The sequence below is a fragment of the Lepidochelys kempii genome, chromosome 8 (genome assembly GCF_965140265.1).
Source record: "Lepidochelys kempii isolate rLepKem1 chromosome 8, rLepKem1.hap2, whole genome shotgun sequence".
Classification (NCBI taxonomy): domain Eukaryota; kingdom Metazoa; phylum Chordata; order Testudines; family Cheloniidae; genus Lepidochelys; species Lepidochelys kempii.
This window is the reverse complement of record NC_133263.1, coordinates 73,640,095-73,701,042: the sequence shown is the minus strand read 5'-3', so window position 1 is coordinate 73,701,042 and position 60,948 is coordinate 73,640,095. Positions and strand designations below refer to the sequence as shown.

Sequence of the window (60,948 nt, the reverse complement as noted above, 5' to 3'; positions counted from 1 at the left end):
AGTAAGAGCAACCTAGGACACTTCATGACTTTGTCTAGTTCAAGAGTTGTGTCTTCTTACATGGTGTTTTCCCCCTCTACGGGGTAGCTAACTGGGTGTTCTGTTTTACAGAGCAATAATCTGGGGCCCAAGTTTCTAAAAGAGGCCAAGCTCTGCTCCACATATTTCTTAGATAAAGTTAAACATGTATTTCTAGAATAAACATTGCTCTGCAATAATGAGTCTTGTTTTTCCATTCACCTTTATTTCAGTAAGAAATTATATTAAATAAGTTAACACAATATATACAAATATCACCAATATAAAAATTCCCATTTATAAAAATCATAAATATATTAGAAACTGTAGTAGTATGAGGTACCTCTAAATCACATCACCCAAGTAGTTCATTTATATAGACATCCCATTATAAAAATAAAAGTGATCTCTCAAGTGTTTAATCATCAGTATAAAATATAAGTGCTAAATTCTTCTTCCTATTGAGTATGTGCAGGAAATTAGTTACCTATTGATTCAAATAAATTGCAAAGTACTCAGTTTAGCACCTGGCGTTGCCTAAAGTACATTTTACAGTTTAGACATGCAATTCTGTCTCTATATTGATTGTTAGAAGTTTGGATCTGTTGTATTATGGTTTTGAATGTTAGTTTTTGATATGGTACTCCCACTTCCTCACAAGTGAACTTGTTAGGATGTCATATAGACACAGTCATTTAGTTTTGATAACTTATATCAACTGATATACAGAATAACCAATTTAAAATTGACTTCTCCATGAAGTGCAGAAGGAATAGTAGTGTTTTCATATTTGTGAGCTAACATTTCATCAGTTTAACATTGTTAAAATTAAAACAAAAGTAGTGGTTTTTGCTTTAAAATATAAAAAAACAAAATGTTTCACAGAAACAGGAAGTGTTCCTTTACACTTAAGTAAAGGCTAATAATATTTAGAGACAGCAGTTTTTTCCCCTCAAGTACCATAAGCTTTTCTGTCTGGGAATGCAGCAGCATTTGAAATAGTAACAAAAGGCACTTCTTGTGTTTTTCCTAAATATCATTAAGTGGCATGGTTTCTTTTTCCTTTGCAGCTTTTGTTTTCTTGCATTTATACAGGGTCACAGACAAGCCAATGATTATAATAAGGATTACAATGGCTGCAGCTGCTATGATAATAAACACTTCGGTTCCATACTCTGGTTGGGGAGAAGAAAAAGCAAACAAAGAATTAATAGCTCATCAGTGCATACAGATTTTCTATATAGTAGTAATTTGCTTTACCTTAACGTCATGACTAACATGGGTCCCAGTCCTACAAAAACATTGAATACCTCCCAGGAGGTGCGAAGACCATTCAGGTCCCCTTGAAGCCAGTCCCTTCCTATGAGGGACTCTGCACCTCAAAGGATCAGGCCCTCAGTTATAGCCATAAATGTCATGCTTGTGCAAAAGTTTTGTATACTAACAGAAACTTATTCTAGGGTTTTAAACTAACAAAAAACAGTTTGGACAAAGTTTACTGAACTCAAATATTTTGTGATATCACATTGAAAATTCTATATTGAGGGAAAGGTTTTAATTTTTGGATGGTGGAGAGAGGACAATGAGGTTTTGGGAGAAGAGGTTTCTGCTTATTAATATAAAATGCACAGATTCTTTCCCAATAGGGAAAGAAGAGGGAGCATAAGGTAGAGCTGAGAGCACTGATTTAAAACCTGGTATGTTTTCAGTAAATTATTTGTCTTGATACCAATGAAGGATAATGCTTTAAACAAAAAAAAAACCCCACAACAACAACAAATCAGCCCTACACACATACACAAACCCAAAAACAGTCCCCACAAAGCAACGACTATCAAAGGGCACAATGGATAAGTCTCCTTCCCAGCACCATTCCCTCACTGACCTCTTCATTGTTTGATAAAGAGCTTATATATTTGCCTGGTTGGACACATTTTTAATGTACACAATTTGGGGAAAACAGTTAGGATTATGGGCACTACAATTTGAAGGACAGTAAACCTTAAAGGATCACCTGCACTTGAGAAAATGGACTAGAGCACAGGAAAAAAGCAGGAGTTAGCCTCATTCAAATATATGCACAGCTCCTACTGACCGTTAAGTCTTACATAGTTTGCTGGCACGCATATCTAAAGGCTTCATCATGCAAGCACTCACTACTGGGTCACTAGTTGGGAAAAATTTCATTATATGTAAACTAGTATTTATCAAAGGGAAGAAAAGGGAAACAAGAAAAATATAGGCCCATTGATGAGGCAATTTGAAATCTCAGTGAAAAGTCATCAATGCAGGCCCTGCAAAGAGGAAAAACATTTTTTTTAAGTGAACAGATAATTGTGGATGGTGGACAAAGGTGGAATGTTCAAAAGCACTCGGTGTTGGCCTAACTCTGCTCCCACTGTAGTCAATGGCAATTTTGTGATATGGTAGAAATCTCAGTGATGGTTACCTCATGGGAGATTTCTTCTCATGGGTTTTCTATATGAGAGGGAAATTTTTTTGTTGGAATGCAAGAGATAGCAAGAAAAATAGTCTATTTACTTGTTTCACCAGATACTTACCATCCAAAACATTTCTCTCATGGCTGGTACAATTCACCTTGCTCTCTTGACTTTTGCGGTTCTCTCTGCGAGAGAGAATAATTGCCTGTACATAAAAGCAGTAGTTCTTCCCTTTGTCAATGCTTATTTCAAATTGATTACTTTTTGTTGTTGCCTCTTTCTATGTATAAAGGAAAAAAAGACACTTTCAAGACATTCTTTATAAAAGTTTTAGCTCTTAATAGCATAGAAGTTTTGTAACTATAAAACATACAAAATTAGAGGTATAGGAAGTTGAAAATAAGGGCTTACCTTTCCTGTACTTTGATCTTTCCAATAATAGAGTGTATATTCCAGGTCATTTTTAAAAATCTCTCTGATACTTTTAAAGCTTTTATTGGTAAATCTGTATGGTGTAAGTGGATCTTCAACCAACACTTTCAGCTTGGAGTCAGTTAGTTCATAAGTTTGAATCTCTGGTCTCCCAATTGTAGCTAATGCACACAAAAACATTTTTAGAATTAATTCAAGGCATAGGAAAAACTTTATTGGCAAAATATCCTTTTCACACAACATTCTCCACTACCACCTCAAAACAAAACAAAACACCCCCCCCCCCCACACACACACAATCTCTCTACTTTACCAGGTTTAAACACATGTAACATAGTGACTGGCACAGTCAATGCATATTAATAAAATTTCAACCCAGTGCATGGGGCTCACACGAAGCTCTAGACACCACTTAAATCCTGTATTAACAGTGAAGTGGTGCATGAGGTTATGAAGTCCCCCGCAGTGGGAAAGATTTCAGCTACTGCTAAAAGGTGGTCAAACACCACAAGAGCAAGAACCTAAACAGAAAAACTCTAGGCTCAATTCAAGCCCTATTGAATTAATGGGGGTGATGTGATGTAACAGACTATTACTAGGCAATCCTACTTACTCTGATTGTAAGGTGTGAATTTTGGGGAGATTGCGTAGGACGGCTCCTCAAACTTTTCTGTCTCTGAAAGCATTTCAGACACTATGTGTGCAGTATAGGTGTCTTTTACCTTCTCCAGTTTGTCAGTAACGTCACACTCTGTTTCTTTTGTGTGGACGCACACTTTTTCCCAGTTTGAGTTGATTCTGAAAGGAACCAAGAATGAAGTATTGATATAACACTTTCTGAATATAGTTTCATTCACATGCATACATTCATGCATAAGGTATACAATGCCTGGGATAAAATGGTTTTCAGTAATCGTCAAAGTCCAGAATTTTTACAATGTCTTCTGACTACATCATGCTTGTACCTGTAAACCAGTCTGTGAAGATGAGTGGAAAAATCCATACTATGCAAACATGCTTGATTCACGGTTTAAAAAGCTGAACCACGCAACTAAAATTTAACTCACAGTGAAGCAATATATAATTAAGGAAAGATGTTTTCTTCATGGTATGCACTGATTTGATAACATATTTTCATAAAAAGAAAAGTAGTACTTGTGGCACCTTAGAGACTAACCAATTTATTTGAGCATGAGCGTTCGTGAGCTACAGCTCACTTCATCATGAACACTTATGCTCAAATAAATTGGTTAGTCTCTAAGGTCCCACAAGTACTACTTTTCTTTGAGAATACAGACTAACACGGCTGCTACTCTGAAACCATATATTTTCATGTCTGTAAATTTAACAGGAAATTGTCACACTGAATAATTTTGACACTGGTCATTCCCTCCCTCCCCCATCTATATAGAAAGAGGTAAAATGTTCACAAACGCCTCAGTGACTAAAGACAATGGGACTTAGGCTCTTAAGTTACTTAGAGCCTTTGAAAATGTTACTCAAAAGCAATAATACATTTCCAGATATGTCCTAAAGTACCTCTAACTATCTTGAATGCACTTCTGCGAATGTGGAGGAGGGGGATCAGATATGGACACTATACATAGTTATAAAAAAGAGACAATTAACTAATCTAGTGAATGTTGTCACTTGTTTGCTAGATACAGTATTCTGCATATGGGTATGGGCATAATTAAAACCATGTAATAACATAATCAGTACTAGTCATACAGGAGCAAAAACTTCAGTTCAGATACATTAAGTAATCAACTGCAAAAAAAATGACAAACTTCTCTGGGTGTCTAAATGGCAAAGAGGGGTGCAATTCATGTATTTTTTCATAAATTAAAACAAGCAGATTTTTTAAAGATTTGCAATCAGGGAAAAAAAGTGTGTTTGTCCCTTTTTTCTTCCTAATATAAAAAGGAAGCAAAAAAATTAATTAAAAGCAGAAATATTAAATCTGGCCTCCTTTGTTTTTGCTGGAGAATCAAAGGACAAGTGTGAGGGCTCTCATGTAGTTCAGTTGAAATGGCAGGAGTGCTGAGTGTATGTTAACAAAGGGATTTTCGTCCACATGTTTTTCAGAATTTTTAATTAAATAGGAGTTTGCTCAGATTTCAGTTTCTCGTGATGTCATAATTCTATTAGTTTCAAAGTGGTTTACAGAGTCCTCCAGGAAAGACAGGGAGGATAATACCTGATCTTCATAAAGGGGAAGAAGAAAAAAAAAAACACAAAACCCACAAACAACCCATCTTTGCAGGGGGCGTTTTAAATCCACAATAAGGAAGCAAAAGAGACAAACTTTTAAAGTTTGTGTATCTTTAAAGGGGACATGCCAACCACCTCCTGTCCTCTGCCCACAGAAAACAAAAACAAAAAATCCACCTCTCCTGTGCACAGTAACCTTTTAAAAATGCCCACAAACGAAGTCCTAGTTGAAACACAATGCCCTACAATTATTCTTAGCACAGGCACTGTGTTTTTGAAATCTTTGGACCCTTAATTGATGTATATAATTTGTAAAAAAAATTAAGGCTCCAAGGTTTAAAAATAAACCAAAACAGTGCTTGTGCTAAGAATAGTTATGTCCATATTAGCACAGCTTGGAGATCTACAGTACTTATTTACAAATCTCATTGTACACATGTCTTCAGTTTAAAAACTAACTATATAGGCCACACCCACCTGACGTATATTCCTTGCAAGTAACAAAGGTTACTTAAACTTACATTGTTTAGTAGTTCTCTCAAAGTTTCTATCTTTTTGGAAGTTTAAATCAGCTTAAAAGCTGTCTTGTGAATCATTAATTGAAACTAATTGTATTTCAGACACTTCTGCCTGTGAAACTACATGCAAGAAAATATGAGACACACATTCTTGAATTAGGACCAAATCCTGCCTACCTTACTTGCACAAACAGTCAGATTCAGTTCAGTTATATTACATACTAAGAGAATTTGGCCCTACACGAGAGCCAAATAAAAGTAAAAGGACTAGATTTAGGCACCTAAAGATGAAAAATAATATCTAGTGGAATTTTTTAAAGTGCTTAATGCTTAACTCCATAATATCTGGATCTTACACAGCAAGTCAGGTGAGCAGACTGCTATACTCACATGGGGTACCATTGAGATAGATGGGGCTCAGTGTGGGTGCAACACTAAACGTGCCTGGATCACAGTGCAGGATTGGGGCCTATGTCCATTTGTGTCTGTAGGCTTGGGCCCTTGGTTGCATTATACCAGTGATTGTCAACCTTTCATTTGTGGTCACTTAATGAATTTCAAACTGAAGCGTGAACCCCTTTGGAAATCTTAAGACAGTCTGCGGACCCCCAGGTTCCATGGACCACAGGTTGAAAACCACTGAATTATGCCAAAAGAAAAAGGAGTACTTGTGGCACCTTAGAGACTAACCAATTTATTTGAGCATAAGCTTTCGTGAGCTACAGCTGAAGTGAGCTGTAGCTCACGAAAGCTTATGCTCAAATAAATTGGTTAGTCTCTAAGGTGCCACAAGTACTCCTTTTTCTTTTTGCGAATACAGACTAACACGGCTGCTACTCTGAAACCTGAATTATGCCATTCTGCTTAAACATTTGCTTTTATATTAATTTTTAAAAGGCTGTGTAAGGAACATGACAAAGCACATTTAACCCTACCCCCTGTGCACAGAGAAAAAATTCACAAGTGTTATTGGGTATTTCACCCATTACTCATGAAATTTAGCCTCCAGTTGTAGACACTGGAACATGCCAGAAACTATTACAGTACAATGTTTTCCAAAAGTGTGCAGACGGTTTATAATGCAGTTTCTCTTTGAGGCATGTTCAGTCATTGTTTTTATGTTAATTCATAGACTGTATGCATAGTGAACATTTCATATTCGTCAGAGTTTTGTAATAAAAAAATAAAATTATGCACTTAATATGGGCTTGGATTTTATTGGCCCAGTGTTTTGAAAAAGTCTAACATTAATTTTATAAGCCATGAATTAGAGTAAGTCTAGGAAGTTAGATGAAGAGGTCATTTTTTAAGAAAAAGAAAAGGAGTACTTGTGGCACTTTAGAGGCTAACAAATTTATTTGAGCATAAGCTTTCATGAACTACAGCTCACTTCATCGGATGCATTCAGTGGAAAATATAGTGGGGGGATCTATATACACAGAGAACATGAAACAATGGGTGTCACCATACGCACTGTACCCAGAGTGATCACTTAAGGTGAGCTATTACTAGCAAGAGGTGGGGTTTGCTGGAAATGGCCCACCTTGATTATACTACAAAAGATTCCCCCCAACTCCTGCTGGTAATAGCTCACCTTAAGTGATCACTCTGGTTACAGTGTGTATGGTAACACCCATGGTTTCATGTTCTCTATGTATATAAGTCTCCCCACTATATTTTCCACTGAATGCATCCGATGAAGTGAGCTACTGAAGTGAGCTGTAGCTCACGAAAGCTTATGCTCAAATAAATTGGTTAGTCTCTAAGGTGCCACAAGTCCTCCTTTTCTTTTTGCGAATACAGACTAACACAACTGCTACTCTGAAACCTGTCATTTTTTAAGTTTACCCAACTAGACTAAGTAATACTGATCCACTTAACTAATGCATTAATCATTAAATTAGAATAAAATTAGTCATATCTATGATATCTCTGCAAATTCTCTCAACATTAAAAAAAGAGGGAATTGTTTTGACAGATAAAAACTCTGGTGGTTTGTTTTAAATGTAGATCAAATTCTACACCGTCTTCGTGAAGGGGATGGTAAACTGGTGCAAAATATTTTGGGCCAAGTTTTCCAGTACTGGATGGCCTAAACTGAAAGTGCAGAGCCAGGATCTAGATCCATACATTTTATTTCTAGAACAAGCCTGGAATCAGGTACACCTGCACTTGGAAGCAACCAAAACTCAAAATAGAGATCATAACTTTCCTAAAAGTTCTCATATTTGGACTCTGCATTACATTCACAGATTCAAGATATTCAAACATTCTACCATGACTACACTTTTTTCTGCCTCAATCACAAATGTCTTTTTAAAATTGGCATTCACTACCATCTAGTGAGCACAGAGAGAAGGGCAGGGGTACACCAGGCACTCATACCTACAAATTAGATCTACTCACCCAGATATTTCTACTGTATAGACATAGTTGGTTGGCTCGGGTTGCCACTGTAGTATTGTTTTGAAATTGATTGATGACCAAGTTATATTAACTGCTGTTGACAGTTCTGAATTACCTTTAGGAGACAAAAAAAAAAAGAAAGTTGTGATGAGTCACACTGTGTAGTGCTCTAGATTTATTATATTCCCTATTTAGCAGAAGTGAGGTTTCTATAAGAAAGTATCTGTGATTATAGTAAAATTCTGTTTGAGAGAAAAAATTCACAGAAATCACACTCGTTTTACTTCTGCCATGGGAAATTCCTTTTTAATGCTGAATGTTGGAAGAAAGTTCCTCCAGTTCCTCTCCTTCCCCTCGGTGACCTGAATCTTTTGTAATTCAGCATAGTTGTTTCCCCTGGCCACCAAATCAAATGCGCAGAAAGACCATTTGATTCATCTAGGAACAGTTCAGAATTGTGCTTGCTTCTAGTGTTTCCTTCTGCTGTTTAAACCAACACAAGCATTTTATAATGAGTTTGCAAAGACTTGAAGGAAATGTGAGATTTTGCATCGTATTTGACATTCATATATACCATGTGCAGTATAGGTAAAATTCATCTGTAGTTATAGTTACTGTGGAATCCAATAACTGAGTTTCCTGATTTTTATTCAGGTGAATTCTCAGCCATAGTAATTGCATATATTTGCATTTTTCTTCTTTTAAAAAGCACACAGACAAGCAAATTGCATACCAAAATAAATGCACAATTTCATTCTATAAAAGTGTCTAATCAGTTAAATAGTTATGCTTATGTAAACATTTTTATAGTGTTCGGTGCATAAAGAAAAATCAGTTAAAAAAAATAAGTGCATGTATATTGTATTCTTGTTTACTCTAGTATTAATTTCTTAATTTTCAACCATTTCCAATCACAAAATTAATGAAGTCTAAATTCACCTTAAAGAACTAGAAGTATGTAAAAAACATACAACACTAGCCAAACCACGGGCGTAGTGCATTAAAGTGTCATACATTCCACACAACCACAATCAAATAGAAGTAATTGTTTTAGAATTTTTTTTATAATCTGTTTGCTCATATGAATATTACCTAATTGATATGTTTTTTTTAACATATAGCCAAAAATTAGAGCTGTCCAAACTGGCGATATTGAAAAGGAAGTAAATAATTCTAAGAAAAATGACAGGTTTCAGAGCAGTAGCCGTGTTAGTCTGTATTTGCAAAAAGAAAAGGAGTACGTGTGGCACCTTAGAGACTAACCAATTTATTTGAGCATAAGCTTTCGTGAGCTACAGCTCATTTCATCAGATGTATCCGATGAAGTGAGCTGTAGCTCAAAAGCTTATGCTCAACTAAATTTGTTAGTCTCCTTTTCTTCTTTTTAAGTAAAATGTTGGTCGGTAACCAGCACATAATTATTAATAAGTTTAAGTGCCTTCACCTTACCGCATTTAAAATACGTTAACATAAAAGATCACTCTCTAACGTACCCATGAACACCTGTAAAGCTGAATCTTAACTTTGAAAAGCCAACTTTGTATTAAAAAGGGAGACAAAAAAATACGGGGCATTCCTGGAAAGGGGAATGGGCAAACCCTACTGCGCTCATGGGCTCCGCTGGCAGATTTCAGCAGAGCCCTGTTGATTTCACTGGTGCTTCCTGGAGGCATGGGGTCCATTTGCAGCATCCGGCCCCAAGTAGGTAACTCCCACCAAACACCCCTGCCATCCCCACCACAGGAGGTAAGACAACTTAGATCTCGGGGAATTCCGACACAACGAAGTAACTCTTGCCCTTTTAGCTACAGAAAAGTTGTACGGGGTTTCTGGCCACCAAACCAGCCACGGCATCTTGCGCCACACGGGACGCTCCCCCAGGGAGGGTTCCTGAGTTGTTTTATCCTCGAAATCCCTCATGCAACTTCACTTCTCCGTCGGCCTCCCCAGGCTCCACGCCGGACACTGTCCCCCAGTCTTTACAACACCAACACCCCCGGAGGAAGCAGCACGTCCCCCACGTATCTCTGCGTGCGCCCCTGGTCCTCCGCGGCGGGCAGGCGCCGCGCCGGCTCGGGGAACAAGCCGCAGAGAGGTAGCTCCATCCAGGGACATGGGACCCGTGCCAGCCTAGCAGGCAGCCCCGACCAGGTGAGGCGCGAAGGCACCTGGTGGCGCTCGGCACGCAGCCCCGGGGTAGTGGCACTCACCTGAGCAGGGGCCCAGCTGGGAGAGCAGCGCGCCCAGGAGCAGCGCCCGGCCACGGGCTGCTGCTAAGGCAGCCAAAGCGCTCGCCATCCTCGGCAGCGGGGAAAGTAGCGGGGATCCGGCCCGGGCGAGGCGAGGCGAGGCGGGTACCTGTAACGTAGTGGTCGCTGTGGAGGCTGCTGCTGTCTGAGCGAAGTCTGCCAAGGAGGCGGGGTTGACCCTATTTATAGCCCTGCACCGCCCCCGCCGAGTACCGGGGTCTGGGCCGGGCGGCGCGCGGAGCAGACGGGGCGGGCTGGGGGGATGAGTCAGTGGCGGTGATTCAGCTGCTGTGCCCGCCGCACGGAGGTGCGGAGTTCAGAGCCGCTCCCCTCGGCCAGGTGCCGGGCGCCAAGGGACAGAGCGAGCGAGGCTGGGGCCCCGGCGGCTGCTGCGCGCTGAGCCGCGGAAGCTGCTTCTACTGCCGCGAATGGTGCAATGTAGAGGCCGGCAGAGAAGTGAAACCCCAGTTCCCGGGAGAGCCGGGGCAGGCGCTTCTCCTCCCCTGCTCCCGCTTTTCATTTCCTCCCAGCCTGGCGGAGGAGAGCGCAGCACAGTCCGGGGAGCTCTGCTGCTCTCACCCCTTCCCCTGCTCTAGCCGGACCAGCCTCGCTGGCCGGGCCTTCAGGAAGGCTGGGGTCGCACTCCGGAGTCTGCAGCCTGTGCTGTGGTGGCACCCCTGCCCCAAGCACCTTAGTTCTAGAGCGGGGCACAAAATCCTGGTTCAGAGTAACAGCCCTGTTAGTCTATATTTTTTTTGCAAATCCTGGTTCAGTTCATCTGCTGATCCTATGGGGGGGGGGGGGGAGGGTAGAGAAAGAAATTCTGGAACCTCCTCCTGGGCAAGAAAGCGTTTTCAGCTTTCCTCTGAAGAATCTGATACTGGCCAGTTCTGGGGCCATATGCCCCTGGGGTTTGGAGCAGGTGTAGGGTCTCAAACTGGAAAGGAGAGGGGAGGAAGTTAATTCAGACAGGCCTGTTTCTGCAGTGTTCTTTATTTTATTTAGTACCTGGATTCCAAGGTGGTAGAAACACCTTTCTGCACCATGTATCAGGGTGGCCAAACTTACAGACCCTCAGAGCTGCATATGACAATCTTCAGAAGTTCGAGGGCTGGGGCGCACCTGGCAGGGCTCAGGTCTTTAGCCCTGCAGGAGGTGCCTGAGAGAGCTCTGGACCCCACTCCACACTGGGCAGAAGCCCCTACTCCACCACCCCAGTCTGGTAGGTGGAGATGGGGTGGGGAGCTTCACGAGCCACACTTTAACATTATCAAGCCCCAATTTAGGGCCATTTAGGGGTCTGGGCCAAAAATTGGGGCTTGATCCTACTTTAACATTATGTAGCTTGTGAGCTACAGTCAGGGCCGGCTCCACTTTTTTTGCCGCCCCAAACAGCCAAAAAACAAAAACAAACCTCAAACCTGCCAAATACGCCACTGCCGGAGAGAACAGGAACATCGGAGGGAGCTGCTGCCGAAAATGCCACTAACAGCGAGAGCCGAGTCAGAAGAGTCGTCACCGAACTGCTGCCAGGGCTGCTGCCACAGTGCCATCCCAAGAACAGCCGGAGTGCCGCCCCTTCAGCAGCGCCGCCCCAGGCACCAGCTTACTTAGCTGGTGCCTAGAGCTGGCCCTGGCTACAGTTTGGTCACCCCTGCCATATATCCATGTAGCTCATATCTGTATCTATATAAAGATCTGCCACTCTTTTTTATGCCCCAGTATTGGCCTCTTTTAATTAGAGCTGTGTGAAACTTTGGAACAAACCCCAAGATGGTAATTTAGTTTTATGCTTCATTATAAATTCAAAACTTTGGCCAGGTGAGACAAATTTCGTGAGTGCATGTGGGCTGATTTGTGGTTATAGGTGACATATGCACAAATAATTGGTTTACATAATTTACATCTGAAATCAGGTAAAACTGTGAATTGGGCTGAGTTGTGCTTTTGGTCCATTCAAACCCCAGACTCAAACATTCAGGAGGTATAAACCCCATCAAAGCAAAACTGGAAAAAATGTTTTGTATGAGATGAAGCACAGGGGTTTGCACAATTCTACTTGGGATGAATTTGCAAATGTGTACCATTGCCATCTATTGGAAATAATTTCCTGCTCATATAAGATATCAGAAAAACTAGGGGAATTGTTTTCATCAAATTAGAAACTTGTGGCTTTTGAAGATGAAAATCTTCTGTGCATAGGTGCTAGAACTAGGGGTGCTGTAGGTCCTGCTGCAACCCCTGGCTTGAAGGGGTTTCCATCATCTATAATGTTCATGGTTTGGTTCAGTAGTTCACAGCACCCCCACTAAACAAATTGTTCCAGCATCCCTGTTTCTTTGTAAACTCTCTTGCCTTCCCATGATGATAATCTGATATGGACCATTCTATGTTCTCCCCCCATCCCTCTACTTTTTTATATATTTAAGTATTTATATAGCACTCATCACCATAGCATTTGAATACTTCTCAAGTGTTTATGGAGTTGGTCTCATAATATCTCTGGAAAGAAGGAACATATTATACCAGTTTTACAGATGAGATGCTGAGAAGATAAGTAACATGTACAAAATCATGTAGGAAGTCTGTAACCATGTCTCATTGGACCCAGATCTTCTGAGTCCCAGTCAGGAGCCCTAACTACAAGCCTATCCATCCTCCCACTATACTGTCCTGACTTCTCCATCTCTTTTTCTGACGAAGACTGCTTCCTTCTCAGCCTCACTTTTTTTTAAAAAAAACCCTCAGCCTTAAAAACAGAAGTTCTTTATGCCGCATGTAGCAGATACTAGATATCCTGTTGCACTTTCCTTCCTGCGTGCCAGCCTACACTATTTTGCAACGACCCCTCTGGCATTTCAGTATTGTTGTATGTATTTGGTGATCTGAAAAGTGTCAAATAAATGTAAAATAGCAGCAATGCTATATATAGAAAATACTATAAAATCAGAAAGGGTATGTAGATTTTATGGTATGAAGCGGACTTCCTCTGTAATCAAAGTTGAATTTGACAAAGTCTAATGCTTGGAGTCTGTGGGGGAGAGAGAGGAAACAAAAGGAAGGAGAGAAGAAAAAGGAGGTCAGTGTCTGTATATGTTTACAAAACATTTCGGTTTTAATTGCCTTTTACTTGCAGGCTAAGCACATAAAATCTTTTAAACAGTCAGATCTGTTTTGTAATTTAAAAATAAGTATTAAAGGATCAAGCTTAGTTCAACCCCCTGTGTTGCATCATAATTCATCTAATCTATTTTAAGGTGCTTACAAAGCTTATAATTTAAAATTATTAATCAGCACCAGCCACACAAAGTCTCGTTTTTCTTCACAGTTTTAGATTAAATTTCAACATTGTATCCCATTATGCAGCTGCACTTTTCCAGCAGAAAGCATGCATTCTTTAACTCCGTAAAATATTCTTATTTTATATGTGGGATTAGATTGTCTTCTGCAATAAATTCATTGATTACAAGATTATGACCTTGTAAATTTTTCAGTCTGTGTATTAATTTGAAGAGAAGTTTATATGGAGAAATCTTTTTCCTTTGGTTACAGAAAAGAGCCATTTATGTGAAGTTTTTACTCTCCCTTAAACTTTTATTTCCATTTAAATTTCCTTACAGTTTTTCTATAAGGAATGGAAAGTAAGAGCATAAGAATGGCCATACTGGGTCAGACCAATGATCCATCTTTCCCAGTATCCTGTCTTCTGACAGTGGCCAGTGCCGGAAGCTTCAGAAGGATTGAACAGAACAGGGCAATTTATTGAGTGATAAATCTCCTTTCATCTAGTCCCAGCTTCTGGCAGTCAGAGTTTAGGGACACCTTCCATAGACACAAAAAGAAAAGGAGTACTTGTGGCACCTTAGAGACTAACCAATTTATTTGAGCATGAGCTTTCGTGAGCTACAGCTCACTTCATCGGATGCATACCGTGGTAGGCATCCGATGAAGTGAGCTGTAGCTCACGAAAGCTCATGCTCAAATAAATTGGTTAGTCTCTAAGGTGCCACAAGTACTCCTTTTCTTTTTGCGAATACAGACTAACACGGCTGTTACTCTGAATCCATAGACACAGATACTCTACAATAGATAATGTATTGGGTCAAGTTCTGCCGCCATTTCAGTGGAGTAGACCATGATATAAGTTAGGGCAGAAGTTTTCCACCATGTATTAAAAGGTGTATGTTTATCACACATCTGCATGCCAGGGTCTGTACTGACCTGTAGCCCTTGCAACCCCCATGCCAGGCCAGAATTTGACTCTTTGTGTCTATTGTGAGGCAAGATACAAAAGGACATTCATTTTTAGGCAAAAGCAAAAATTTCACAGAGTTGCCAGTTCCAACAATTTTATCACAAGCCTTGCAAAATTCAGTGTTCTTTTTAAACCCCCAATTCCTGGAATCTAAGTTTTCATTAAAAAAAAGGAAGTATGTTTCTAGCTCTCATGTTTGCAAAGAAAAGCTTGAAAATGTGACCTGAGTGCATCCTAAAGGCTCAAAGAGGAAATAAAAAGAATCCCAAATACATTTATTTTTTAAAATCTCATGATTTTAAGCCGTCCCATGGTTTTTGAATGATTGGGGCGTTTGAATGATTGAAGTCTATGGGAGTTTTACCATTGATTGCAATGGGGCTAGGATGTCACCCTATATTTTTAAGTATGGATGAAACACAGACAGTTACCATAACTGATGGCTGAGCTGCATCCCCTGGGTCACAAGGATGATCTTTTGGCCTTTTACATGCTTACATTGGAATGAAGGCTATTCAGCACGTAGAAGGTATGCTAAAACTGCTGCATACTCATGTAAACACTCCAGACTTTCATTCTGCGTTGCATATTTTGGGGAATCTCAACCATTAACCAGGATGTAGGGGTTTTATTTGCCATTTTTGTAATGTTTAGCAAATCAGTTTTGATCTATGGCCTGATTCTTGATTGGCCAAGCACCTGCAACTCCTATTGAAATCAGTGGGAGCAAGGGTGCTCAGAACCACTAAAGATCTGTCTTCTTGTGAAGGCTTTGTAAAAACTATTGATCAGACAGTAGAATTTCCAGGAAGTAATAATATAAGCAGTAGTAGTCTGCAGTTATCATATATAAGATGTACTTATTTCAGAAGATAATTCTAATGTTAAGTCATGTAGAAAAAAAATCACTCAAGTGCTGTCTTACACATATCTATCTTATAACTCTCCAGGTCAGAAATCAGTAGAAAAAATGTGAAGTCTGACTTTTCACTGTGAATATGAAGGAGAAGACACTGAAGTAAAACTTCATACTAATGTGAGGACAAACTGTGCCTGATCCTTACAGTACCATGCAGGGGAAGGGCTGTTGATGGGAAAGGAAACAAGAAGCCTTTGCCTCACTGCCCTTTTCACTGTTTGTTGTCTAATGGTCATATAGAACTTGAGTCCCTGTGTTCTGTGGGGGTACTAGGGCTGCTCCTTTCCTGTCTCGTTTGAGGGTGCGGTTGCACCACAAAGAGAACAGGGAGTGATGCCAAGGCCACTATTTCAATATCATGTCCTCGGTCCAATAAATCCTGGCTGTGGTACTGAATCTTAGGTCCTGTGTGCGGTGGGAAAATGACCCATTTCTGACAATCATCAACACAGAGTGACCCCGTCTCCCCTCAACTAGTATTGAAAACAGTTTATCTGTTAGTACAGATGGGACAAAACCACCCACGTCATTAGAGAAAGTGTGACTGACCTGGTGGAATGTAGTCCCAGATGAGTGAGACCAACAGGAAAATCTTTATTGACAACTTTTGCCAATGACAGGTCACATTCCTTCTATAGAAGGACCATTTATGTTGCATTATCATTATCTTTTGTATTAATATGACAGAGATGTGTTTGGCCTTGTGATGGGGTGTCCACCCTGCACAGGACCTGAAGGGGTGAAGGTAGTTAGGTAGGCCAATTAACTACCCAGGCTGCACTTGGAGAAGGATCCAGGGAGCAGAGATTAATTAGATTAGGCTCAGCTGGGGGCCCGTATAAAGCCCAGGAGCTAAGCACAGAATTGCAGGGAAGTAGTCTGCAATCACTCTCTGAGAGAAGGGAAACATGTGGCTAGCAAACCCGGAGAGTGGGGATAGCCAGATAGGTAGGAAAGATTCAGGGGGAAAGCAGCAAGGTATAGAATTGTGCGCAGACATTGGCTGCTGAAGAGAGGGTCCCTGAGCTGGAACCTCGAGTAGTGGGCGGGCCTGGGTTCCCTTACCAGCCACTGAGGAGATGGCACAGACCTGGCAGCGGAGAGCAGACTGCCTGGGACAGTTTGCTGTGAAAGACTCTGATACTCTGGAAGGGGAGGACCCTAGTGATGTGGCCAGAGGGCCAAGTTACAAAGAGGAAGTTGCAGCTCCTGGAGTGAGAGGAGCTACAGGGTGAGAGAGAATAATGGGTGATGAGACTGCAAGATGAGGTGCAGCACTTGCAAGGAGTTAATTCCCAGAGCAGCCAGGAGGATGCGCTTCGGTGGTGAGTGGACCCCTCTGACAGGCTCTTCAAAAATAAACCAATCCGTGCTCTGTCATCATGTGTTCATTAGCAGTCTGATTGTACAAGAGACAACTCAGAAGTGAATAAACAGACCCAGACATCAGAAATCTGTGTGCTCATGGACTGGACTTTATTGGCTAGCAGTAAGATGTCTACTGATGAAAAGTTTCTATTCATCTGTAGCTAAAAAGAAGAGTCTTTGAGAGAGTATTAGAGCAGATTATTAATCAGCTATGAGATTCAACAGGCACCAACCAAGAATAAAGAGATATCTTATAGCTGTCCTAGGATATGGACAAGGATTTAGATGTAAAACATTCTTTTTGTTCTGATAATGTTAAGCACCTTTTAAAAATTACTTCATAAGAACAAATGTAGAGAAATGTCGGAAGTACAGGCTCCCAATTTCTTTATCAGAAGAGATTAGTTTGTAATTTAGGGCTTTTCTACACTACAGTTTATGTCAGTATAACTTATGTCATTCAGTGGTGTGACTAAGCCACCACCCCGAGCAATGTAAGTCACACTGATCTAAGCACAGGTGTGGCCAGTGCTATGTCAGCAGGAGAACTTCTCCCGCTGACATAGCCACTACCTCTTGCGGAGGTGATTTTATTATGCTGATGGGAGAGCTCTCTCCCATTGACATAGAGCATCTTCACCAGATGGGCTGCATCGGTGCAACTGCACCACTGTAGTGCTTCTAGGGTAGACCAGCCCTTAGTGTTAGATTAGTGTCCCTAATCACTTGCCACTGGTGACAGGTTATGTTTCCTCATATCACAACAATTCTGCAATTATATGACCAGCCAAGTTAGATAGCTAAGGAATAGCTTTTTGCTGAGCAAAACAGTTTCAACATCATCCACTTTGTACACAAACTTCATACAAAATTACGAACACATAAATAGAATCCATACACTGACACCAGTAATAGTAATGGGTCCATTACCTAGGGCAGATGGGGCTTTGAAACGGTTTTCCATGCAAAATCTTTATAACACTTAAACTAGTGTGTTTAACACTTTGGCCTTCTCCTAGAATAATTGGAATAGCTATTAAACAAAGATATATTAAGTTTGTTCTCTGCTATTGGCCCACCACAATTGTAAAGCATAGTTTCTTGAGAAGGCTGAGCCTATTCCATTTCACCCGGACAATTTCAGCTTCACCTGTGCTACAGGCAATGCTCCTGATTCTGTAACACTTCCTCTTGTTGAGTAGTAGTTAAGTTGTTAGTGTGAATAATCCTACTAATAGAGGCTGTCAGTTTCAGGGTAACTGCATTTGTATTTCCCCGTCCTTTGTCCACGCCAGGAGCATCCAGTCAGGTCTCTAGCAAGCACTTGTCTCTGGGACCCACATCCCACTCCCTTCTGATTGGGGGTTTAAGGCTGCATAGTCCCCTGCCATACACAGCAATGTCCCAGGCATCCAGTCTACCTAAAGGTGAGCGCCTGTGCCTTGCTTTCTCTCCAAGGGCTAGGACCAGCGTATTGCTGGCAGTTTCTAAGTTACCACACAGCTCTTTCTCAGCAGACTATATTTATTCGGAATAAAAAAGCATACAGAGAAAATACAAAAACATTAAATGGATTTACAAGCTTCTGAAACATACCAGAAATCACCTCATCTTCTACCTGGAGAGTCTGGTAGGCCAACATCCCTTCAGCAAGGCTTGAGGACTTTCCTTGGGCATAAGGCCCTTCCTGTGTGGTGAATCAAAAAGAAGCCCCTGATTCTGTTTAAACTCAGCCTCTTATACCCAAAGCCCTTTCTTTGGGTCTTGATCTTTGGAAAACCCAGTTTGAACCAGTATATGCAAACCAACTCAGAGGGTGGCACTTTTAGTCCCAGAGCTAATCACTCCCCATTGGTTTTAATTCCTGGAGGAGCTGTAGTAAGCGTCCCTCATGGAGTAGAACACAATTGTAAACCATTCATAAATTCAATAATGGTCCCCAACGGTACTGCATAGGGTTACAATATCCATCACAGAGGATCTCTACACTAGGAGCACTTTGTCTGTATAACTATACCGGTATGCTATACCAACAAAATGTGCCTCATATCCATGCAGCTGGCAAAACTGTGCTTTTACTGATATAACTTATTCCAGCCTCTACCGCCAGCAGCTTAGTTTTACAGGTAAAACTGCGTCTAAACTAACAGTTTTTGCCAACGGAGCTTTGTGGTCAAGGATCACACCTCTTCATACCCTTGACCAATATAGCTGTGCCCGCAGAAATGTGTATAGCATAGACATGGCCGTACGCTCATGAATAAGACTTGAAATACTGGGTACAAATTTTGCGTTAGCCTTTTTTTTGTCTCCAAAAGAAATGTATACTGAAATACATTCACAATATTTATAGATGCTTTCACCCTGCTTCTCAAATCTTTATTTAACAAACCCTAATGGCCTACATTATTGTGAGATGAATTTATATATCTTGTATCATGTAATTAAGTGCAGCAGGTTGCAGCATAATCAAATAAAGTGTGGTTTAAGAGGAACAACTCTGAAGGAACGAGTCTGACCTACTCATACCTATAGTAATGTAATATACAGTGTACCCTAAAATCTCATTCACAGATCTAATGCTGTCAGATACAGTATTCCTATAAAGAGGTGCATACACATTCCACTGTCTTTTAAGAACTGTCCAGCATTATAAAATTTAAACTTTGGATTAATAAAAGGCTGTATGGCAAATGAGGACATAACTGTATTTAGTACTAGTAAGTAATGCTGAAATAGTCCCAAATTACTGTACAGATCAATTCCTTATCCAATTCCAACCCATTTGCCAACAGAAAAGGCCCATTTTAAACATCACAAAGTGTGTGTGTTGGGTGGGGGGGGGAGGGATTTTGTATCAGTACCACTTTCCACCTGGGGATTCAAGCACTTTGCATATATCAATTAATTTAGCCTCACAACACCCAGTGACATGGAAGTATTATCTCCATTTTACATTTCCTTCTTGTCTCGATTTCCTGTTGACTTCTATTCCTTTGTTTTTACACAAGATTATCCTTCCTCTTTGATTAAAAAAGCAAAATAACCAGGGTTTGAACTCACTGGAAAAATGTTTGGCGGGCAGGATTCCGCCTTCCCCTTTGGCAGCAAGTTTTTTTGTTTTTGTTTTTGCCACTTGGGGTGGCAAAAACGCTGGAGCCGGCCCTCACTATAATGATAAAGGAGAAAGCCCAAAAAATAAAAATATTTTTTTCAGATACCTCTTTAAATATCTAGAAAGTTGAGTAATCAACTTGTACCAGCCGTCTGCACTGGGGTGAATTTCACCCAGAATGAATACAGGGTATTTCATGTTGTATTTGCATTGGTCATACACAGTGTTAAACTCGGCAGGCCAAAGTTAGATAAATTCCTGATTACTCAAGAATGTGACTTCTGATACTGTGTTTTTAAAATTCATCCGCTATTACTTTAATCTTGGAAACATAGCCTGATATCATCCATTCTTATTCTAGTAGTTTAAAGCCAGGCACTCACAGAGGCAGAAACTATGTGGGGGTTGTTTTGGTCTGGATTTACTCTTGTCTCCTGTTGGTACAGTAATCATCCCTGCATTTCAGCATGAAAAGCTGTATCCTTAGAAACTTTGCTGACAGTTTCAGACACTGAACATACTGATGAACATTCCTCTGATTAACTCAAAATTGCTGACTTCTCATCTGTTTCTCAATACAGATGTGAACTGTGATGCTTTTATCGCTTTTTGCTGCGTTCTTGTTCTAAAGGGATTTATATTTACACATGTTTATGCATTTAATTTGGTTTCCTTTATTTTGAAATATTTTACTCAGAAACAGCACAAGTAGGATTGTGTGGGGGAAGTTGAAATTGGAAACTGCTCCTTGCTTAGTTGGTTTGACATGTAAGGTTGTGGAAACCTTTTCAATGGGCATTCCTATTTGAAAAAAGGCAGTACTGGGCTGTTTTGATATATGTGTGTGCGCATATGCTTGTGTGGGATTAATACATTTAAGAAAAGTCACATAGCTAAAAGTGACTAGTAGGATCATGCCACTAAAACAGCCCCTGTGCTCACTATAAAATCTACCGGTAGGACAGAACTTTCTTCCCCAGTGCTCATGGCAGCACACAAAAAGCTCCCAGTGTCACAGAAGTCACCATTTGGAACAAAATACATTGCCAGGCTTAAAGTTGTGCCACCAGCCAATGGACATTCACAGGGAGGGAATAGCCCATGAACCTGAGTGGCTATAGTAATACCAGAGCTATATTGCCATGAGTAGTAGGGTTCCTATTTAGTGCTATCTACAGCTGCTGTGTCATGACTAATTCTCCACTGGTTACCTGGCAGGAGATCTTGAGTTGCTAATAAGAAATGCCATCAAAGCACAGCAGATATTGTGGATGTAGAAAGAAACAGCAAGGGGTGTGAATTACCTTCTGAGTCTAGGTTCTTGTGACTGGCCTAACTAAACTGTAACATGTACTCTGTCCCAGAGTGGTTTTCCTCTTGGGATTTGCTAGCCACATTGGTGCAGTAAATCTGGCCCATCACTCAGACTGTATTACAGTTTGTTCTGCCATTGCACCAGGGATTACACCAACACAGCAGAATAGCATCTTGGATTTACTCCTTTTCTCATTTTATATCTGTTTTGCACCTCTGTTGCAGAATTTGTCCCTAAATGACTAGTCTTACAACAAAGGTACCCATAGAACAACCATACTTTGGTCATTTTTAGATGTTTTCTTATTGTGTCTGAGCTTGTGTTGTAGAGGGATGCCTTTGTAAAGTCAGTGTGTCTCCTCATATTTACTCTGAGTTTACACAGTGGAGCTCCATTCACTTTAGTGGAGTTATTCCTAATTTACAGTGAAAGTGAGATTGGAATCAGACCTAATGTGCTTTCAGGTTTTTACGTTACTCAAGTTTGTCAAAAATTTTCAATGATAAGTATTTGTGAAAAGTTTCTCCTTCAATGCTAAATCCAGTCCTAGTGCTCAACCTGTCCACCAGATAACCATAATACAGTAACTCCTCACTTAACGATATGTTCCTGAAAAATGTGACTTTAAGCAAAACGATGTTAAGCGAATCCAATTTCCCCATAAGAATTAATGTAAATGTAAATGGGGGGGTTAGGTTCCAGGGAAATTTTTTTCACCAGACTATATATATATATATTACACACACACACAGGTTTCAGAGTAGCAGCCGTGTTATTCTGTATTCGCAAAAAGAAAAGGAGTACTTGTGGCACCTTAGAGACTAACCAATTTATTTGAGTATAAGCTTTCGTGAGCTACAGATCACTTCATCGGATGCATTCAGTGGAAAATACAGTGAGGAGACTTATATACACACAGAACATGAAAAAAATAGGTGTTTATCATGCACACTATAAGGAGAGTGATCCCTTAAGATGAGCTATTACCAGCAGGAGAGTCGGCGGGGGGTGGGGGGGTGGGGAACCTTTTGTAGTGATAATCAAGGTGGGCCATTTCCAGCAGTTAACAAGAACGTCTGAGGAACAGTGGGAGGGGGGAGGGGGGAATAAACAAGGGGAAATAGTTTTACTTTGTGTAATGAGTCAACCACTCCCAGTCTCTATTCAAGCCTAAGTTAATTGTATCCAATTTGTAAATTAATTCCAATTCAGCAGTTTCTCCTTGGAGTCTGTTTTTGAAGTCTTTTTGTTGAAGAATTGCCACTTTTCCTCAGACGTTCTTGTTAACTGCTGGAAATGGCCCACCTTGATTATCACTACAAAAGGTTTTCTCCCCCCCCCCCCACTCTCCTGCTGGTAATAGCTCATCTTAAGGGATCACTCCCCTAACAGTGTGCATGATAAACACCCATTTTTTCATGTTCTGTGTGTATATAAACCTCCCCACTGTATTTTCCACTGAATGCATCCAATAAAGTGAGCTGTAGCTCATGAAAGCTTATGCTCAAATAAATTGGTTAGTCTCTAAGGTGCCACAGGTACACACACACACACAGTATAAGTTTTAAACAAACAATTTAATACTGCTACACAGCAATGATGATTGTGAAGCTTGGTTGAGATGGTGAAGTCAGAAGGTGGGATATTTCCTAGGGAATGCCTTACTGCTAAATGATGAACTAGCAATTGGCTGAGCACTCAAGGGTTAACTCAATGTTGTTAATGTATCCTCACACTCCGCAAGGCAGCACGAATGGAAGGAGGGGAGACAGCATGGCAGACAGAGACAGACACCATGTGTGTGAGAGAGAGATGCGCATTGCCCCTTTAAGTACGCTGACCGCACTCTTAAGTACACTGTCTTGTTAGGTAGATCAGCAAGCTGAGACCGCAGTTGCTGCCAGGAAGCTCCTTCTGTCCTGAGCCCTGTTGTGTGTCCCTCCTGCTCTGTGGAAGATGGGGTAAGTGGAGTGCAGGAGCAGGTGGGAGGGGGACATCCTGACATTAGTCTCCCCTTCTCCCCCCCCCCCGCACAGCAAGCAGGAGGCTCGGGGAGGAGCTCCCAGGCAGGGGACAGGAGCAGCACATGGCAGTGGGGGGAGGGACAGCTGAACTGCTGGCAATTGGTAACCTGCTGGGTGGCTGCCACACAGGGAACTTAGGGGAGCGGGGAGCTGATAGGGGGAGCTGATAGGAGGGCTGCCGGTCCACCCTGGTTCCAAGCCCCCACCAGCTAGCTGCAACGGGCTGCTCTTCCTGCAAGCAGTGGACAACGCAGGCAGCTGCCAAACGCGTTATAAGGGAGCATTGCACAACTTTAAACGAGCATGTTCCCTAAGTGATCAGCAATGTAACAACAAAACAACATTAACAGGGATGACTTTAAGTGAGGAATTACTGTAGGTTAATCCATCCAGTTAATCAATTACGGTTGCTAACAAAGATTAAATTTTCCTCAATGCTTGTTAAAACAAGAGATGGTGGCTTGTTTTTAATGCTGTATGGGGCTTACATAACTCCTACAAATACACTGACAGCCCAATTTAGAGCTTTTAAAAGGACAGATATGATTGTCTAATTTACCCATTTAATTGTCTGACCTTGAAGACACAAAGTCTCAATCTGATCTATTGCAGTCCTCAGGTTGCCATTACACCCACAGCTGGGAATTGTAGGAGAGAGCAACCTAAACCCCATTCTGTTTGATTTGGTTATTGAAATGTTTAAATCTCTTGTAGCATAGCTCTGTCTTTTGTGGTAATTTAATAAGAACTAAAAACATAACTGGGTTGAAGTTCTCCAGCAAAACCTAGACTAGGTGTTTCTCTAGTAAATTTCATTTCTGTGATGTTACGTGACTTTATCTTACTTTGTAGATACGTCTATAATTGCTCACCCAGATATGGAATAGGTTAAAGATAAGGTCTATAGTTATTCTGCTACAGCTATGCTGGTATAACTTCCCTGAGTTTGTGATATTGCTTCAATCTTTTGTAATGTAATTAAATGTATCTTTAGGAATCTACCACCATAGATAGTATTGTAGTGTCCTTTCTTGAATAACTCTAATCAAGCATAATTGCACACTCTAGTTTATAATTTACTTTTGTTAAGTATGAGACAATAGGAGGGGACTATATGGCTCAGGGTACGGATAATGGGAAATGAAGTCTTTTGCTTCCCACAGCTCCAATTGGCCAGGAACGGCGAACCGCGGCCACTGGGAGCTATGATCAGCTATACCTGTGGATGTTCAGGTAAACACAGTGTCTCAAGGCCTGCCAAGGGCTTACCCTGAACAAGCTGCGAACCAAGTCTGGGAACCCCTGATGTAGAGCAAATTGCCTTCCAGATCAGAGATGAGTTATTTTACATGAGTTGCATGAACCAGAATACCTTGCTGCTGGTCATCTTTTCTCTGTTTTGAGGATAAATAGAAAATTTAAATCACCAGGCCTGTCAATCCAGCATCTTTCATTTGAAAGACTAGACAATAGAGTGGAAGCATTGCTTAATTCTGAAAGCTCTCTGTGTAATGGGAAAGAATTTGCGTGGCAAGAACTGTTATGAGACAGATTGGTTTGTGTTGTGAGGTTTTTGTATTTACATTGCAGTGAACTTACTAAGCAAATATATGGTGAGGGTTAGTAGTCTTGTATCCATGTGAGTGGGCTTTTTCTGGAAAACCAAACATAGCAAAGCAAGTTAGTATAGTGACATGTTAAATGCCATAGCTCTATATATGGTTATATATACTTTTTTCTTGTTTAGGGACAATAGTGATATAGGGACAGCTGTATTTTTTTACTGGAAGATATTCTGATATCTTTGTTTACTTAAAAATCTTCTAAATAATAGAGAAAGCAATATCCAAATATTAGGCATACAATCTAAAGATCCTGACAAAGTTATCAAAAACAGTTACTGTCTAATTAAACCAATGTAAAATCAATGGTGGTTTTGTGTATGAGTTAAATCATTCTTGAACTGGAGGAACAACTGTAAATATGAAGTGCATTCACCCTTCCACCGAAAGGAACACACAAAACCTTCTTATAAAGAAAGAAGGGGTAAAAATTGAAAGACTCAGCTGGCCCAGAAAGTGCCACCAGTTTATATGTATACCATTAGCTTATTTCAGAGTGGAAAGAGAGAACTTGCTAAACTCTTAAGCTCCCAGTCAGGGATTCCATTAGGCCCTTGAGACTATAAAATAGTAAGCATTTGTACCTTACACAAAATTGTGAAAACTACACCCACTCTCACTACTGTTTCCCAAAGGGGTGAACTGGCAGGGTTAACAGATGTTTAGGGACATCCCTGTCTATCCAGTCCATTTACTACGTACACCTACCAATAGTAAAACTACTCATGATGAACATCTTTTTCCATAACGTCTCTTATCTCCTTTACCCTGTCAGTCAGCATTTTTTTTCCTTGCACTTTGTGTGAAAGCCCACTACATCTCTATGTGTGGGGAGTTTGAATATGAGAACACTGAATGCAGACTTTTCTCCACCAAACTCTGTTCTAGAATAGCGTACTTGTTACAAAACGGATTGCATTGTAAGGCACAGAGGTGTGGGAGGGGCAGAGAAAAGGGCGCTCAGTCCCTTGGATGCAGGGCAGCGCAGCCTAATGGCTAGAGTCAATATGGCGGGGAAAGGTGGGGGCCGCCACCAGGGGGAGTGACAGCCCAGGTAGGGGGGCCTGGGCCTGCCCTGCTCCACCGGGCCCCAACCCAAGGCCCTAATGGAGACGGAGCGGTCTGTCATTGGGTCAGTGGGGAATCCCACCGAAACACGCTGACCTCACTCTGATGGGAGATACCACTTGCTCACCCTCCCTGGGTCACTTCCTACCATAGTTCCAGACACTGCTGTCTGTGTGGCATCAGCATCTCCAAGCTCCTCAGTGTGGATGGTTCTCCAGTGCTCCTTGGGCTCTGGGCCTCCAATCCGGCTCACAGGGTCTCGGGCTCTTGCCGGCAAGGGCTGTAGCGGCTCTTCAGCTGGCACTGTGACCGAAGGTCCTTCCCCTCTGGCAGTCAGCCCAGAGTGAGCTGGGCTGCTCCCTTTGATACTGAGGCAGCAGTTGGAGCATGCCCAGCATGGCCTGGGGGGCAGGACTTCCGCCACCCATAGTGTGGGGTTAGCCCTTTCTTCTCCAGTGCGGAATATGCACACCCCTTCACAAGGCTCTTTTGGGTGCTAGGAGCCACCATGGAATGTTTGAATTCCAGCAGGTGGGTGAAGATGGTTGGGAGGGAGGGTTAAGGCTGATCGGCAGAATTATTCTGGGACCTGGCTGAAAGTGCCAGGAAGGGACTCCACAGTACTTCATTCATAGGCTTACTTGTAATCAGTAAAGTAAGAGTTCATAAGTCAAGTCTGGAGTTGAGCTGCGGTGACTGGGTTTTCCTGCACTGGCTTCCAAGACCACCTACCATATCTGTCAATGCGGCATTCCTCATCCACCTGCACTTGGGGACAAGGTCATGGGAATAAGGTAGCAGAGTGAGGGGTGACACAAAGTAAAATTTCACACCTTTTCACACCAAGGTAAAAAAGGTGCACACGTTGGTGGTGGCACCAGTTACTCAAGCCTAGTAAAGACAGAAGGAAACCTGGGGTCATGACAAGGTCCTTGTTACACACTGCAAGCTACCACTGTATTTCTCTTTATTTGTATTCACTACTTTTCAATTGATAAAATTCTATTTTAAAGAGGCTACTGAGAGAATGAGATTAAGAACATAGAGTTTTGGACATTGCATTTTCAGAAAGATGTGAACAAATATGGGACAGTCCATTTTAGAGCAATAAAAATGATAAGAGGGTTATAAAACATGACTTATGAGGAAAGGTTGTAAAAATTGGGCACATTTACTCTAGAGAAGAGAAGACTGAGCAGGGGACATGATGATGGTCTTCAAACATATAAAAGGTTGTTATAAAGAGAGTGACAGTTGTTTTTTACATAGGTGCTGGAACTAAGGGCGCAGAGGGGTGCTGCAGCACCACCTGGCTTGAAGTGTTTTCCATCATATACAGGGTTTACAGTTTGGTTCGTTGGCTCTCAGGACCCCAGCTTTTTTATGTTCACTGAGGGTAGGACAAGAAATAATTGGCTTAGTTTTCAGCAAGAGAGATTTAGGTTAGACATTAGGAAAAACTTTCCAACTATAATGATATTTAAGCAGGGGTATTGGCTTCCCAGGGAGGTTGTGGAAGCCATGTCATTGGAGGTTTTTTAAGAACAGGTTAGACAAACACCTGTCAGGAATGGTCTAGGTTCATTTGTTCCTGCCTCAGCACAGGAGGATGGACCAGATGACCTCTTGAGGTCCCTTCCAGCCCTACATTTCTATGATTCTATATAAGCATGCTAACTTTTCCACAGAACCCCTACAATTATCTGGTTCACAGGATGCTCTGAAGCTGATTCAGGGTTGTGCACTGACGGAGACTGTTGTCTCTAGGACCTTTACCTCATCTGTTGCAGATGTTGGAAGGAATGTACTATTAGTAGTACCTGAATGGGTGGGTGTAGGCCTGGCCAAGTCTAAAGGCCTGCCCCTCAATTCAGTGAGAGAAACCACTGAGTACAGGCTATTAGTTATTTCTGGGGTTAACAAATGAGAAAACAAGAGCAGGAGTGAGGTCACAGGGAAAAAATCAGGGATGCAGAGGGGATCACTGAGCAGAGAACCCCTGACAATGGCCACTGCTCATCAAAGGCTCCAGGGAGTCTGTGAACATCACCCAGAGGAACTCTGCCCACAGGCATAATCAGATAAGGGAATGGAAATAGGACTCACAGTTGCAGAGCACTCCATGTGCAACTTCCTCTTCCTGGGGCTATGGACAGTCATCTTGGCCAGTGTCAGGAGCAGGTTGACGAGGAGGTCCTCCGACTTTGTGGGGCCACAGATGGGATGTGCAAGGATTAGGAGGTGTGGGGGAAAGTGCATCCCGAACCTCAGTAAGAGGTTCTGGAGGAGCTGCAACCTGACTCACTCTATGTGGGTGGGTGCTGGAGTCTTCCTCTTGTCGCAGAAAGTACAGTTGTCAGGGGAGTTTGTGAACCGTGCTAAGGGGATTCATAGAAACTCTCATCCTGGGACTGACAGGACAGCTGAAACTACGTAAACCACATAGCAGCCTGAGCGCACTCTGCATGCCAGTGCCAGATCAGAGCACACAGAGAGGTTGGACTGAGCCAAAGCAAGGAGAGGTTGGAAAGTATGTAGTGAGTGAGGCAAGGGACTGTATGAAGAGAGAGCATTGTCTCATGGCTAAGGCAATTAAATGTTTCTCTGGAGAACTGGCTTGTATCCCCATCTCTGCCACAGAGTTCCTATGTGATGCTGGGCAAGTCACTTACACAAGACTTTTCACATTAATTGTATGTTTCATATTTTATGGTTCCCAACTTGAGACCAGGGTCTGAGCACTCAAAATCATAGGCAGATTTACTTTGAATATGTAAAGTGCTATAAAATGCTAAGCATTCTGAGAAACTCAGGTCCTAGGTCTTTCTGATTGGGCACCCAAAATTAGTGGAGACTTTTGACCTCAGACTGTAAACTCTTTGGGACAGAGATTATGTCTTTGCTCTGTTGTAAAGCACCTAGCACAATGGAGTCCTGTTCCATGATTACGGCTCTTAAATGCTACAGTAATACAAATAATTAATAATCTCTCTGCCTCGGCTTCCCATCAATAAAAATTGGGATAACATCCTCTCACCTCACAGTGATTAATGTTTGTGAAACACAGACACTGTATGACGAATGTCATAGAAAAAGCCATGGTAAAATTAATTCTGTATTCAGAGTAGGGTTTGATTACAGTGCAGTAAAGTAAGGCCTGGGGCCACACACTGAAGCCCCATGCATCCTGTGCACTGAATGAGGCAGGGATCCTGTGAAAAATTGTATGCGATCATATATTTGAAGTCTATCATAATGTGTATGCGTAAGGGGAACAAATTAAGATTGCACAGGCAGCCGTAATTTTGGCATTTCCTAACTGTTAAGTGCTTGACTTTGCAACGTTAACATTCTTCCAACGTATGGGTGTGTGTGTGTGTGTGTGTGAGGGAGGGAGAGAGGGAGGGGTGTTTCAAAGAATAATAGAAATTTAGGGCTGGAAGAGACCTCAAAGTCATTAAGTCCAGTCCCCTGTGCTGAGGTAGGATCAAGTAAACTTAGACCATCTCTGAATGGTATTTGTCCAACCGAGTGTTAAAAATCTTCAATGATGGGGATTCCACAATGTCCCTTGGAACTCTATTCCAGAGCTTAACTACCCCTATAAGAGAGAACTTTCTAACTATATCTAACTTACATCTCTTTTGCTAGGTTTCAGAGTAGCAGCCGTGTTAGCCTGTATTCGCAAAAAGAAAAGGAGTACTTGTGGCACCTTAGAGACTAACCAATTTATTTGAGCATAAGCTTTCGTGAGCTACAGCTCACTTCATCGGATGCATGCAGTGGAAAATACAGTGGGGAGATTTATATACACAGAGAACATGAAACAATGGGTGTTACCATACACACTCTTTTGCTGCAGATTAAGCCCATTACTTCTTGTCCTGACTTCAGTGGACACAAAAAACAATTGATCAGTCCTTTTTATAATAGCCCTTAACATATTTGAAGACTGTTATTCGATCTTCTTTTTTTCAAAATTAAACATGCTCATTTTTTTAACCTTTCCTCATAGATCAGGTTTTGTAAATCTTTTATCATTTTTGTTTTCCTCCAGACTCTCTCCAATTTGTCTACATCTTTCTTAGTGTGGCCCCCAGAACTTGACACAGTTCTGCAGCAGAAGCCTTACTGGCAGTGACTAAAGCACTGTGTCTTACATACAACACTCCTGTTAATACATCCCAGAATATTTGCCTTTTTCCCAATAGCATCACATTGACTCATATTCAATTTGTGATCCACTGTAACCTCCAGATCGATTTCAGCAGTACTACCACATGACCAGTTATTTCCCATTTGTAGTTGTGCCTTTAATTTTTTCCTTCCTAAATCAAATGCCGAGTACCTCTCTTTATTGAATTTTATCTTGATGATTTCAGAGCAGTTCTCCAATTTGTCATGGTTGTTTTGTATTTTAATCCTGTCTTCCAAAGTGTTTGTAACTCTTCCATTTACAAATTTGATAAGCATACTTTCCACTCCACTATTCAAGTAATTAATGAAAATATTGAATAGTACCAGACCCAGGACTGACCTCTTTGGGACCCCACTAGATATGCTCTCCCAGTTTGACAGTGAACCATTGATAACTACTCTTGGCCCTGGTCTACACTACAAGTTTAGGTCGAAATTAGCAGTGTTAGATTGATTTAACCCTGCACCCGTCCACATGACGAAGCCATTTTTGTCGATTTAAAGGGCTCTTCAAATTGATTTCTGTACTCCTCCCCGATGAGGGGATTAGTGCTGAAATTGACATTGCCAGATCGAATTTGGGGTAGTGTGGACGCAATTGGACAGTATTGGCCTCCAGGAGCTATCCCAGAGTGCTCCATTGTGACAGCTCTGGACAGCACTTTCAACTCAGATGCATTAGCCAGGTACATACGAAAAGCCCCGGGAAATTTTGAATTTCATTTCCTGTTTGGCCAGCGTGGCGAGCTCAACAGCACAGGTGACCATGCAGTCCCAGAATTGCAAATGAGTTCCAGCATGGACCGAATGGGAGGTACTGGATCTGATCACTGTGAGGGGAGATGAATCCATGCTATCAGAACTCTGTTCCAAAAGACGAAATGCCAATATATTTGCCAAAATCTCCAATGGCATGATGGACAGAGGCTACAACAGGGACCCACAGCAGTGCTGTGTGAAAATTAAGGAGCTCAGGCAAGCCTACCAAAAAAACAAAGAGGCAAACGGCCACTCCAGGTCAGAGCCCCAGACATGCAGCTTCTATGATGAGCTGCATGCAATTCTAGGGAGCACCCCTACTACTACCCCACCCCTGTCCATGGACACCTGCAAGGGGGAAATCTCACGCAACAGGCATGAGGATTTTGGGGATGAGGAGAAGGAGGAGGATAGCGCACAGCTAGCAAGTGGAGAAACCATTCTCCCCGACAGCCAGGAACTGTTTATCACTCTGGAGCCAATACCCTCCCAACCCTCCCAAGGCGGGCTCCCGGACCATGAAGCTGGAGAAGTCACCTCTGGTGAGTGTATCTTTGTAAATATAATACATGGTTTAAAAGCAAGAGTGTTTAATGATTAATTTTCCCTGAAGATTTGGGATGCATTCGTGGCCAGTACAGCCCCGCCTTTTAAATGGCCAGCCCAGCGGGTGCTTGGTATGGGAAAGGAGGGCGCTGCTGTTTGAAACCATTCCCACATGTTATAAAGGTTGAAGAAGCCGAAAGGCTGTGACTTACCATAGCTGCCTGCAAGCTGAATTCTGTTGCTCGGCCCTGCATGTATGATCTCTTGCGCCAAACTGGCAGGCCCTCAATACAAGAGGCAAAATGCGACCTTGTACCGAAACCACATGTGCTATGTAATCTTAACAGCTTGGTTTACCGTGAAAGAGTCTACCCATTGTTCTCTAAAATGTGTCTTTTTAAATACTACTCAGCCTTTTTTTTTCTCCCGCAGCTGCAAATGTTTCAACGCTCCCCCAATCATCTCCATCCAAGAGGCTAGCACAGATAAGAAGGCAAAAAAAAAATGCACTCGCGATGAAATGTTCTCTGAGCTCATGCAGTCCTCCCGCACTGAAAGAGCTCAGCAGAATGCATGGAGACAAACAATGTCAGAGTCCAGGAAAACGGAAAATGAATGTGAGGACAGGAGGGATGAGGAAGATGAGAGGTTGCGAGAGCAAGAGGAGAGATGGCGGCAGTGTGATGACAAGAGACAGGATGCAATGCTGAGGCTACTGGGGATCAAACTGGTATGGTCCGGCGTCTGATGGAGCTGCAGGAAAGGCAGCAGGGGCACAGACTGCCGCTGCAGCCCCTGTGTAACCGCCCGCCCTCCTCCCCAAGTTCCATAGCCTCCTCACCCAGATGCCCATGAACATGGGGGGGCCCTCCGGGCACCCAACCACTCCATCCCAGAGGTCTGCCCAAGCAACAGAAGGCTGGCATTCAATAAGTTTTGAAGTGCAGTGTGGCCTTGTCCTTCCCTCCTCCCCTCATCCACCACCCCACCCGGTGCTTCCCTCCTCCCCAACCCCTCCCGGGCTACCTTGGCAAGTTATCCCCCTATTTGTGTGATGAATTAATAAAGAATGCACGATTTTGAAACAACAATGACTTTACTGCCTCTGCAAGCAGTGATCGAAGGGGGGAGGGCGGTTGGCTTACAGGGAAGTAGAGTGAACCAAGGGGGCGGGTTTTGATTAAGGAGAAACAAACAGAACTGTCACACCGTACCCTGGCCAGTCATGAAACTGGTTTTCAAAGCTTCTCTGATGCACAGCATGCCCTACTGTGCTCTTCTAATCGCCCTGGTGTCTGTCTGCACGTAATCAGCGGCCAGGTGATTTGCCTCAACCTCCCACCCTGCCATAAACATCTCCCCCTTCCTCTCACAGATATTGTGGAGCACACAACAAGCACCAATAACAGTGGGAATATTGGTTTCGCTGAGGTCTAAGCAAGTCAGTAAACTGCGCCAGCGTGCTTTTAAAAGTCCAAATGCACATTCTACCACCATTCTGCACTTGCTCAGCCTATAGTTGAACAGCTCCTTACTACTGTCCAGGGTGCCTGTGTACGGCTTCATGAGCCATGGCATTAAGGGGTAGGCTGGGTCCCCAAGGATAACTATAGGCATTTCAACATCCCCAACAGTTATTTTCTGGTCTGAGAAGTAAGTCCCTTGCTGCAGCTGTTCATACAGACAAGAGTTCCTGAAGATGCGAGCGTCATGTACCTTTCCCGGCCATCCCACATTAATGTCAGTGAAATGTCCCTTGTGATCCACCAGTGCTTGCAGCACCATTGAAAAGTACCCCTTGCGGTTTATGTACTGGCTGCCAAAGTGGTCCGGTCCCAAGATAGGGATATGGGTTCCATCTATCACCCCACCACAGTTAGGGAATCCCATTGCAGCAAATCCATCCACTATGACCTGCACATTTCCCAGAGTTACTACCCTTGATAGCAGCAGCTCAGTGATTGCGCTGGCTACTTGGATCACAGCAGCCCCCACAGTAGATTTGCCCATTCCAAATTGATTCCCGACTGACCGGTAGCTGTCTAGCGTTGCAAGCTTCCAAAGGGCTATCGCCACTCACTTCTGAACTGTGAGGGCTGCTCTCATCTTGGTATTCTTGTGCTTCAGGGCAGGGGAAAGCAAGTCACAAAGTTCCATGAAAGTTCCCTTACGCATGTGAAAGTTTCGCAGCCACTGGGAATCATCACAGACCTGCAACAGTATGCGGTCCCACCAGTCTGTGCTTGTTTCCCGGGCCCAGAATCGGCGTTCCATGGCATGAGCCTGCCCCATTGCCACCAGGATGTCCCAATTGACAGGGGCCATGCTTTGAGAAAAATCTGTGTCCATGTCCTCATTACTCTAGTCACCGTGCTGCTGTCGCCTCCTCGCCTGCTTTTGCAGGTTCTGGTTCTGCACATACTGCAGGGTGTTTACAATGATCATAACTGCCGCGGTGACCTGAGCGGGCTCCATGCTTGCCGTGCTATGGCATCTGCAGGAGAGCAGAGTTGCAGCAGAAGTGGTGGCTAAAGACAGATGCCACGAGAATAGATATTTATAGAGAACAATGAGAGGACCTGCGAGGTGGATTCATGAGAGCAGGAGAGCAGAGTTGCAGCAGAAGCAGTGGATGATGATGGTTAGCAGACCTACTGCACTGTCTGCTGCCAGCAGCACCCAGGACACAACAGCGGCGGTGTCAGTGAGCTGAGCTGAGCGGGCTGCATGCTTGCCATGGTATGGCGTCTGTGCGGAAAAAAGGCACAAAACGATTGTCTACCATTGCTTTTACGGAGGGAGGGGCTACTGATGACACGTACCCAAAACCACCCGCGACAATGTTTTTGCCCCATCAGACACTGGGAGCTTAACCCAGAATTCCAATGGGCAGTGGAGACTGCGGGAACTGTGGGATAGATACCCACAGTGCACCGCTCCGTAAGTCAATGCTAGCCACGGTAGTGAGGATGCACTCCGCCAACTTAATGCACTTAGTGTGGACATACACAATCCACTGTATAAAATCGATTTCTAAAAATCGACTTCTATAATATTGACCTAATATCGTAGTGTAGACATACCCTTGGAGTACTGTTTTTAAACCAGATGTGCATTCACCTTATAGTAACTTCATCTACACCAAATTTCCCACATTTGCTTATGAGAATGTCATGTGGGACTGTCCAAAGCCTTACTAAAAATCAAGATATATCATCTCTTGCTTCCCTACCCCAGACCCCATCCACTAGATCAGTAACCATGTCAAAGAAGAAAATTAGGTTGATTTTGGATGATTTATTCTTGACAAACCCATGTTGTCTATTCCTTATAACCCTGTCATCTTCTAGATCCTTACAAACTGATTGTTTAATAGTTTGTTCCAGTATCTTTCCAGGTATTGCAGTTAGGCTGACTGATCTATAATTCCTCCAATCCATATTTTGTACCCTTTTTTGAAAACGTAAGTACTATGTTTGCCTTTCTCCAGTTCTCTGAGAACTCACCCATCCTCCACAAGTTCTCAAAGATAATTGCTAATGGTTCTGAGATTGCTTCAGCTAGTTCCTTAAGTACCAACACACGAATTCCATCAGGCCCTGCCCAACTTGAATACATCTAACTTATCTAAATATTCTTTAACCTGTTCTTTCCCTATTTTGGCTTGTGTTCCTTCTCCCCCTTGTTAATATTGTGTTGAGTATCTGGTCATCACTAATCTTTTTTAGTGAAGACTGAATAGGCATTAAATAGGCATTAAAATAGGCATTAAATAGGCATTAAACGCCTCAGCTTTCTTGATGTCATCAGTTATTAGCTCCCCTTACCCTCTAAGTAGAGGACCTACACTTTCCTTCCTTTTGCTCTGAATGTATTTAAGGAATCTCTTCTTACTGCCTTTTTATGTCCCTTGCTAAGTGTAATTTATTTGTGCTTCAGCCTTTCTGATTTTGTCTCTACATGTTTGTGCTGTTTTTTGTACTCGTCTTTACAACTGGTCCATGTTTTCACTTTATAGGATTCTTTTTGATTTTCAGATAATTAAAGAGCTACTGATGGAGCCATATTGGCCTTTTACTTATCTTGCTATCTTCCCTTCACATCGGGATAGTTTGCAGTTGTGCCTTTAATATTGTCTTCTTGAGAAATTGCCAGGTCTCCTGAACACCTTTATCCCTTAGATTTTCTTGCCATGGGACTTTACCTACCAGTTCTCTAGTTTGTTAAAGTCTGCTTTTTCCCCAAGTCCCTTGTTCTTATTCTGCTGCTCACTTCTTCCTTTCCTTAGAATCATGATCACTTTCACCCAAATTTCACCTTCAAATTCACAACCAATTCATCCCTGTTGGTCAGTATCAAATCTAAAATGGCTGCCCCTGTGATTAGTTCCTTCACTTTTTGAAACAAAGGTGTTCCCAATACATTTGAATAACTTAATACAATTGTTTTGCTGTATTACTTTTCCAACGGATGTCTGGGTAGTTAAAGTCTCCCAAAGTACCAGGTCTTGTTTTGCATATTTCTGTTCTTTGTTCTAGATATGCCTCATCCACCTCCACTTTCTGATTTGGTGGTGTATAGAAGATGCCTACAAGGTCATCACTCTTTTTTCTGTCCTCCTTTTAACTTTACTCAGAGACTTTCAACTGATCGGCCTCTCATCTCCTTCTGGACCTCAGAACAAGTATTTAATAGGATATAACATAGACACAGGAAAGAGAAAAAACATTGTTGGTTGAATGTTTTAGATTTTAAAAAGCATAACCGCAAGGATCTGTCTGCATTCCAGGGACTTTTGCTGATAAACAACATTATTTACTTACTGGTGTTAGACAACAGTTAAACACAGGCAGCCCACAGTTGTGTGGAAGTAAAACTTATAAGCTGTCTTGAAAAGCTGATGTTAGTTGGAGCATGTTTATTATTCTTACTGTTTGATCTCTAATGTTAAAAATCTTATGCTTTGGCCATCTGAGCTCTGTCTCTTGATCTTTACCATCAAACCACACAGAGCACTAGACAATATTGCCATGGCCACCAGGAACACTTAGAAAAGGAAATGGTCAATCTCAATATTATCTAGTTCCTAATTCTGATCCCACTGAAGCCAATGGCAAAGCTCCCATGGATTTCAATGGTGCAGAATCAGGCCCTCCATATACTGTCAATAAACTCTCAGCATGGAAGGGAAAGAACCTTCTATATAAATAACTTGGATAGATAGGAAATATTTTTTTTTAATCTAACCATACAAAGAATTGGATGTATTAACAACAAGATAGAGGAAACCCTTAAAATATATAAACTTCATGCCCATTGTTGGTAAAAATTGGGATTCTACAATAAAGAACCCAATAAAAAGGAAAACACTAAGTTTGTCTTCAGCGGTACCTGCTCCCACTTTTGTGGTTGGTTTTTAATGTGGGTATATGTATCTAGATTAGACTGTCAACTGCTTGAAGAAAATCCTCATCTTCTAATATGTTTGTAAAGTCATGTGTACACCTGTGGAAGTAATGAATAAGAATAATTTAAAAAAAAATCCAGAATCATTTCAGCATGTTACTATTAACTACAACAATGTACCGTGAATTGCCACTAAGAAATCCAATAGACCTGGCAGAGGTCCTGTACTCCCACATTGCCTTCCAGCTTTCCCAGTGTCATAAAATCACGTTTTTAGGAGCCATTCTGACAATGGTTGCTGTCTCCAATCTGCATTTGCAGAGTGGTCACTGGATGCAGAGGAAAACAACATAAGTGGTGACAGACGACATTACATTACATCCGAAATCTCCTTGGGATTGAGAGGTGGACAGTGCTGTGGAGAGGTGTCTGAGGACAGAAATGACAATTCTGCAAGGATTTATACCCCAGACACTCCCATTTCATACCTACTGGAGTACCTAACCGAAGGGTAGTACTAATGGTTCATATGCAGATCCTCCTATGTCCAAAGGTTAATTCTTATCAGATGTATTTTCAGTCTCTAATGCAAACTCTAAGAGGTGGGAAGAAAAATACTTTCATAAAAGCAATTCAGACTGTTTCTGCCTTCAGGTGTCTTTGGATCAATAAAAGTGTGGATTATACTGAGTATTCAGTCAACATTAACTCTAAAATAGCAGTAAGGTTTTTGTTTTCATTTAACACATGCGTGTATATTACATCTATTTGCTAGTGACCTTCAACAGCTACAGTGGCCCCTACCTTTACTTGCTACTTAATCTCTTTAAAATATTATGCTTGGTAAAGATTGTGTCGATTATAAATAATGTAGGTAAAATGTCCAGAATAAGCAGGGTGGGGATTATGAATCTGGTCTTGCTTTCAATGAAGTCAATGAGAGTGTTATCAATGACTTTTTTTTTTTTTACCAGATCAGACTCTATGACTTCCCCAAATGCTTATTTTAAAAGGCACAAACTCTGTAGCAGTACGCGCTGCACATTAAATTCAACTTACCCTTGTTATGCTATGGTTTGACTCTCAACAGCCTTTAAATCCTGTAACTAACGTGTAAAGTCTTGTATGGCAAATAAAATCTTGCATTGTATCTTATGTAATATCTTACAAGGCTCCTTCTTCCCTCTGTCCTTTTGCCCTGAGGGAGGCAAGCTTGGCACAGGCATTACACCCTCATATCAAACACAACTTTGAACCAAGACTGTGTTTGCCTTGGAATTTTAAACCTCTCAAAATGTGGGGGGAGGGAGGGGGAATGTTACACTCTGTTTTTGAACTTGAGACATTCCTCTTTAAAAAAAAATATTATTGACTTAATATTATTGCTGCCACCCCAGTCAGGGATGGTCACTGAATAGGACGCTGGAATTCCTTTCCTGTAAGTTTGAGGTTAATGAGATTTCAAAACTCCTTTCACACTCCTGCCTCTCACAGTCCTACTCTTCTCCAGGCTTGTTGTCCAGTGTTAGTTCCAAAACTATGTTTCCTCCCGTGCCCCCCCTCCCCCCGAAAGAAATCTCTTCTGCCAGTTTTGATTCTTCTGTTCTTTCATCAGTGTTTCATTGTACTTTCAAATGCTTTGTGGTTTCTTGTACAGAGAACATTTAGTTTAAAGGTTCAATGAGAGTTTATGAAAAGACTTTGTGCACTAATTGGAAAATCCTGCATTGTGGTGAATAGAAAATATTCAGTTAATAGTTCTGTTTCTTCCGCTGTGTTCTTTGAATTATTGTATGTTTACAGAGTGACACTGAGACTTACCTCTTTCAGTACTGCTGCTAATTCCCTAACCCTTACATGCAACAGATGAGCAATAATGATTAAGGCTACGATTTTGTCATGGAGGTTGCAAAAGTCACAGAATCTGTGACTTCTAGAGAGCTGTGTGACTTCAGCCCATGGCGGCTGGGAGCTGCAGGGTCCCCCTTGCTGCTCTGAGCCGGCAGGGGTGCCCCCAGGGCTCCTGGCCACCCCAAACTGGCAGGTGTACCCCTGGGGCTCCTGGCCACTGCAGATGGCGGTGGGTGCCCCTGGGGGTCCAGGCTGCCACGGGTGGAGGGGGGACCCCATGCCTCCGGGCCACAGGTGGCAGGGGACCCTGCAGCTGTGAACCTCCAGTGGCAGTTGGGGCCCCGCAGCTGCCCAGCTGCCATGGGTGGTGTGGGGAGTCTGCAGCTTCCCATTTTGCCACAAATATTTTTAGTAAAAGTCACAGAGAGGTCATGGGCTTCTATGGCTTTTTCTTTATTGCCCGTGACTTGTCTGTGACTTTTACTAAAAATATCTGTGACTAAATCTTAGCCTTAATCATGACCCTTTCACTTTGCATGTAATTTGAATCTAGAGGGTGGTAGACCCCAGACATGTGGAACAGACACACTTTCGGATTAGATACTTGGGGTATTTTAGCCAAAAATTCCAAATGCATTACTCACTGGCCCATTCTGATCACACATCTAATACCTACACTGAATTACTTTCAAGAAAGGATGAGACCAGACATCACCTATTCTGGTCATGATGACATAAAAGCAGGAGTCCAGAGGAACTAAAAATCGTGCACTGAGGAAGGGTATTCACACTTTCTTGCTGCCAAGAATAAAATACAGGCTGATTTTGTTATTCTGCTAGTGCTCAATGATGTGAACTCCCCATTGGGGGGAAAAAGCCAGCATGAACACAGTGTGCATTGTTAGTATCCTTGACTACCTCTCCTGTCTTTCATGAGTATTTTACACTGGAAAACTGTCCCACTTTAATCCTGAAAGAAAAAGCCTTTGAAAAATATATTACTCTATTAAAAGTTGGCTTGATTTTTTAAATTTTAAATTGTTTTTAAATTGACACTAGTTTGGATCACTTTTTCCTTGTAGATCAGCATGGCATGCATAACTTGTGCATTTTGGGTTGTCTCCAGAATCGTCACTTAGCAATGGCTGCCCCCTTTTAGCTTCCTTCCTGATAGGGATATTGAAAGAGTGCAAATTTAAATTTTATTAAAGCTACCTCCTCTCCTGTTCACACAACTACCACGACTACTTCTATTGCCATAGCTCCCTAAGGCCCTAATCAACATCAGGATCCCATTGTAGTAGGCACTGGTGCAAATACACAGGATCCTCCCACATAAGAGTTTATATTCTAAACCGAACTTATTTTCATCTAAAGTGCAGTTAGTGTTTTTTTGAAAGCCAGCCAGATATGAAGCCCCAAGCCTATCCTTTCTGATTCTCCTACACAAAGTTTCCCTAATAAAATATCTTATTAAAAAACTTCACAGGCTGTCACTGCATATTCAGACCTGTATTTTCGCCTCTCTAAAGGATGTAGAGCTGCTCTTTAATAATTTTTGAATACTGTATGTGACCTTGTTATTGGTTTGTGTAATAGGGTATTCGGGGGGGGGGGGGGGGAGGAGGGGACGACAGGTGGCCTAATCGTTAGCATACCTGATTTCCAGTCTCTGGTCTCCCAAAAAGGGGAGGGGTAAAGATGACTGGCCCCTGCTCCTAGGTTGGCAGTGTCACTGTCTCTGCCCACTTCAGGGCCTCGTTCTTGTGGGGCATGTTAGGGGGCTGCAGGCAGGGGCAGCAGGTTAGTATAATTTTTGGTGGTGCCCAGAATGGGTCCAAGTCCCGCCTCCCCCACACCTGCCTTGTAAGCCACTATATATATTTTTAAAACAATATAAAAATGTGAGGGCTCTGGGGTGGGGCTGGATTTGAGAGGTTTGGGGCGTGGGAGGGGCTCAGGCAGAGGGTTGAGGTGCGGGGGTGAGGGCTATGGGGTGAGGCCGAGGATGAGGGGTTCATGGTGCAGGAGGGGATCAGGGCTGGGGCAGAGGATTGGGGTGCGGGGGTGAGGGCTCCGGTTGGGGGTGTGGGCTCTGGGGTGGGGCAGGGCCAGGGATGAGGAGTTTGGGGTGTAGGCAGGCTGCCACCTGGCTGGGGCCAGAGTGGAGGACTCCCCCCAGCCCTCCCCACACCGGCAGCAGTGAGCTCTGGGGGAGGGACCCCCTTTTCCCCCCGGCACCACTGTCACTGCACATGCTCCCAGGGCCCCTCTTAGGTCCAGGAAGCCCCTTCGCCTCCCCTGTGGTGGGTGCCGGGGCGGGGGAGGGGGCTGCCATCAAGTGTGTGCCTCTTCCCCTGCTGCTGCCCCTTACTGTAGCCTCACTGGGGTTGGGGGATGGGGCTGCCCAGCGTGGGGCAGGAGCAGTGACTGCCAGCGGGAGGACCCCCCTGTGTTGGTGGAGGGTCTGTCCATCTGAGGCGGACGGGCAGGGTCTGGGTCAACCTGGGTCAGCCTGCCCTCAAACTAGTGGTTGGGGGGCGCTAGGACTCTGTGGCGGCAGTTGATGCCGGATGCTGGCAGAGTGGAGCGCAGCATGGAGCTGCAGGGGGCAGCTGCCCAGGGCGCAGGCAGGGATGCTCCAAGGGAGGTGCATGGGGGCAGCAGGCGGGGCTGGGGGATGCTCAGGGGAGGTGTGCAGGAGTGGCAGGCAGGGCCAGGGGAGAGACCCAGTCTCGAACATTGGTGGAGTTGGGCCCCCAGGCCCTAAATATTGCTGAAGCATGGGCACCACGGGCCCATATAACTCGCCACCCCTCCATCATGTCCACCTTCTCCATCAGGTCCCAGCCCAGGGCACTATGGGAAGCATCACCAGCCAAGCCCTCTGCACAGAGCATCCAAACACCTACCTATACTCTCCATCAGTGTGGGGTATGGTCTCCTACAGTCCAAATAACCATGAGTTTAACAATTCAAATGACCAGAATCCTGCAGGACCTGCTGGTTCTCAAAAAAAAAAAAAAGGAAAAAAGGGGGTGGAACAGAGTTTGAAGAAGGCACTATGTGTGCTGCTCACCAGCACCATGGCCCTGTCTCAGGCTCAACCTTCTATGTGGCTTTCCCTCCAGCCTGTTCACGATTCTCCCCTTGCCTGGGTTTCTGAGCTCCTTTTAACCTGTGCCTCCAGCCAGAACATGCTCTGCAGGCCCAGAGGTGTGGGGCTACCTATCCTTTAGCCCCTTTGGTTACACTGTAGGGTTTATGTATACACCCCATCATAAGCAGACTGGTGGGGGGTATACATAAACCCTACAGTGTAACCAAAGGGGCTAAAGGATAGGGGAGAACAAGCAGGAAACAAGACAATGACTCAAGATAAGACATCCCCAGATAATGGGAGGGCAATTGGCTAGAGGAGGTTGGCTAGACCCATCCCCTTCCCCCCATGCCAAGCTCACCAAAATGGATTTGGGCTAGCAGGTCCAAAAAGCCCCAGTAGAGAGAACAAAGAGTGACCAGATTTTGAAAGGAGACACAGTTGTCTGGGAGCTGTTCACAGGAAGCAGGTTGATACCCACTTGGGGTCTAAAAAATCTAGGCTTCCTAAGCTTCCTACACAAAGAGTAGGGCTTAGGTAAGATAGACATGCATTTAAAAAGTTTATTATTTTCAAAAATGTCTCTTGTAAGTCATATTTTGTTCTGACTGTTAATATTAAACGACTTGAAAAGGCTACTTTGGAAAACTATTTACTGCTGGTCACAGTTCCCAAAGGGAAGTACTGCAGATGCGAAACCCAGTTGGATCTGCTGAGCAGCACAGTTGATTCACAAGGTACTGCAGCCCAGGACCCTTTCTAAGAGTGAGAAGAATGCTGCGATTCTACTCCAGGGAGATAAAGGCATGAGGCCTTATACCTCAGGGAATTGCCCTAAGAGAAGAAGGGGTCAGAGGTGCAGCTAGACCTATAACTGTGACTGACAGCACCATCAGGAGGTGTCCACTTAACTGGGCATATTTTTCCCAAAAACCTTTGTTTGAGAACTTGAATGTACAGAGAGGTCTGATCTTACTAATAACATCTTATATTTTATGTTGTATCTTTTGTGACAAGGGTTCACTCAAGTTGCTGATCGTCCTCAGCTTCCATGTAAGGTGACTGGCAAGTGTTCGTTTCTTTTTTAATCAAGCTTGTGCCCTTTTTATCTTTTTTATGATGTATAAAGGTAACCTGAAATGTCCTCATTTTTTTTTTTGCCTTTTGCATTAAAAATACCAAGAATTTCAACCCTGGCCTTCCCTGTTTCAGCTGGGAGAACTGCTGGGTGCTGCAGAAGATTTTGTTACTCTTCTACCTTAACTGAAGAGGAGAGGGTATTAGTTCTGAACAAAGACATAACTTTCTCCAAAATTTTAGACATTGAAATTAAGTAACAAAATACAAACATTTAAACCATCTAAAAATCCTTTCAGCTCTCAGGTACTCAACTTTCACTCTCTTGACTAGCGTGAGATCATCCTATCACTAGCTTCCCAGTCATAATCATTCACTATAGATTCTGACTTTCTAATGTAATAAAGCAGAACTCTCCCTCCTCCTACCCACCTTTGACAAAACATGTCAGGTCTTCTTTATACATCATGAAGCAGAAAAACAGAACTAAAGTCCATCCCTCTCCCCTATTTTCTTTTTTTTAAACTGTGAATTTCCTGGGTTGCTAATGTTTTGTTGTTGTTGTTTTTGTTTAATTCTAACATTCTTAAAATATTATATAGGCCGGCTCTACACTTAAAAAGTTTTGCAGAGCTACGTCATTCAGAGGTGTGATCTTTATGCAAAATAGCTATGCCTTTAAAAGCCCTAATTAAGGGCATGGCTACACTAGAAACTTCAAAGTGCTGCAGTGGGAGTGCTCCCGCGGCAGGGCTCTGAAGTGCTAGTGTGGTCGTGCGCAAGTGCTGAGAGACAGCTCTCCCAGCGCTCCTCGTACTCCACCTCCACGAGGGGACTAGCTCCGAGCGCTCGGAGCCTGTCCACACTAGCGCTTTAAAGCGCTCAGACTTGCTGTGCTCAGGGGTGTGATTTTTCACACCCCTGTACCAGACAGTTAGAGCGCTATAAAATGTAAGTGTAGACAAGCCTGTAGACAAGTTATACTGGCATAAAGGTGTTTTTGCTGCTATAGCTTATTTAACTTGCTAAATGGGAAAAAATTATACTGGCAGAAGCACTATTATGCTGGTAAAACTCCATTTACATTCGGAGGGATTTGCCAGTGTATCTATATGGGTATAACTATTCTGGCAAACCTTATGGGTGTAGACTTGGACATACACTCAAAACATTGATCTGTACATTAAACCTTAATTTCACCTTAGTGAAGTTTTGTGTGTGCAGATACACACTTGAATCACAGATAAATACCTGCAAACTCAACCCCTCAGCTTTACTAGCTTTTACAAATTCTTCTTTGAGTGATTGCAAATGTCCATTCCACTGTAGGTATGCATGCATTCAAATCAATTACCCCTCTATGGAGGCAGTAGCTTTCATCCCTGTAGTTCAGTGTGTATGCTCTGAAAACTCATCAGTCACATCAGCAGTTTAATTCTTAGAGAACTGTGTAACTTCCCAGTAAGATCTTGGATCTAGATGTTTTCCAGGATTTTAGGTTTGATCTAGGAGGTAGTAAAGACGGTTTTCCCACTGTGGAGAAAGAAAAGGAGGACTTGTGGCACCTTGGAGACTAACCAATTTATTTGAGCATAAGCTTTCGTGAGCTATCGCTCACTTCATCGGAACTGTAGCTCACGAAAGCTTATGCTCAAATAAATTGGTTAGTCTCTAAGGTGCCACAAGTACTCCTTTTCTTTTTGCGAATACAGACTAACACGGCTGTTACTCTGAAACCTGACCACTGTGGAAAGGCAGAGTGGAACCCTGTAGACAGGACCCTAGGTGGCTGCAGGCATCTGAAGCATCCTGTTTTCCAAACCTGCTTACAACAGGTCTATGTGCAGGGGGGCCATTTGTGGGGGAAAGCTCCCGCCCCCCGTGAAGTTCCTGCCACAGGTCTACTCACCCTAGCTCCAGACGGAGCTCTTAACTTCAAGGCAGCTTGAGGGTGACATGTGGTAAGTTCGGAAGCTGGGAGCAGCACAGCCTTTGGGGTAGAGAGTTTGTTTTTAAACAGAAGCAGGGTGATTAAGATAACAAAAGGCTTGTCATTAAAGTAAATTAAGGATCCTTAGATGATCCTTTTCAAAAAGAAAAGGAGTACTTGTGGCACCTTAGAGACTAACCAATTTATTTGAGCGGTTTCAGAGTAACAGCCGTGTTAGTATTTGAGCATGAGCTTTCGTGAGCTACAGCTCACTTCATCGGATGCAGTATCATCCGATGAAGTGTTCCCCGTAAGCAATCCAGCTTTTGGCTCCCACCCAGACAGCCAAGTCAAATATAGTGAGGATTACTTAAAATCTTATTCAGCGTATATAAAGTTCTACCAATCCCAAGAGATCGGATACATTACCCATCAGGTCAATGAATATTCATATTTTACCCAAATACATGCTCACAGGCAATTCTTATTAACAAATCTAAGATTTATTAAAAAATAAAAGAAAGTTATTGTGGTTAAAAGATCATTATTGACATCTGTATGTATAAAGGTCTTAGGTCAGTTTCTTTGGAGAGATGGCGAGGTTGCTGATTTGTAAAAGTCCTTCTGGAATCAGTTTAAAAATTAAAACTGCAGTCTATGTGCAGAGTTTGTTCAAATTCTTCCATTAGAAATAGTAAGGCTAATCCAGATGGACAAGGAGACCTCAATCTTTTGGCTTGAATTTCCTCTGACAAAGTTTGCAGATCTGAGATGGTAAGCATCAGGCCTCAAGCTTCCTTTATAGTTCTTTAGTGAGCTAATAGCCTCTTGACAAATATCACAGCAGGCATTCCTTGGATGAAGAACAGGTAATATACATTGTTTCTTTGACGTAAATCTCTATATTTTTGGCACACAATGGTAACTAGCTGCATTCATAATGTGACGGGGCAAAGCCAGATGGCTATCGAAAAGTAGTGGGAGATAGATATATTAGCTCCAGGCTAAACAAATCCCTGGTACCAGGTTAAGTGAAATGAAAGCTGCTCCAGGTCAATTAAGACACCTGGGGCCAATTAAGAACTTTCCAGAAGGCAGGGAGAAGGCTAGGTTCATTGGGACACCTGAAGTCAATCAGGGGCTGGCTGAAACTAGTTAAAAGCCTCCCAGTCAGTCAGGTGGGTGTGGATGTCAGGATCTGTGGGAGGAAGTTGCGCTGTTTGAGAGGCTGAGTAGTACACACCATATCAGGCATAAGGAAGGAGGCCCTGAGGTAATGGTGAAGTGGAGCTTGAGGAAGTGAGGGCTGCTGTGGGGGAAGTAGTCCAGGGAATTGTACATGTCATGTTTCTAAAAGGTCAGTTACCATAGCTGATACTATTAGGGTCAGCTGATACTATTAGGAGGGTTTCACCACCCTCCTAGTGAAAAAGTTTTTCCTAATATCCAACCTAAACCTCCCCCACTGCAACTTGAGACCATTACTCCTTTGCAAAAGTCAAGGAACAACACGTCCTCTGCTTTCCCCTCATCCACAGAGCCAGTTATCTCATCATAGAAGGCAATTAGATTAGTCAGGCATGACTTGCCCTTGGTGAATCCATGCTGACTGTTCCTGATCACTTTCCTCTCCTCTCCTCTAAGTGCTTCAGAATTGATTCCTTGAGGACCTGCTCTATGATTTTTCCAAGGACTGAGGTGAGGCTGACTGGCCTGTAGTTCCCAGGATCCTCCTTCTTCCCTTTTTTAAAGATGGGCACTACATTAGCCTTTTTCCAGTCGTCCGGGACTTCCCTGGATTGCCATGAGTTTTCAAAGATAATGGCCAATGGCTCTGCAATCACATCCGCCAACTCCTGTAGCACTCTCGGATGCAGCACATCCGGCCCCGTGGACTAGTGCTCGTCCAGCTTTTCTAAATAGTCCCGAACCACTTCTTTCTCCACAGAGGGCTGGTCACCTCCTCCCCATGCTGTGCTGCCCAGTGCGGTAGTCTGGGAGCTGACCTTATTCGTGAAGACAGAGGCAAAAAAAGCATTGAGTACATTAGCTTTTTCCACATCCTCTGTCACTAGGTTGCCTCCCTCATTCAGTAAGGGGCCCACACTTTCCTTGACTTTCTTCTTGTTGCTAACATACCTGAAGAAACCCTCCTTGTTACTCTTAACATCTCTTGTTAGCTGCAACTCCAGGTGTGATTTGGCCTTCCTGATTTCACTCCTGCGTCCCCGAGCAATATTTTTATACTCTTCCCTGGTCATTTGTCCAATCTTCTTACAATCTTCTTGTAAGCCTCTTTTTTGTGTTCAAGATCAGCAAGGATTTCACTGTTAAGCCAAGCCGGTCACCTGCCATATTTACTATTCTTTCTACACATCGGGATGGTTTGTCCCTGTAACCCCAATAAATATTCTTTAAAATACAGCCAGCTCTCCTGGACTCCTTTCCCCCTCATGTTATTCTCCCAGGGGATCCTGCCCATCAGTTCCCTGAGGGAGTCAAAGTCTGCTTTTCTGAAGTCCAGGGTCCGTATTCTGCTGCTCTCCTTTCTTCCTTGTGTCAGGATCCTGAACTCGACCATCTCATGGTCACTGCCTCCCAGGTTCCCATCCACTTTAGCTTCCCCTACTAATTCTTCCCGGTTTGTGAGCAGCAGGTCAAGAAGAGCTCTGCCCCTAGTTGGTTCCTCCAGCACTTGCACGAGGAAATTGTCCCCTACCCTTTCCAAAATCTTCTTGGATTGTCTGTGCACTTCTGTATTGCTCTCCCAGCAGATATCAGGGTGATTGAAGTCTCCCATGCGAACCAGGGCCTGCGATCTAGTAACTTCTGTGAGTTGCTGGAAGAAAGTCTCATCCACTTCATCCCCCTGGTCCAGTGGTCTATAGCAGACTCCCACCATGACATCACCCTTGTTGCTCACACTTCTAAACTTAATCCAGAGACACTCAGGTTTTTCTGCAGTTTCATACTTGAGTTCTGAGCAGTCATACTGCTCCCTTACATACAGTGCAACTGCCCCACCTTTTCTGCCCTGCCTGTCCTTCTTGAACAGTTTATATCCATCCATGACAGTACTCCAGTCCTGTGAGTTATCCCACCAAGTCTCTGTTATTCCAATCACATCATAATTCCTTGACTGTGCCAGGACTTCTAGTTCTCCCTTCTTGTTTTCCAGGCTTCTTGCATTTGTGTATAGGCACTTGAGATAACTCGCTGATCGTCCCTCTTTTTCAGTATGAGGCAGGAGCCCTGCCCTCTCGCGCGCTTCTGCTTCCTCCCAGTATCCCACTTCCCCAATTACCTGAGGGCTTTGGTCTCCTTCCCCTGGTGAACCTAGTTTAAAGTCCTCCTCACTAGGTTAGCCAGCCTGCTTGCGAAGATGCTCTTCCCTCTCTTCGTTAGGTGGAGCCCGTCTCTGCCTAGCACTCCTCCTTCTTGGAACACCATCCCATGGTCAAAGAATCCAAAGCCTTCTCTCCGATACCACCTGCATAGCCATTCGTTGACTTCCACAATTTGACGGTCTGTACCCAGGCCTTTTCCTTCCACGGGGAGGATGGACGAGAAGACCACTTGCGCATCAAACTCCTTTATCCTTCTTCCCAGAGCCACATAGTCCGCAGTGATCCACTCAAGGTCATTCTTGGCAGTATCATTGGTGCCCACATGGAAAAGCAGGAAGGGGTAGCGATCCGAGGGCTTGAGGAAGTGAGAGCTTGAGGAAGTGAGGGCTGCTGTGGGGGAAGTAGTCCAGGGAATTGTACATGTCATGTTTCTAAAAGGTCAGCTACCATAGCTGATACCATTAGGGTCCCTGGGCTGGAGCCCGGAGTAGAGGGTGGGCCCGGGCTCCCCCCCCACCTTTGCCCCCTGATTAATCACTGAGACTGGGAGACAACAGAGGCTGTACAAGGAAGAATAACTTCTCCTCACCTCCCTTGCTGGCTTATGATGAAAATGGCTCAGTAGACTGTGACCCTTGTCTCTAGAGAAAGAAGGTTTACGTGGAGGGTCACAGTGAGCCTCTGAGGCTAGCGAAATCCCCCAGGAAACGCGGGACCCATGGAGGCAAGGACAAAGCTTTGTCACAATTAGCATAAGGTAATTAAACATTCAAGCAATTCATAGACAGTTTGCTACAAATTTCAAAGATAAATATAGACAATGATATTATTACACTACAAGTTTCATCTAAATGTTAATATTCCTTTTTGATTTCTGAATCAACAGAATATAGTAACAGGAACAGAAGTTGATCATCTACAAGCTAATTAGATCACACTGATAAAGTTCTAACAAATATAGGTAAACACAGACATACAATTAGTATCTACTTCTAATTCTCTGACAATAAAGCTTTACATTTCAAAGAATGTAATGGCTTTGATAATTACCAAAAAAAAAAAATGACCCTGTTTACCATTTCAATACTTCTGTAATATGTTCTTAGAGGTTGATTTTGGGTCACTTAGCCTGTTGGTCATTTAACCCTCACTGGCTCAGTGTCACAACATCCTTTGAGTCAAATCCATTCTTTATGTAACTCCCTTGACTTAATTGGAGATACTCCAAGGATGAATTTGGTATATAATTTTTTAGGGTCCATATAGCTACGTGAAGTAGAAGGAGCATTGGAGATGAAATGACCACCAGCAACTGTATCTATTCTGTTGTTTCCATTCAGACCTCTTCTGATCACAACATTCTTTGGGCTGGCATATTATCTTTAAAGCCCTGTGTATATATATAAAAAAAGAGATATGGATAATACAGCAATAGGTTCTTTGAATAGGTAAAGGGACTTGAATCAGACAGAGGCATCTTGGGGCAGTGGCCTAGAAGCAGAGAGAGGCTGTGGAGTCCAGAGACTAGGTATAAAAAAGAAAGAAGAGGAGGGAGAAAATAAAGAGAGAAGGAGGAGGAGGGGGCAGGGGGAGTGGAAAGGGATCTTAGTGGAAAAAGTCAGAGGCAAAGTCCTGGCTTTGAACTATACATTATATACCATATATATTTAAATAAACCACCTGGAACATATTCTCTACAAACTGGCTAAGTCCTGTTATTCTTACTGAGTTTTTTATTCAAGCTAAAATTCCTATTGATTCCATGTGGATAAGAGCACAAGGGTGAATTTAAGAATTGGCCCAGAATGTTCTGTGGCCTCATTTTGGAAACAAAATAATTTTTCTTTATACTCCCTTAATCTTCCTGCTTTGTACTAAAACCTGTAGCATTGCCACCCTCTGAGTTTTTCATAAAAACTTGTTTGTTCAGCTATTCCTGCTTTTATCTTGGAGTGGTTCTCAGACCAGATTACTTGATAATTTTTTTGCTGATTCAGAGGTTCCATTCATTTTCTCAATTTTTGCACATCTTTTTTTATCAAGTTTTTTTAAGAAACCCACTGCACTTCTTTGGTGGCTTTTTAACTAAATCTCTGTAGATGGCAAGGATGGAATTTGGACCAAAAAATAATCACGAGAAGGTTAAAAATGTAGGCCCCCACAGTTCTCAATTGATCATGCTTTATATATCCCTACTTCATCACCCTCTTAGGATGCATGGCTGTAATTTATTGTATGTGAATATAGTGCTTACCTAAGGTGCTGGATGGGCACTTCTGGAGACTAAAGTCCTCTAACCAAAGGACAGATAAAACATAGACAAAAATGTCCCTTAAATTACACCAACATAAAATCTGGGGGTGGAGCTCAGAATCAGGCCCTACAACAGCATATATATCTTTTCTGTAATAGTACTGTCTAGATGTATTACTAGTACATCGAAATAAAATTTACAGTAATGCCCTCATCTGTTCTGGGGTCTGGCTTGTTCTCAATTTGCTGTGCATTGAAAAGATCTATTTTTCACTCTCTGTGTAAGCCACATGCCCCCCAGAAAACAATGTGATAATGCAAACTGGTAGTATGAACTTTTAAGGCAAGATCTGTAAGTGATTTGATAATGTTTTATACCCATTGGGCACAGATGTAGATGACTACACAAAATGCAAGGCAGAGGAGAATTAGACCTATAGGATCTAATTTTGCTTTACATCAATATAAATGAGAAGTTAACTCTGCTAAAATCAACTGGAGTTACACCAGAGTAAAACAAGTGTAAAGAGGATCAGAATCAGGCCCATACAGTCAATGGAGTGGCATATAATTGATTTATTTATTATATTAATTACAGTTATTTTTTGTTGCCATACATGACTTTTTCCTTAATTCTTCCAGATTTTTTTCCTGTTTACAGTTGACTGTCACTCATTTTTTTAAAATCAAGGTTGGGGAAAAAATATACACAACTCCCACTGATTTAATCATAAGTCATATGGGAGTATGCAAAGGCAGAAATAGGCCCATCAGCTTGAAAAACATACACTGAGAAAGGATACTTCCAACGATGGTATAATCCAAACTTGGAATATTGCTCAGATGAAGGCTGCCAAGTGGAAACCTTCCATTTTCCTATCTGCATTTTACAGATGGGGAAATTGAGGCAAAGAGAGAGATTAAATTACTTGCTCATGGTGACAGAACGAATCTCTGTCAGAGCTGAGAATAGAAGTAGAGTCTCTAGATTCCCACTTCCTTTATCTAATCAATAGGTTATGCTGCATCCCAATATATCAAATTATTGAGCATTACTAAGACCCCTGAAAATTAGGTTGGTATAACTACGTCAGTCAGCGGTATGAAAAATCCACATCCCTGAGCAACACAGTTAAACCAGCTTAAATCCCAGTGTAGACAGTGTTGGGAGAATTCTCCTGTCGACTTAGTTACCACAGGCGCTGACTTATTTTTTCCAGTGGGTACTCCACCCCTGAGGCCCCCACCCCGGAGGCCCCGCCCTCACTCCACCTCTTCCCCCCCACAAGCCACGCTGCACACACGCCGCTGGCTGCTCTCTGCCCTCCCCCAAGCATGCTCCAACTGGAGAAAGTATTAAAAAGGGAGCAACCCAGCTCAGAAGGGGGAGAAGGACAGACCTACCCTGAAGGCTCCTGACAAGGTGTCATGGAGTGTGGGGGAGTCCAGGCCCTGCACCCCTCTTCCTGGGATTCACTGAGACTCTCAGCCAGCCAGTAAAACAGAAGGTTTATTGGACAACAGGAACACAGTCCAAAACAAAGCTTGTGGGTACACCCAGGACCCCTCAGTCAAGTCCTTCTGGGGAAGCAGGGAGCTGAGACCCCAGCCATGGGGTTCCCTGTGTTCCTCCACCCAGCCCCAAACTGAAACTAAACTCCCCCAGCAGGCTCTCTCCTGCAGCCTGTCTTCACATTCCTCCCCCTCCCCCTCCTGGCTCAGGTCACAGGCTCTGAGGTCTCCCATCCCCAGGGCACATTCCCAGGTCAACACTCCCCCCCTCCCTGCTGCGTCACATCCTCACACAAGGGTACTGGAGAAGCCTCCCCTAGGGACTAAGACTGTATGCTGAGCCCAGTTGGGGCTGATGGTTGGATTGCCTTTTCTTTTGCTTTTCACCTTATATTTGTACCGGAAGCTGAGGGGAGAACTGCAGACAGGAGGAAGTGACCAGAGAGGGTAACTCAGAGAACACCTTTGGGGGCCAGACACTGCTGACTGTCTTAGGGTTGTGGGTCAGAACCCAGTGGAGTGGGCAGACCCTCTACCACTGTCCACCTCTCTGCACCTCTGATTAAAAGAGGGCCTGCACTGCAAGACCTGTCAATGAGGAGGTGACACCAGGTGTTCTAACCACTAGGCCACCTAACCCCCATGAGGACTCTTACATTAGGTGGAGAATGCAGGCAACATAGTGTACCAGGGCTGACAGTACACCGGGAGGTGTCGGGCGGAGGCAGGGATTGATGTCGAGGAACTCCTGAAATGGGTCTCAGAAACCAGCAGCAGAGCTAAGCAGCAGCTAAGCAGCTCACTGCCCAACGTCCAGCACATGGTGACACACCTACAATTGCTCAGGGTGACCTCAAGTCTAAGTATGGAGGGAGGCAAAAACGCCAAGCCCACCCACCCTGTTAAAACTAACAAAAATGGGGCCTGCAGACTACCCAGAGGCATTCCTAATCTTTCATGGCTGTCGCAGCCTGATGGCCCAAGGACAGCTGGGCCACTCTATTGGCCCCCTATTGACTGGACTGCCCCATGCATATCAGGGTCTCAATGCAATGACTGGCCAGGACTGTGCTCATGTCAGGGCAGTCAGCCTAGATGCCTTTAACATCCCATCAGAAACCTACCAACAATAGTCCTACCTTGAGAAATTTCCTCCCAGTGCATAGCCACAGGTGGTTGCCCAGAGCCTGAAACAGCACTGCTTGCAGTGGGTCCATACAGGGATATGTATAGGGGTCCAGGTGGCAAAAAAGGCTGTGGTAGAACAATTCACTCAAATCCTTTCAGTGGAGGATGCAAGTGGGTGGTAAGACATCAGCCAGAAACTTTGGCAGAAGCAGTGTCATTGGTAGAGAATTACCTGATGTCCCTCAGGCTAGAGGCAGAAACACTGAAAGTCAGTTCCACATGCCCCTGGTCCCTGCAGAGCACCAATGCCTGAACCCCACCCAGAGTAACTAGGGGAGCTTGGATGCCCAACCTTGGTGGAGGAAGAGTCTGGAAATCTACCCTGCTGACCCAGCCAAACAACTTCATCTGAGTGGATTCCGCCCTTGGGAGAATCAGAGAAACCACCTCCTTCCACTGGCAGCTGTTTTGCATGCGGTTGGCAAGGGCATTTCAGAAAGGACTGGTCATTCACAGACATCGATTACAGGCAGGCCTGGATGACCAATAACAGGGCTTGGAAGACGTTGGTCCCAGTTCAAAAAGGTCTATCAGTACAAGGGCTGAGAGATTCCGGTCATAGCCAGACCTTAGTCTGGGAGGGGCTGGTGGGGACAGGAGGTAAAGCTGCGGACATACATAGTCTACCTCCAGTGCATCCACAAGGACATACTTCTCTCATTGAATAGGGTTATATCACTGACCATGCAAGAACATAATGAAATGATGCAGGCTGGAGTGGCATAGGACCTGGCCTACCCAATCAAAGGATTGTGGGACACCTCCATAGAAAAAGCAGTGCCAGAAGACCCAAGAAGGAATGGGGATGGCCAAGGTGTCAGAGGGAAGAAAGGGGCTCAAAGAAGGATGAAGCCCAGGAGAAGTATCATTCTCACAGATAGATTCTCACAGATTTAGTTGGTCCTGTTGGTCCTTTAGTTGGTCCTGTTGGTCCTGCTTTGAACAGGGGGTTGGACTAGATGACATTCTGAGGTCTCTTCCAACTCTAATCTTCTTTGATTCTATGATAAAGAACCCATTGCCTGAACCTGACTGGGGCTGTAGGAATTCGCTGCCACCTTTCAACCTAGATCTGCACCTCACTCTGAGCAGGGTTTATGAGCAGCTTGTCCATGCAGGCAGTAAAGTATTAGACCTTCAGCAGTTGAAACAGTGGCCCCATTTTGAACTGATAGCGGAGAGGCCGTACCAGACAATGAAGGATCCTAAAATGGGTAGAAGTAAGAATGCAACTCCTAGTGCTAAGGAAATTCCAGAGGTGGGGTGTGGCAATTGTTCCATATAGCTGTGTGTGGGGGTCACTTGGGGAGGGAGAAGGCCCTTGACAGGGTGACCCTGAGGGCGTCCACCTGGAGGTGCAAGACTATTGCTCTTCATTTTCAGAATGTCAGTGGAGGGGCCAGAAAGAGGTCCCAAAGTCCCCCCTGGAACCACTTGTGACACTGTATGAAATATGGGAGACACTTTATGATTGTGCAATATTTTCAAATTGCAAGGAATCTGACCAGATAAGCCATGTATGGTATCTGTGAAAATGTTTTAATTTGCCAAGTATGATAATCTTGTTTATATGTTTGTATCACCTTTCTGTTATGAGTTATAGATATGTAGGGCATACTGTATTTCCAAACTTGTGCTGTGTTTCTGGGTGACACCCTCAGAAAGGTTGGCATCAGCACGGCCTAGCCTGTTTAATGGCCCATCAAGGGTCATCAGCTGTACAGTAAACCCATTGAAAGACCAGGGACTACACCTTATGAGTCAGTGAGACATGTACGGGCATGCCTATGAAGAGAACTCTTAAGGCTTTTCCATGCCATGTGCTGTAAAGCTTGTGTTTGGGACACAGGAAGTACAAGCCACATTGCAAAAGGAATATAAAGGGCAGTGGCATCATCTCCATTTGTTCTTCATTCCTGCTTCTTACCTCTGAAGTAACTTTTCTACAAACTGAAGCTCTGAACCAGTGACTGTATGACCCTTCCAAGCTGTAGATGTGTTCCAGAAGGACTTTCAAGCCAGCAAATTCACCAGTACTGCTGAGAACCTGATATATGGACTTTGAAGTCTTTTTATGTATCTGAGTGCTTTATCATTTAAGCACTCTCGTTCTTTCTTTTTTTCCTTTATAATAAACCTTTAGTTTTAGACGCTAAAGAATTGACTTGTAGTGGGGTATGTTGGGTAAGATCCAACCTAATATTGACCTGGCAATGTGGCTGGCCCTTTGGGGTTCAGAAGAACAGTTTGTACAGTGAGAAGAGTTTTTAAATAACTACTCACCTTACTGCACCTAGGTGCTGATTGGGAGCCAGAGAACTGGAATGCAATAAATGGGGCTGTGTGATTTCTTTTTTCAGCTTCTTGATAACCAGCGTGGGGAATCAGGAGCACAGTTTGTGAGTTTAACTTCAGTGTTGACCACCAATCTGGGGAGTGTCTTCTCTCCTTTTTGCAGCCTGCCCTGACCTTGGCCTTTTCAGTGAGGGCTACCCCAGGCACCCCCGTTGAAGGAGCTCCCTTCAACAGAATAGGTGTACACATGGCGGGACCCATTAGAGAAGCCTGAAATGGGGCACAAATACATGCTAGTAATCTTGGACTATGCCACCAGATACCCAGAGCCCATTCCCATCCAGTCAGCAACAGTGGCTGTCATTAATATTTTAACTCATAAAAGTGTTTGCCTGGGTGAGAATCCCCAAGGAAATACTGATAGATCAATGGATGAATTTCACTTCACAGTTGATGAAAGAGCTATGCGACCAACTGGAGGTCAAGTCCTTAAGGATGTTCGTGTATCACCCTGGAATGGGGTTGCACTCACCCCTTGTGAGCACCCCCTGTCCCAGTGCATGTGCCTGCACTCCCTCTCTCAGTTTGTGGTGGGTCTTTGGTGACTCAGCCCTTCGGCCAAGTCATACACAGTCTGTATGTGAAATAAAAACCCTTTCTGGCAGGATGGGGGCTCGGGGAAGGGTTTCTCAGAACTTATCAGGTATCTGTTGGCTGCGGAACTTTGTTGAGCTGAGGCCAGGACCACATACAGTGACTGGTGAAATAGGGTGGTACCGGACGCATGGCTACCAAACTTCTGAATGAGGAAGGAGATAAATCTGTGGGGAGTTTCCCCTGATCACTATGAAAGTTCTGCTCCTTGTGGACACTGGTAAACCCACATGGGTACAGCTCAGTGAGAAAAACTGGGGACTGAGGAAGCTGTGTATAGCAATACAAATAGTCTTGCAGAGGTGTGTGATCAAAATTAAAAATGTCTCTCAGATTCAGTACTGGGTTTACTATGGCGCCAATGCCATCGCCACACCGGCCCACGCTCTGAAGGGGCCCATAACGACTACATGGGGGCCCACAAAAGATTAACCTGGCTCTGTGCATAACCCATGCCCAGGGTTGATGAGCTGCTTAGTATATATCCAACCTTGACTTGTTGAAGGGATATTGGCAAATTCCCTTGATACCTGATTCTAAAAAGGAAAAAAAGGCTTTCTCCACACCATGGGGGCTGTACCAGTTATAACCACGGCCTTCGGACTTCAGGGGGCTGCTGCCATTTTCCAGCAGCTTATGGACAGAGTGTTATGGCCACATGGATCATATGTGGCTGTCTGCATTGACCACAGTATCATCTACAGTGAGAGCTGGGTCAAAAATAAGAGGTATGTTGCTGTGGTATTACAGGCTCTCAAGAAGGCAGATTTGATGGCCAGTCCAACCAAGCATTGGCTGGTGTGGCGGAGCAAGGCCAGATGGCCATAGAAAAGTAGTGGGAGATAGATATATTAGCTCCAGGCTAAACCAAATCCCCGGTACCAGGTTAAGTGAAATGGAAGCTGCTCCCGGTCAATTAAGACACCTGGGGCCAATTAAGAACTTTCCAGAAGGCAGGGAGAAGGCTAGGTTCATTGGGACACCTGAAGCCAATCAGGGGCTGGCTGAAACTAGTTAAAAGCCTCCCAGTTAGTCAGGTGGGTGTGTGTGTCAGGAGCTGTGGGAGGAAGTTGTGCTGTTGGAGAGACTGAGTAGTACACACCATATCAGGCACAAGGAAGGAGGCCCTGAGGTAATGGTGAAGTGGAGCTTGAGGAAGTGAGGGCTGCTGTGGGAGAAGTAGTCCAGGGAATTGTACATGTCATGTTTCTAAAAGGTCAGTTACCATAGCTGATACTATTAGGGTCCCTGGGCTGGAGCCTGGAGTAGAGGGTGGGCCTGGGCTCCCCCGCCCACCTTTGCCCGCTGATTAATCACTGAGACTGGGAGACAACAGAGACTGTGCAAGGAAGGATAATTTCTCCTCACCTCCCTTGCTGGCTTATGATGAAAATGGCTCAGTAGACTGACCCTTGTCTCTAGAGAAAGAAGGGTTACATGGAGGGTAACAGTGAGCCTCTGAGGCTAGCGAAATCTGCCAGGATATGTGGGACCCACGGAGGCAAGGACAGAGCTTTGTCACACTGGGCACCCAAGCAATCACCTTCCTAGGATATGCCTGCAGGAGTGTGGGGGGCAGTTACAATCCTTGATGGACAGAGTCCAAGCCCTAGCAGGCTGCCTAATCCCTTCCACAAAGAAGCAAGTCCAGCAGTTTTGGGGATTACTATCGATGGTTAATCCCAAACTTCACTACCATTGCTGCCCCTTGACAGATCTGGTAAAGGACACCACACCCAAAAGGGTCTTTTGTACCAAAAGTTGTGATAAGGCATTTAGGGTACTCCAAGACTAATTGACCCAGAAGCCAGTACTATTCCACCCTGAGTTCTCGAAGCCCTTTATTCTCTAACCAGATGCATCCAATGTCAGACTTGGAGCTGTGCTAGTTCAAGAAATCAGAGAACACCACTCTGTTTTCTGTCTCAACAGGAAGCTGTTCCTACATGAGGTAGCCTACTCAGACATCAAGAAGGAGGCTGTGGGAGTGAAATGGGCCACTTGTGCCATACACTAGTACTTGTGGGGGCAGCACTTCTGCCTAGTAACTGACCATGCACCACTCTGCTGGCTGAACTCAATGAAGGACCATAACCCACACATTATGCAGTGGTACCTTTCGCTGCAGCCATATTGCTTTCAGGTGGTACATCTTGCAGGCAAGGAAAATAAAAATGCAGAGTTCTTTTCACATGATGGTGAGGACACAAACTGGCCCCAGAACACCACAACCCAGGGGAAGAGTGTGTGATACAAACCCCATGCCTGGCTGGAAGGCATTAAAGGAGAGTACTGGGCCCATGTAGCCTCACCCCTTGAGCTTGGCAGAGCATGCTTCAACTGGAGAAAGGGTTGAAAATAGAGTAACCCTGCTAAGAAGGGGGAGAACCATAGACAGTAGTAAGTGACCCAGGGAGGGTAACTCAGAGGGCACCTTTCAGGGTCAGATACTGTTGACCCTCCTCAGACCCTAAGTCAGAGCCTGGTGGAATGGGCAGGCCCAAGCTCCCCTACCACTGCCCACCTCACCACACCTCTGATTAAAAGAGGGCCTGGAATTTAAGGTTTGCACTAACATCTAGGCCACCTCACCCCACCAAGGACTCCATTACAGTCCCATAGATGCTTGTAGCTGTATATCGTCAGTATAATAAACCAGTTTAGTCTGCAAAGCTTTATACTATGTTATGTTAATCACAAACCTTTTTCATTCTGAAAATTAGGAACAGACTTGGTCAAGCTTTCTGCAAACAAATATTACTTCTATGTAGGATTCATACGGGGTTCATGCACTTGGCAACATTCAGGGCACACCCGGAGTGTTGTGTAGGAGCAGTGCACACACGGCTCCTCTCAAGGGCATGAAACTTGGAATCTCGCCCAGATGACTTAAACTGTGGGAAGCCTCCCGGGACTGGGCTCAAGGCCCGAGAGCAAGGAATGCGGTAGATAGAAATTGGTAAATAAGAATATTAAACAAAGCCAGTGTATTCCTTTTATCTGTTGGAGTATGTAATGCGCAGGAGGAGGGAGAGAAATAAAAGAGAGGGTGGAAAGCTGAGAGGCGGACCAGCCCGTCGGCAGACCACCCTGCTTGCTTGCTTAAAGCCTTGTTCTGTCTTGTATTTGAACCGCAACACTTCTAACAAAACATTTCTTAGCCATACGATTTTTGAAGTTGATATGAGATTAGCTATCCCCTTTTCCCAATGACTGCATTCCAGATAAAGAAATATTTATATTTTCCACCAGTTATTTAATATACAGATCTGACATGGTGACTTCAGAAGGTGGCAAGTCTGTTTTGAATCAATGCCCCAGCATGATTGTACGGGAGCACTATACTGGAGGTGGTTCTGCTGTCGAACGAGATGTAAACCTAGGCCATTTTGTCATTAAAACATTCCATTGTACAGTTTTTGCAGATGGAATCTCTGTGTCTTGGTCAAACTTCCAATGTGGGTAATTCTGACTACATAAACTCTTCCTATTGTTTAAATTGGAGATGTCAGTTTGCTTCACTTCACTTCAGAATTGCTGTCTCAGAATGACTGCTTTGTGTCCACATAAATTTGAGTGCATTTTAGGCCATCTCTATACTGGGACTTTGCCCAGATTACAGCTATCAGTAGCCAGCCACTGCTTTAGCTGCATTGTTACAAACCCCTGTGTAGACACCCAGAGTTCGTATTGCCCACTGCCAGGGTATGTCTATAGGAAGTGTAATTTCCAGCTTGGGTGGGCGTACCTGCTCTAGCTTTGACTGAGCTAGCATGTTAAAAATAGTGTAGCTGCAGCTGCACAGATGGTGGGGCAGGCTAGCTGCCCCGAGTACATACATGGGGTTTCAGGCAGGAGTGTACTAAGAGCTGCTAGCCCATCCCACTGCCACTGCAGCCATGGCTACATTGCTTTTTTTAACTAACTCGATCAAAGCTAGCGTGGATGTGTCTACCTGAGCTGGAAATTATACGTCCATCTCCAGTGCAGACATACCCACAATGACAGGAGACTAACTAGATAGACCACTGGTCTGATCTGATGTCAGTTCCTATGTAAAAGGAACAATGACAGTCACCTAGATATAACTGTGACGGTGCCCCCCATAAGGCTTTATGGAAATATGCTTATGAATGTATATATGACATAATTGGAATATGTTTTACGCTACATATGCCATGTAACATATCTCTGTAAAGGTTATGAGCTACTGAATACATTCCTCCTATTTGTATGCATGTATCATTTTTGTACTTGAAGTTATGAATATTGCTTGATTTCTAAGTAAGCTTTGTAAGGCATTTGGTCAGCTTCTTTAGAAAGGAATTTGCAAAGTTAAGTGCCCAATCAAGAAGCTCTTAAGGAACAATGGATTTTGGAATGCTCCAATCCAGATAAGAAGTCTACCTGAGGACGTTCAAGGTAGCATGTGAACCATGGCTGCTACCTGTAGTTCTGAGTCATGCATGGACATGTGACTTGCCCATGTGACTCCAAAACTCCATCTTGGAGCTGGACTTTGCATAGGAGAGAGGAGGGGGTCTCCACCCACAAGAGAAAGTCTATTTAAGCCCGTGGAAGACCCTTCCATTTTGTCTTCAGCTGGCTAAAGAGAGAGCCTCTCCACCCCGAAGGATACCTGGAAAAACTGGAACAAAGGACGGTAACTACAAGGGGTGTGAGTGATTGCTCAACCCAGACTAGAAGGAGACTAGTCTGTAAAAGGAAGCTTACTGGGTGAGGTTTTTATCTGTTTTCAGTTTTAGACATAGACTTGCGTGTTCTATTTTATTTGCTTGGTAATTCCCTTTGTTCTGTCTGTTACTACTTGGAACCACTTAAATCCTACTTTCTATATTTAATAAAATC

At 43.5% G+C, this 60,948-nt stretch overlaps 1 protein-coding gene across 1 annotated transcript; it reads right to left on the bottom strand.

The window, feature by feature from the left end:
• Nucleotides 1-217: 217 nt before the first annotated feature.
• Nucleotides 218-10,421, bottom strand: F3 (coagulation factor III, tissue factor). The gene is made up of 6 exons (XM_073357000.1): nucleotides 10,240-10,421; nucleotides 8,030-8,144; nucleotides 3,505-3,689; nucleotides 2,871-3,052; nucleotides 2,580-2,739; nucleotides 218-1,193 (listed from the first exon to the last, which is right to left on the bottom strand). Exons 1-6 carry the CDS (start codon nucleotides 10,325-10,327, stop codon nucleotides 1,048-1,050), a joined length of 876 nt encoding a protein of 291 aa, XP_073213101.1. The 5' UTR covers nucleotides 10,328-10,421; the 3' UTR covers nucleotides 218-1,047.
• Nucleotides 10,422-60,948: the final 50,527 nt, after the last annotated feature.

Coding starts and splice junctions, on each gene's coding strand:
- F3 (XM_073357000.1), bottom strand. CDS start 10,327: ATGGCGAGCGCTTTGGCTGCCTTAGCAGCAGCCCGTGGCCGGGCGCTG. Junction 8,145..10,239: donor CCAGCTGGGCCCCTGCTCAG/GTGAGTGCCACT, acceptor TGTCTCCTAAAG/GTAATTCAGAACTGTCAACA. Junction 1,194..2,579: donor TGAGAGAAATGTTTTGGATG/GTAAGTATCTGG, acceptor CTCCCCAACCAG/AGTATGGAACCGAAGTGTTT.